The 72089-nt window shown below is 39.2% G+C and overlaps 1 protein-coding gene across 2 annotated transcripts; it reads right to left on the reverse strand.

Annotated features, from left to right (window-relative positions):
- Positions 1 to 11304: 11304 nt before the first annotated feature.
- Positions 11305 to 57904, reverse strand: PLOD2 (procollagen-lysine,2-oxoglutarate 5-dioxygenase 2; the record flags this gene model as incomplete). 2 transcript variants are annotated; one of them, XM_079539537.1, is made up of 20 exons in its annotated part: positions 11305 to 11460; positions 12298 to 12423; positions 12644 to 12790; positions 13668 to 13772; positions 14707 to 14772; positions 15148 to 15261; positions 16606 to 16668; positions 17852 to 17993; positions 19109 to 19234; positions 20027 to 20131; positions 24757 to 24878; positions 26586 to 26711; positions 30289 to 30390; positions 31779 to 31876; positions 32603 to 32666; positions 34336 to 34448; positions 35794 to 35957; positions 41034 to 41170; positions 42523 to 42614; positions 57371 to 57904. In XM_079539537.1, the coding sequence occupies 20 exons, from the start codon at positions 57477 to 57479 to the stop codon at positions 11305 to 11307; spliced, it is 2277 nt and encodes a 758-aa protein (XP_079395663.1). The 2 variants fall into 2 exon arrangements, with proteins under 2 accessions (XP_079395663.1, XP_079395662.1); XM_079539536.1 differs by lacking the exon at positions 16606 to 16668 and having other exon boundaries at positions 57371 to 57479.
- Positions 57905 to 72089: the final 14185 nt, after the last annotated feature.

The following is a 72089-nucleotide window of genomic DNA, read 5'->3' on the forward strand; positions in this document are numbered from 1 at the left end:
GAAGGCACATGCATCTAAATGCACGCTGTCCACAAATGAACGTTACTAGACTTGAAATTCAAAATTATATCTTCACTATTAAACATTTTCACAGTTATTATGCCTACTCTAATATCATGTGCCTTTCCTGTTTTTAATAAGCAACTGTAAAATCCTGTTCGGCCACAGGATGGCAGGCAGAGTATAAAGACACTATTTTATCCCCAATTTTTCACCAGGGAAAAGTATGTACATATGGCAAAGTAGTTCTTCTTTCCACTGTCCCTATCTGCTCACGCTTTTATTAATTAGATTAAGTACTTGGACCTACACAGCAAATGCAGAACAGAATTTATAGAATAAATATAAAGTGAAATCGAATTGACAAAGGTCAGGTCAGACGTGCTGAAATTCAGCCATGTAAGACATGATCCTCAAAAGAGATCTTATTTTACTGTTCAAAAATACTAATTTTAGTTTTCAGACACAGGAAGTCTCACTATTCCCTATTCTCGCAAGCTGCCTTAAGTAACTACCAAATTAAGTGATGCTGTTGTAGTACATTTATTCTGTACATAGCCAAGCAAGCATAAGAAATAATAAGAAGCTCAGCAGCCAGAATATTATGAAAATCCTCAGAAGTTATTCAACAGTTAAAAGCATATTTCTTTGCTGCTTTTATTCTTGACTCTAACTTATTGAATTTGAGATTTTTGATAGCCTTCAGCACCAACCCCTAAAAAAACCAAGCACTTAAGCACAACCAAACGCTCCAGAGGGATTTCTCTGAGAACACTGCATTCCTCTTTTGCCAAAGCGTAACACATTCCAGCTCACAGAGGGCAGCAGCTCAGTTCAGACACTTGTAAAGCTTCTTCAAACTACTTCCTGGGAGATAAATAAAAGCCTGTGGCTGCACTAAGGACTTCACCCTGTATCTATGCAAGTCTCTCTGCTGTCTTGAAGATATTCCCTGTCTAGAAAGGTAAGGAAACTTTTTCTTCAGCTTTTGGTTAGGCAACATGTACGTCTGAACTGAAGAAGGGATGGAGACTGTACAGTCAACAAATGTACAGTTGGAAAGAGTATTGTAGTGAGATGGCAAAGGAACAAATAGAGAAGGAATGCTCACCTGTATCCAAAGATTTAGGCTCACTATGAAAAGCTCCACAAAGGAGGGATCTCCAGAAAGAGATCATTCCCCAGTGTTAGCCCTTAAATGGGGTCTAGGAGGGGACAAACCAGGTCCCACCCCTTCCGGTCACACAGATGAATTGCCTTCACCTGTGCTCCCAGGCTGACCCAGTCCTTGCTTCAGGTGATCAACCAGTGATTCAGGCTGTGACTCAACGCAGCCATTACACAGCTATTACACAGCTACCATACAGAGGCAAAGAAAGGAACTAGATCTTGGAGGAGCATTCCACACAGAAACCATACTTCCCATTTAAGTATCATTTATATTGCCAATGCTATTGGCTGGCTTGGAGTGTTTGCTCCTTTCCCACAACATTTTACTACAGAGAAAAACATTCATAATTCAATGCTTAGGAAGTTGGAAAGCTGGCTGAAAAGGATGAATAATCTCTTTATCAAAGTTCTCATTACGTGGAGGGCTACCAACATTCTGAGCTAAGGCCAGGTGCAAATGCAGAAAGAAGCTCTGTATCTACAACCAGTTTCCAGGAATTTGAAAAAAGTGAAATGTTTAATAAAGCAGTAAGAAAGGACTGCAGGCATGTCTGTAATCACTTTACCAGTGGACCACAAGCATTTATGAAAGCGCTGGATTCAGGAAAGAAGTTGGCACAAAGTGTGAAGAAATGCCATGCCTTAGTACTCATATCACGAAACATTTCACCATGCAACACACAGAGAAATCAGCACAGTAAAGTTAAAAGTAACAACAATAATAATATACCAAACTGATTAAGAAGCTGAGGAAAGGAGGAGGAAAGAAAAAGCAAAACAAAACAACTTCTATGATTTCTTATTGTCTTACAGATAATCCTCAGCGCTCCCACTGACCAAACGTGGCAAATAGCAGCAGAGACGTTCACTGAGAAATCAGCCTCTACGCAGAATGAAAGACAGAAAAGGATCTAATTCTGGCAGTAGCAACCCATTGCACCATTCCTTACAGTCTAGCAACTGGATACAAACAAGGATGCTATACTTAATGCTGTTTATGATATGCAGTGTTGGTCAGTAGCTTACTCAGCCCTACTGCCTTCAACTTTTTTTTTTTTTTATTAAAATACTATGGGACTCCATTCTTATGAAAAGATTTACATCTTTGCTTCATACACAACCACTTGATTGGCTCCACTGAATTAAAAAGTTTTGGGTTTTGTTTTTGTTTTTGTTTTTCCCCCTTTCTTCCTCTTCAAAAAAAGAAAACTAAAAAACATTCCAATTTTCCTCAGCAATTATTTTGAATCTGCCACTTTCGTTAGTGAACAGAAATCATTTCTATGATTAGGAATAAATACTCTTATCTTTTCTCAGATATTTTAAAAAAGATTAAAAAAAAATACAAAAAAACAGTAAAGTTGACTATAAAGATTTTTCATAGGCAAATACTCAGTGGGAGACATTCAATCCAGAAAAGCTTCTTTAGCTTGGTTTTAAGTAAAAGAAGCAGCACTACCATATAGCATGTCGTACATAAAATTTTCAGCTTGAAGACTGTACAGTAAACAAATACACAGTTAGTAGAGTGGTGTGGTTAGGCTGGTATTTTACTTGTTGTATAACTAGAAGGATTATCACAGCAGAATGAGATAACCAAAAATAAATGAAAATGCTCACCCATGTCCTAGGCTTGCAGAAAAACTCCAAAGGGAACAACCTCCAGGATGAGACAGCTCCCTAGCAGCAGTCAGCCCTTAAATGGGGCCTAGGAGAGGTGCAGCCAGGCTCCACTCCTTCCAGTCACACAGCTGAATCACCTTCACCTGTGCTCCTGCAGCTGACTCAGTGCTTGCCACAGGTGATCAATCAGAGGTTCAGGCCATGAGTCAACAGTTACCGTACAAAGACAAACATCAGAAAAGAAACAACAGAAGTGGTATTTTGTACTTCTATTATAGGAAAGAAAATTCCACCTACATTTGTAAAGTAAAAGTAACTGTACTGTACTAGTATTTATGTATAAGTTATAATATGTAGAAAGGTTTCTGTGTGAACAAAGGAAATGTTTTCTTCATTATGAGACCAACTCCTTTTGTGTGAGCAAAGAGCTGCAGTTTTCTTTCTCATATAGCATTTATCTCCCATTAGGTACAGAAATCAAACAATTCTGAGAGCATCTCCAGCACAAAACGTGAGCTTCACTCATTGCAGACCTCCTTCAACCTCAGCTGGACACTGGATATACTTTGTCTACAGGAGTTTCTTTCTGTCTGCACATTTAAGTTATGTATTTTATCTATTTATTACTTCTCGTGTGTTAAGACATTTCTATATTCCAGTGGCTTATATTGCTCAAGAACTATATGTGCTTCCTTGCTTTGTCCCCTCATTAAATACACACATACACACACACACACAAAAAAAAAAAAAAAACAGTGCAAAACTCACAATGTAGTAAAACACTCTACAACGATGCAGTGAAAACCAGATTTCTTACCTTATCTGAACTTTCCTTCATTTAAGAATTTTTTTTCTTATCAAGTTTACCCAAATTCTCTCACTTTACTGGAAGCTAAACTTCATAAATAAATTATGAAATATTTCCACCTTCAAATTTGAAAAACAAACATTTTAATTACATCTAACTATTTAAGTTCTAAGGGAAAGTCTTTAGTTTCTTCTTTATCTGAAGAGGAACTGGAATAGCCCATGAAAAATAAATGAACTTTGAAAAATGTCTAATGTGAAGTATTTCTAAAATATTAATAGACAATGATACAATATAGTTAACACACAATTAAAGTATAAAAAGCAACATAAACCTCAGTAATTTTTTTCATTTCCTGGCTCTGCCTTCTTTAAAAAGTAAATTAAATTTTGATCAATACCTTGAACACTATTACGTATTGAAAGCCGTCCTGCATTTTAGCTTCACTGCCCATATCTGAGAATAGGAAGTTTCAATTTTATATTTATAGAAAACATACAGTAAATCGGTTGAAAACAGTATTTCTAACATTCATCTTTTGTTTAACTATCAGGATAGAATAACTTCCTGACTGTGGAGTTTTAATGCTAGGCATGAGCACCATTAGGCACCTGCACCAAGATTGGAAATCCAGACCTGCATTGAATTCTGATGTTTTTCACCTTGCACATTTTTGTTGTCCTCGAAGAGAAGAGCATTTACAAAGAAAGCCTGCAGCTAGGAGTGCTTTCTCATTTTTTATTTTATTTTATTTTAAGAATTATTTTTAAAATAAAGTTCAGTTTGTAAAAAATAAAAAATAGACCTTCAGACTGCGGTATTTTGACGACATTCCTCAAGTGTCTCCTCAGGCCTCTGCTCATAAAATACTCCATGCAAAGAGCAGTTCTGATGTCTTAATAGTTCCAAAATTTTCCTTTCCTTTGCAATATAATCTCAATTTATTTTTTTTTTTAAATAAGCTTCTGTTTTCCAGCATTTGAGTGGCATTATAGCTTCATAATGTGTTTTTGTTCCTTTCAGACTAAAAGTAAATAAGAACGGGACCAACTTGGCTAGAATAAAACCATTTATTTGCTCAAGCAACATTTCAAGAACACCTGCATAGCTGTTTTGGAAACATGCTGGTATCTCCATTCAGCCTTCCACGTCTGTTATCCACCTTCAGGTACGTTATGCCTGCTTAACGATGACAAACACACAGCATATCCCATACCTTCACATTCAGCTAAAGATATCTCGTTTTTCTACTTCTACCATTTGAATTTCTTCTAACATGAAATGGCCAGTTCCTGGAAAGTTTCTCTTTCAGTGATATTTAGATAAAATCAAGCCTTGTCTTGTACTTTCCTGTGCTTCCCATTTTTCCAAATCTGATGAGTGCAATAAAAAAACATCTCTTCTGCTGAACAAGACCAGGCTATGGAAAAAAGCAAACATGGGTTTCTGCTCTTACAAGGTCACTGAGAAATATCTTTTATGCTCCATAGAGAATCACATCACAGCTATACTCCAGGTATACAATAGCTCACCAGTTCTGCTACTAAGGCATCTTTCATTGCCACAGAAGCAGCAGTTAAATTTTACACTTCAAGGGCACTTTAAAACAAAGATCCCTTGTCTCTGCCTCCCTTGCTCCTAACCTCCACATGCCAAACCTGTGTTGTTGTTTTTTTTTGACTGAGCCAGAATGCTGGCATCTAACAAACGTATGAGACAACTTTGCACAGTTCAGGTGGAAAGCAGCGTGTACAAATGAGTGATGATCAAGAGTCAGAGAATGAAGCGCTCATAACTTGTGTGGCCAAAGCACTCTCACAGAGATTAAAGCCTACGGCTGAAGTGCAAGAACTGAGAATTTTCTCTTCTTGCAAATAATACTATCAAGATCTGTAATTCATGACAGCACAGCAAAGAAGTCTGAGATTATGCAAGTCTGGAAATTAAGGCAAAATGTTTTAGGTATTAGGGCTGTGACTGTCTGCCCTAATTTACGTGGTACGTGTTTTAAAGAACGATCAACTGTTTGACGTTGCTTGTGATCTCTGATGAATCACAGCTTGCAGAAGTGATTCAGAGATGACAAGTCTCCAAATTTGGCTGCGCCAGTATTCAGCATTGTGCACTTGCCCACTCAACACCCACTGCTTCCAAACATAGAATTTAGCGTTCAGCAGCTTATACTTGATACTTTCTGCCTCAGCTTCTCACACATTATGCCTACTTCATGCTAGTGATCTTCCCTTTGAAATGTTGCAATACTTTCATGCTTTTGGAACTTTAAACTCGGAAAGGGACATTTTACAGAAATGCCTTCCAGTTGGCACTGTGCCCAGTTAGAAGTGTCTGGGAAAAAGAAAAAATTAAATGCATTTACCTTTCCACAAATCCTCACTGTCCCTTATATACAGAGGCTTGTTGTAAGTCATGCGCTAAAATACCAGAAAAGTTTATTCTTTCAAAGCCCGATATATTTTCTACAAGCACTTTATATGCCTCAGGTACCCTCACCAGCTCCATCTCTCCATCTTACTACCATGGGAAGATGGAGACAGACTTATTGCTCAAGCACAAACAGCACCAGCTGCATACACCTTTTCTCTGTCAGTAGCACTTCAGGTTCTGCTGCTGTACTACGTGAAGTTGCCAATTTTCTTAATGTACAGGGAACAATATGCTTTAATTTAAGAATGAAGAATACTAAAATTACTACTCCAAAAATAAAGGGGTTTTATTGGTATATTTTTGTTTGTTTGTTTTTTAAATACGGAGTTACATACCTCATTTTGATACACCACCTGTGTGTGAGTGCACTTTGTGAGAGATTAGTGACCCAAGCCTGAGAAAGCTTAAAGCCTAAAGCCTTCAAGCCCACTTTGGAGAGAGTAAGCCCTGCTGTCTTAAGGTATTAAGAACTGTAAAACATCTCATAGGCTTAAAGTATTGCTCACGTTAATCGCCATTGCAGCCGAATCTGTGAAAATGCAATATTTTCATGCTTTGTCTGTAATAATGACTTTATGGTAAGGAAGCAGCTTATACAAAATATACTCTGCTACCTTCCTCCTCTCTCTGCTCCCTACTCCAAAAAGGAAGGAATCAAAAGGGTATAAAGCCATTAGTGGCTAAGCAACTCCTTTCACAACTAAGCAAAATTTTTGCAAATGGAAGAATTTTGGTTTCAAGCCAGAAGTCCAGTCCCTGAGTAACCCTCTCGCTATGCAACTACGCAGCTGCCTTGCCAACCCTGGCACTAGGGATGTTCAGCAGACACAGACCAGTAATAAGCAGAGCAAGCACGCACACCGGGTACGTGCAGGACACAGACACAAGAAATCGTGCAGGTCCAGTGAGCACAGCACCACCGAAAAGCACTGCCTGCGAGGCAATCCATCTACCCCCCAACACCGGCTGGGTCCCAGCTCTGCTACTTCTGAAGTTGTGCTGATGCCAGTATGGCCTGTAAGCACACTGAGTGAAACACTGCCTTTCGATTCCTGCCTTACTCTAATAAATTACTTAAGATGAATGCACTTTTATCAGATAGTTTATCTCACATTTCTTTCTTGAGCAAAATAGTTCCCAAGAGGCAATGCTATAAGCACAGCCAAAGTTGCTTTTCCGAAGTGAAGCTCACTCCAGAAAGCTTACTTTCCAAAAGCAATAAATTACTTAGGGATAAAGAAAACGATGATCATTTCTGTATGTGTAGCTGCCTTACCACCAAGTCAGAAAATCAACTGCTTTCTCAGACCTCCTCCACAGTCAAGGAACGTGCTGAGTGGTTGTGCCAACAGCTGCAGGTTGCTGGGATGGATTTTGAGGTTACCGAACACTGACTCATCCTCCTTCATTCCCCACTTCCAGAAAAGCACTGAAAGATACCCATAAATCCATAAGTGGGATGTACTGAAGCAGATCTCAAAAGGCTATGTCAAACAGATGTATCATTACAGGAAAGAAGTACACAGCTATCAAATAATACGTTTCAGTGAAAATGGTAGAAGCATTCTTTTCTAGTTGTGTTTAATGTTATTTTTGGATGTGAGAACGGAATTTTGAAAAATCAATAATGTTTCTGCAAGGTTCTCTGGTACTGTTGGGAAGGATGGTAAGCTTCATTAGTTCCCAAATTATTTGTTTTGCTAAGTTTTTGGCAGCAGCTGAAGGAAGAGAACCACTGGGGCTGAGTGTCTGAAGTGGAGTTACTCTTCCCTGCAGCTCTGCTGTCAAACAGCTCCAGCAGTGCAACCAGTAGCTCTAAAAACTCAATATTGGTTCTCAAAATGCATTTTACAAAGGCTTTGCCCACTAATCTATACTCCACCATAAAATCAAACAATCCCATTTAAAAAAAACAAAAAAAAAAAAAAAAGTGCTTTACCTGACACTTCAATCACAACGGGTTCCTAAAACAGAGAATTCTGCTCCCTTGCACTCAGAAAAACAGCAGAGCACTCTACCCTGCCATGCAAGTAAGTGAGTAAAAGAAAATAAAGTTTCACCAGTACTTACTCTGTTCAGAAGTGAACCCATGGAAGACCACAGCAGAAACAAAAGGCAACTGAAATGCATGTGTTCCTTTAAAAGTTCATTGCAGCAGCCAAACAGAAAAATCTGAACAAATTCATTCAAACAGAAAATTAAAAACAAAACTCATATCTGCATACAGTATGAAAGCTCTGCTTTGAATTGACACTCAATTAATGCATACGGTAGATTGATTTCATCATTATTGCCTCACTGGAAATCTGTCTTCCTTTGGGGCCTATCAGTCTCATTCCTATCAGATCACAATAAGAGTGGAGTAGTAATACTCAGGAAAAATAAAATAAAATATTAAGCTACAAGTAAACATTGAAATTCCTTGTTAAACAGTGATATTAAAGAATATTAAAGGTGTGAACATCCCAAGCGCTTCTTAGGAGTATCAAAGAGTCAGTATAGTTCATGAATATAAAATAAAAGACAAGCTATATTATTATCAGCTAAAAGCTGAGAAATCATCGCATCTATACGATGATCTGCTTCTCCTTACCCCCATCACAATCTCAAATTTAAGTACTTAGCAGCAAAAAAATAAATAAAATAAATTAGGTGAAAGCAAAACAAGCCAGATACTTCACAAATGTCTCTTTTATTGCAGAGCACCTTCATGTCCCTGCACTCCCAAAGTCTCACATACACTGCTGGGAAAGCTGCTGCTTTCCTTCCGATGCATATACAAATGTCCCAAAACAAACTGTTAGAAAACTCAAATTTTTTAAAGTGCTTTTAAAATTAATGAAAATTAACAATAATTTCCTAATTCTGATTGCTTGAGATAGCTTAGTGACATTCAGACAATGCAGCAAGGCTTTCAGAACTAATTTGGGTGAACAGTTAAGATCTTTTTCTGGTGTTTGTTACTACCAAGAAGTAAATTCAGGCAGCTCCGTATGCACTGCCATCCACCTGAGAGTTGATAACCTTGGCAAAAACTTCTTTTAAAAGAAAAAAAATTAGAAGTGTGAGCACGGTAAATATTTTCCCTTCCAACCAGTGTGTATTAAACGTAGTGCTTCATCTGACAGTTGATTAATAGATGCAAGTAGATGTAGCAATAAGCAAGTCCTAATACATTGAGAGGAAAAAAAAGATAAGGAAAAATAAGCAATATCTAATACAACTGAGGAGTAAAAATAATGCATCTAAGACTCATGAAAAAAAGATCTCACTCTTTAAAAACTTCCCATATTTTTCATTAAAGGATTGGTTGTTCTTTTGTTGCTCATTTTTCAAGACAGAACCTCATAACACTAAACTATCTTTAACTGTTCCAGTGGTAAAAATATTCCCTGTTCTGAGTCAGTTTCACAGACTGCAAGCAAATGCTCAGAAAGAAGCAATTAACAAAAGCTGCTTTCATTCTGAAGTCTTGAAGACTTTATGCTCTGCAACATTAGCCTAAGCACAGGCTACATAAACATCCACAGACACTCACTAAGACGGAGCTGTTTCGTGTATGGAAACAGAGTTGGGAATACATTTATCGATCTCCAAATGCGAGCCTGAAACTGAGAAGGGTTGACAGTGTAAGAGAAATGAAAAGAAAGCAAAGAATTTCCTGTGAGAAACCATTCTTAACAAGCTCACTTGAGTGTACTGTAGAAATCACTACATTTTGCCGTAATTGCTTCAGTGTAACTTCAAGTCACATTATGACCTACTCCCCTAAGAGCAATGGAACAGGGAAATAAGCAGACAGGCTACTTTGGGGTAGTAGAATAATCTCACTGCTCTATCAACTCCAAACAGAACTTTTGTTTAGGAAACCTGATATGAAGTGTCATAAAATATCAGCACTTAAAAGCGATCTGTTCAGATTATCAAAAACTTTTCTACTTAAAGAAAGAAAAAAGATGAGAAACATCCATTCTGCTGGGGTTCTTCTGAAAGTTCAGCACAACTCCAGTTGTGATATGATATAACCTGTTGGACTTCGGTGCACTTGTATCAGCTAACAGAAGCAACTTAATAACACAGCAAATGGCTGAAGCCTGACAATGCTTCAAGAAGCTCCTAGCAATCCAAATATATCTACATTTCCTTTGAAAATATTTAGCAATAAATATAATTAGAGTAAGAACAATGGCAACATGCAAGAACTACTTAATACAGTCAAGTAACAAGCTGTTACATTTAATTTAAAATTACCTTTTATTTTTCACAAGTTTTTCCAACACATTGTGCATTTTGGCACCGTAGACTTTGAGATAGTTTGCTTCAAGTTTCTTTAAATTACAAACAGTAGATACAGTAGGATTATTTTAAACGGATTTCTTTAAAACAAATGGCAAGTTAAGATCCTTCAGTTCAAAAGAGGTTTCCGCAATTTCATTTTCCTGATAGAAAATTCAAGTAATTTTAAATAATAGAAAATTGTCTTTACAAAATATCCCACTATTAGAATTTATCAGCACTGTGAAAATAAACATCAAATTTCCAGCATCAATTGGGTGCAATTACACATTTAGAAAAATAACTCATTTCAAAGGAAGGTCACTTGGTGAAGAAAAATAAATTTCCAAGAGGATGAGTTCTTAAAACAAATGATGAAAACATTTTTTCTTAGCTAAATTATTTGTTGCTTCTTCTTTGCAATTTTTTTTCTCCTCTAACAATGAGAATGAATTAAGAAGACATGTTACCAAACTGTTTTCCCTTCAGTATATACCAGCTGATGGAATTATTGCTTAACTCCCAATGACTGCATATGACATTCACTCCATACTGTTTTTATGCTGTGTTTTTTAATCGATTGGTACCAAATACACATACCACACAACTTCAGGTGTGTCACTTACAGAATGGAAACCACAATAATTTTTTCAGGTAATTTTGCATCTAGGATGTTTTTTTTTCCCAACAAAGAAAGAATTAATTATAAAATATTTTTCCATTTTCTCTCCTCACCTATTCTTCAAGACAGCAGAATGGAAAAATAAGCAGGACACGTTTACTTTGTAACTCAAGGCTCAGAGCACATATTGAGAAATCTTCAACAATTTAAAAACTGTTTGTTTTTTCATTCTTTTAGCCCAAAGTAACCTTGCTGTCTGGGAACAGTAACTCTGTGTATCACCATCTTCCAGAAGAAAACTATAAATAAATGTTTATGTAAGGAACCAAACACTGATGTTGAAGAGGGCAAAACAATAAAATTAAGGGTCAATAAATGATACTGCAATGTATCTTGTGCCATTCAAGATAGGAAGTCCTTCATGTAAATGAGTAAGTCTTCCTGGGTGCATAAAACTCCATCCTTTCCTTGGTGATTCAATGGAGCAGTTGTACCTAAGAAATTTACATCCACCTCCCTGTAGCAAAAATAAAATCAAAAAGAATCCCATCACTGCACTCATTTACCTGTGTTTTTATATGACTAGGTTCTTTATACTTATACACAGTTATTAATAATAGACTTTTAAGATTAGTCCTTTTTAATCAAAAAGCAAAGAAAAAAGAAAACACCACAGCAATACTGTTAAAATGACATCGCCTTCAGAACAACAAGTAACAAGCAGGATATAGCAACAAAAAAAAGTTTCCTTTTGATTTTCTTTAACGTCCCCTGGATATCAACTCTTTCAATCAGCATCTCTGAGGAACAGTTCATCAATAACAGTATGGTAGGCAATACAAGAATGGAGCAAATCAACATCTACCTTCACCCAAGACAGTACTTATATAAATTTTAAATAAATTATTCCAACTGTCAGTTTCAAACTGAAGCAGTGTTTTCTAAAGGAAGAAATCTGGGAAACATACTTAAAAAAAGGATGCCGTGAAGAGAAGCTTATTCAACCTGGTAATATTTTAAATATTTGAAACAATTGCTTTCTATTGCAAAAAGACAAAGCACTTCAAAAATGTTGAAAATGAACATCTCTGAAGTTTTTCTTAAACTTCTTCTCAGCACCATCTGAAGCCATTTTGGCTAATTCAACCTGACTGCATCAGCAGGTATGGATCCTGCAACTGAGAAAGTTTAGTACTCCGAAACACCACTCAATCGTATATCTCAATTTGTGTTGCACATATTTTCCCTTTCAACACCGTATTTAAGCACGTCTGTTTGGGTTCTTGTTTGGAAACAATATTACACACTTAAAAGGATGATGTTTTTTAGCTCAATAAATAACTTGCCAACTTACTTGAAAATCCTCTCCTACTTTGTTGAGTGCAATGTTGATTGTGAATGTAGAGGAGTCGTGATGAGGTCTGAGCGATCGTTGTCTGTCAGGGCTATATTTTACAACAAAATTCAATAAAGCATATCCCTGAAACAAAATATACAATCAGACTTCAACATGTGAACTTCATTGTCACACAAAGGGCTATGAGTTTTCTTTGCTAATTCAAAACTCAGTTAAGAACACAACACTCATCTGTAATACTGCTACATCACTTGTTAACTCATCAAACACAGCATACAGTTCAATAAAATACTTAGAATTATTTATTCTATTCAGAGATTATCTGCAACTTTTAAACACGTACCTTGGTATAATAACCAGCAAACACTTTTAACGTTACTGGTGCAATGAACTCTCTTATGAAGTGCAGCCATTCGTTATCCAGTCCAATTTGCTTCATATGGATATCATCAGTTGGGACATTTTCATAACCACCAGAAATACGGCTGTCCTAACGAAAACACCATAAATAGCTTTGAAATATGAGCATGGAATGCTTCTGGCACTTCTACAAATATGTAGAATCTGCAGAATCACAAAACTGCAGAGTAATGCTTTAGTGGGCGTATCTGAGCTTGATGCACAATAATCTCACAGCCAACTGCCATGATATAAATTGCTGAGATATCAGTGGGCAGGAACTGGGCAGTTCTTAGAAGGTGAGTCAATATTTGGACATACTGCCTGTAAATAAGGATTTCACTAGGGTACCATTTTTAATTATTGAGATGTAGACGCAATAGAAGTTAGATGAGAGTACAGGCATCAACTCGTCATGATAACAAACATGTTAAAATACTTTTATCTTAAAAGTATGCTAAAAAAAAAAAGTTTCTCTGGGGGCTCCAACCTGCAGTAAAGCCCTGACTGTAATTCATCTCCTTCCAAATATTTGTGAAAACGACAAATGTTCCTGTTCTCAAAACTTTGGTTTAAGCAGTAGTTAATACTTCAAGCTTGGTGCAAGTACTAACACAGTACTTCATAAAGTCCGTGGATACGTGCTTTGAGGGACAAGTCTGATAAATCAAGACCTTAGAGGAAGTCAGAAGAATTATCAAAGACCAGCCACTGCTGGATAACTTGGATAACTACTACAGCAGCTGTTGCTGTTAGTGTCTGAATTTTCTAGTTCAGCATTAACCGAGGATGTCTCTAAATCTACTGAACATCAAACTGCATGGCAGACAAAATTCAGTATTTTACTCCACACAGCAGATGTCTTAGGTTATTAGCATTTCTTGGACACTTTGTTTATTGCAGCATGCTGTGGCTTGTTATAAATGTACTGTCTTAGTAAGGACGTGTTTATAAAGGCTGACACTTACTTGGTGTTTTCCACCAGACCATTGTCCAAAATGTTCCATTTCTTCTACCAATTCATCACAAGCTGTGTCAGAAAATATGGGAAACCAAAAAACATCTGGACATGGCTATGGAAAGATGAAATGAAATCTACATTAATCTCTTTTAATGAAGTTGTTAGAACAGTTATTCTCAATTGCTAAACATCTCATTCCAAGGACATTTTCACTTTTCTGTCACTTACAAAAAAAAAAAAAAAGCAATTCTTTTCTGTGTCATAATTTGGACACATTTAAATAATTAAATTTCTACTTGGTCCACAAGTGTACTCTGACAGAATGAAGCAGAAACTAAGAGCTACCTTGTAAGTCATAATCCAGCATTATCAGCTCTGTCAGTGTACCCAAATATTCTGTGCATTGTGTGATGACTCCAGTCATTCACACAAGACTCATTAAGAAAAATACTTCCAAAATTAGTATGCTTTTAAATACAAAAGCAATTTATCCTGGCTTCTTAATTAAACAAAATTCATTAAATGACTGTGGATAATTGACATAGAAGTAAGTGTCTAAGACTGGTGCAAGTGCTATTCACAGACAAGCTATGTGAAAGCAGCCAGCCAGACAGAAAAAGACTTAAATATCCGGCAAAAGCCTTCACAGCCACAGACCTTACAGAATTCAAAGCAGAAAAACAACCCTGCAAGAAAAGCATATTTAAGAGCTTACCTTACATTTGCTTTGCAACAGCAATCTCTTAACAAAAATTAAAATTTTCTGCTAGTTGTACTTGCTTTTTCTAATGAATTAATTACAATTTTACTTTGAAGAAAGCAATTACTTGGACAATTCCATTACTCTGAGCAATACAGCAATTATTTTTTGGACTTATCTCAGTTTTTTCAGTGGCAAATTCACTAGAGGTCCAAAACTTTAAACTGCTCAGCCACAAACCAAAATAGCAATAGCATGGAAACAATTGCTGTATGAAAATTCATTACGTCAGTCTCACAAATAAGACTACTACTACTTGCCTCTTTCAAAGAGAATTTATACCTACCTGTTCTACTATATTATCAGTGAAGATCTTTGAATAATTGGGATTTATGTAGGTTTCCTTCCAGTCCTGAAAAGAATGATTTTAAAATATTCAGAATTCATTCAAATGAAAGAAGAAAATCATTTTTATTCTGTTCAGGTGCCCTACTGAAAGCACAAGAAACAATTAAACTATTTCTTATTATCATAGAAGAACTGGATCTCATTGTACCTAAACTGTGAAAACTGTTACATCAGGGCCATTTCTCATTACTGTTGTAATCGGTAATTGATTAATTGATATTAAATGGGTGGTGCAGAACACCATTTATTGCACTAGATGTATGCTGCGCGCTGTTTAAATATTTTTCATGTAAAGTCTTTAAGTCCAAAGTAGTTAATGACATAAGGTTGTTTTTCGGTTGTTTTTTAATAACTTTCTAATCAGTAGTAAGGAACATACCACAGGATTCTCAAATATCTGCCAGAGGTCATTGTTGTAGTGGGAGGTGTTATAATTGGCTGTGGAGATAAGTCTTCCAAATTCGTGTCTGTTCGTAATGTACATGAAAACACCCTACACCAAACAGAGAAAACATCATTAGCAAAACTGTCCATCATAGCAAAATCAATGTTTTGTAAGTCTCTATGCCTGCAATTCTTTAATAATATATCACATCCATACAAAAATATTACACAAGTATTGTTCATTGAGTGTCTTAACTCTTCAAATGGTTCACAGTAGTCACAAACTAGAGTTCATGATTTCTTGTTTATAAGCATTGATTGAATATACCCATTAAGCAAGTTAAACCAAAGCATATATTCTTCATAATGCAAAAACAAAGAAAAGAGAAAACAGAAGTGAAGCAATTGCTTGTTTTCCAGAAAACCTAAGCAGACACACTGGCAGTATCTATTCTCAAACTGATGAACAAAAGTATAGTTTCTGCTTAAACACTGAAAAAACAAGCTAACAGAAAAAGTAATAGAAAGCAGAACAAGAAACATATTTCAGAGTATTCACTACATGATTCTTCTCGTGCCTGAAATAAAAAAAGTTTTGGCGAATACAGAATATAAGAATTTTCAGATCAGGGTGCAAAATAAGTGAGCACTTTGAAGTATGTTCCCCTTAGCAAATACTGGAAAATTATATGCAGGATGTAAAGTGTGGTAAGACAGTTTCATTATCAAACTATTAAGCTACTAACAAGACTCATTTGATTAGAATTGACGGCAGGAAATAGGGTGGTTTTGTGATTTGTTGGTTTTTTTTTTTTTTTTTACTTGTTTTTTTTTTTTTTCTTAAGAACTTGAACATTTATTTTATTCACCACTTTTCAGATTCAAATGTTATTTCAGAAGCATTTGCAATCAAGATTTATGGCAATAAGGCATCCTCCCTTGGATATTTTCTTATTTTTGATCTATCTTTTGTCTGAAAGAGAGTCAAGTTTGTTAGAATGATAATGATTGTTAAAGACGTGCCTTGTTTTGGGCACCAATCAAATCATAAAGTAGCTGCAGCAGGGAGAATAAGGAGGGTCTGGCTCAGGAAAAACAGTCTAAATGGCAGCGATTGCACAACTGCTCTATGTTTACCGAGGGGCCCTGGCTGACCTGCTTGCCATTCGAGCTTTACTAGGGCTGCTGAATCAATTTTATCCGCTGGAACACAGCTTTAGAACACCTTAAGCTTAGCAATGAGAATCCTCCCCAGGGAAATAAGCAGCCTATGTCACTTGGAGCTGGTTGTAAAGAAACTGTTCCTGGTGCTAATTTGAACCCAACAAGACTGAAGAGAAAGATGGAGTGACATTTTGCAAGGAATAAGGACAGAGGAGAAGGATCTTCCTGTGGCAAAATAACACTGTATGTAATAAGAACTAATGATTTAAAACAAAAAATAAAGCAACACCTTTGGGGGTCTGAGCATATGGAATGTTTCCGAAGAAGGGGAGTCTTTTTCCCTTTGTAAAGTCTAAAATGAAGGAGAATCATCACATCAGTTTTCTGATACATAGTTTCTCTGTTTGTCCAAGATCTACTAGATTTCCACAGTTACAATAGGGAAATAGCAGCCTCTGACAAAAGCTGATACGCCTTTACAGACAACATGCATCTCCAAGCAAAGCTCACAATGTACATGTCAAAGCTGTTTCCACCAGCCCCTTCTTATCTGCTGCAATACAAAAACAAGCACGTACCAAACCATCTTACAGCACAGATTGAGAGGGGAAAAAAAAAAAAAAAGAGAAAAAAAAAAAAAGGAGAAAGCTGTTTTCTGATGAGCCGCAGTCAGATTAGTTGAACGAGCGGATGGGAAGCACAGGTTTGCAATAACTGACGCTGAGAAGGCTTGAATACAAGAGAATTGGATGGGAACATTCTGAGGAATCAGTACAAACAAAAGAAATCATGCCTTGTTATGAGGGAATAAATAAAAAATTAATACTTGCCAACTTTTCTTGTTCAATTCAGCAAAATTATTTTTCAATGTTATAGTGTCTGGAAATAGGTCTGGTTTAGCTCTTATTTGTTTCTGTGCTGAAACTAGTGTAAATATCAGTAGAAATGTGGGTTTACGTATTCATATTTTTACAGTACAAGTAAACTTTCTCTCATTACTTACAGCTCAAAGTAACAAATTTCTGGTACAGTTTCAATCTAACCTGGAAGACTTAAGGAGTAACTTCTGTACTCCAAGAAGATTCCTACCATTTCATAAATCACTCAGGCTTTTTATACCAACACTGTCCATTATTATTTTAAAGCTTATACATTACATTGCAGAATGCTCCATTTTAATCTGCTAGAAGTTTTTTATTCTGTGAAAGTGTACAAAATAAAGACATTCTGCATGCAATGATAAATTGAAAATTGTACATGAGGTTGCTCCAACTAGGAAGGTATTTTAACCTCAACAGGACATTTCAGTTTAAATAAAAATCACTATATAACCAGTGTACCGACATTAGAAAAACTTCCACTCAACAATTTGAACAAATACATCTAAAATGTTTCACATCACAAAAATTGGCCAGTACTTTGAATTAGAAGTAAAATATAAAATCTAAGACCAATCAAGCAAAGCAACCAAGTGTAGCAAGACACAAAGTAGTCTGTGTGCATTTAAAAAGCAAGTCGTTATAGATACACCTTACCATTTCCCTGGCATTCCTGCAGAGAGCCATGTCAGGATCCAGTTTATCACGCATGAAGTAGTTCTTCTCTTTCATCTCTGACCTGAGAGTTTGGCCCTTAATCAAGTATATATTAGCCATATAAGGTATATTCCATACTCCTCTGTAACAGAAAAGAAATAATTTAAAGCTGCAAAAACTATTTTGTTCTCCATTCCACTAACTCAGCATCTATGTATTTGCTGACAAGACAAAGCAAGTTTCAAAGCAACAAACTTGAAATGTTCCCAAGACATCTGAAAAACTGCAGCTGGACAGCAAGAAATCAAATCTCAAAAATAGGCATGGGCAGCAATTCAATTTTTACAAAGTATTGTCATAAAAAATAAAAAAGTCAAATTCCCTGAAGTGAGTTTTAACTACAAATGTACTTCGTGTTTCCAGATTTAAGGCAAAGTCTTTTATATTATAATATTATTCTACACTGCCAGATGGATAAAATAATTCTAAAACAGATTTTTTAATGAGTTTAAGCATAGCTGCTTTGACCTTCTCACACAAACACCCACTGACCACCCGCAGGTCATATATTTATGTGAGTTGGGCCAATATTAACAACAAAGCAGTGCTGCTATAATGCGTGCTTTACGCGTCCCCTCCCTCCCAGAGCCAAGCCTCCTGTGCCATGAAAACATCCTTCAGTGCTGATGAGAACAATCCATTCCTTTTCAAGCAGTCTGTTTCAGATCTTTTTGTTCTTTCAAGGCAATGAAAACATATCATTTATGGGAAAGAAAAGCTTAGGGAAGGACAAATCTAAAAATGCAATGAAAGTGTTTGTCAAGAGAATATATAAACATACCTGAGATAGCATACAAGAAACAACGCAAGAACAAAGAAATTACAGTCATTCAGTTTTGCACTGATTAAATAATTGCCTCAAAAAGATTTGATGAATACAAGAATCATTTATTTTGACTAAAGTTCCTGGGGTACAGTTTTTCTTTTCTTCCTATTTCTCTGCTTTGCCATTTTCTGCACTGTATACTTGCAGAGTAGAATATCCAAACACTCAGATAGGTACTAGTCATCACTATGTCCATTAGTGATAGCTTGTCATGTTAAACATATTGCTTCAATGGAATACTAGAAGTTGAACAGTGCAACTAACTTTACACTTCTCAGAAAAAACACAAGACTGTATGAAAACGTAAGAAAACGTTCTGGATAACCATACATTAATCCCTTGACTTTAAAAATCAGCTTAAGGTTACTTACACTCTGTTCCCTTGGACAATATCAATGTAATCTTCTGAACGAGCATAGTAGCCATCTGGGCTCAAAGCACCCCAGAAATTGGACCAAAGCTTCCCATGACGAGTTACAAGCGGAGCAATTATCTTTCTGTGAAGTAAGAATATTCAGTAAAAAGATATGAATTGTGATATGAAGATATGTCAAGAAATACCGGCTTTTCTGACTTGTTGAGTGTAGTCCAAACCCCAGTGACTATCAAACCTGGGAGCAGCTATTCTGAATTTCAGCTGCAAAAAAAGAAAAACTATTCAAGCTCCTACAGCCCAGAAATAACATCACCGTAACAGAAGCAATGATTCCTATAAAGCAGAAGCAGCTTGTATTTCTGTCAGCCAAGAAATACTCCCCACAGCATGGTAGCATAAAAAGAATCACAACGCCAGAGACAAGGAAAAGAATATTAAAATGAAAATGGTGAAACTGCAGGTACAAAAGTTACTTCAGTCTGAAAATTAGCTACCCAAAATTTAGTGTCAAAACAGGGAAGTCCAAAAGAACACAAAGAATAAAAAAGCTCTTTGTTTCAGGGGGTATCTACTAGTAGGTATATTTTGCAAGGTTTTTGTTGGTGGTGGTGGGTTTTTTTTGTAACTGTGTGTATAACTTTGAAATCACTAGTTACTGAGACCCTAACTCATGTCATAAAACCTCTTTAGACCGTACCATTTTTGCCATAGCAACTTTGAAGCATCTAAAATTCTTATGAGAAATTGCTGCTTGACAGGAACAAAACACTTAATGAATTGTTGGGCCATGGCAATCAAATATCACAAGTAAACAAAGAGGATCTAAATCTGCAAGAACAGACAGGATTTTATTTTCTCTGGAAGGGCCCCAAGAGTCCGAAGAATTTCTGTAGAATCAAGAGATATACTACACCTGTTCTGTTCTATCAGTATCTTTAAAGTCTTTGGGTTTGTCAGTACAACATCTGCATCTATGCTGAAGTAGTATTCGCATGCTTCATCCTGGCGACAAAGGTCCCTAAAAAGACCAAAAAAAATTGGTTACCTCACATGTTTCCAGAAGAGGTTCACAAATGCCAAATGCACAAATACCATAGCTGTAAATTTCATAAACAGCCCTTTAATGCATATGCTACAACAGTCAAAGAAAGACACCATAATGTAAGATACATGGAGCACACATCTATGCATTTGTCAGGATACACTTGTTAGGCAACAGCAGAGTAGAATGAATTCAGCCTCCCTACACCAGCAGAATGGTAGATCAAACGGACTTTTGAGAAAGTGGAATGACTCCTCAAGTCATACTAAAGCAGTAGCTTTCTGTCATGCAAATGGAATTACTGATTTTGTCTGTTCTCCCCAGTATAATTCACTGAACTTGCATTAATTCCATCATAGCGTTAAGTGTTCCCATTGTTTTACTTTCATGCTGTAAAATGCCTACAAACATAATTTTAGTTCAAGTTCTATTTGATTTGATCATTTCTGATTGGTTTTCTGCAACAGAAAAGAACTCTGTCACTTCAGGGGTAGTGACAAATGGTGGATGTGACAGACTACATACAAGTCAGTGACCACTGGCATGGCTCCCTGTTTGTGTCTCCTTCATTCTCTTCCGCTGCCTAACCTAGCAGGTCAGCACTTAGTACATCTCCTCTATGGTTTATTAAACAAAAGACTTCTTGATAATCAAATGCTCTTATGCTTAAAGGATTTTGGATTTATGGCTTTCCAGAAATTATGGTAGAAGGTAGGACTTTTTTACTCCACAAATTTCAGCAACCTCTTCAAACTCAGTCACTCAAGATGTAATAATGATTTGAATCAAATTTTTAAAATACTGAAGTGACAGAAGTGGCATTCTCATTGCTAGGAAAGCCAGTGTTTGGACACAGATACATTGTAAATCTTTGCTCAGTGTCTGGCTTTGCCATAACTAATATTTGCTGAAAGTTTCCTGTCTTATGAATACATGCTTATATGACCACAATTCCTTAATCAGCACTTTCTCACATAATTGTCCCAATTGAAACTGGCAGGTTTTATTCCTGCCATAACACAGCCCAACAATTAAGTCTTCATGGCATTTTCAAATTCCATTCAAAACTTTACAACTACTGAATGCAATTCACCTGTATTTTATATTAGCATTAATTACAATTATTAGTAGTAGCCATTCATATTGCACTTGACATTAGTTGTTAAATTCATTCCAGAAATATCCAGCATCCTTATCCCCATTCCACTAATGAGGAACCTAAATTTGAGAGTGAAAGCTCTGCGCTGGTCCAGAGTTTCAGCCACAACACTGACAAACCTTTCCAAAAGCTGCAGTACCATCTGCTGCTACAAATATATGAATAGAATTGATGTTTTTAATTATCAACAATGAGAACAAACAAACAGAAAATATTTGTATTTTCTTGTAAGCAAATAAAACTGAAAAATTGTTCCATTGTTCACATTATTTCAAAGTGTATGGTCCTTCCTTCAGCTTCTGCCCTTTTTTAAATAACCAGAGTTTTATAAAATCCCTTTCAATGTGCTTACTGTTGACAAAACTTCTGCTCTTTACTCACATCTTAATTTAAAAAACAAGCAAATAAACAAACAAAACCCTAAATCAAAAGTTTCAGTCTAAGTAGTTGTACTTGGTAATTCAAAAATCCACTGAGAAGTCATTAAAAGCATTACTATCATGAATAGTCTGGAAACGTAGCTACAGTGCAAATCAGTGTGAAAGCTCTAACTTCAACTTTTATAAACAAGAATATTAAATATATTATAGGTATAAATACAAAAATATATATTATTTTTGACAAGGAGGCTATTCAGTAGATTTAGTAAATTTAACAGAACACGAAGCTATTTTGTTGGAAGTCTGAAGCTCAGCAGATTAGCTTACAGTATTTTGCAGTCAGAAAAATGATTAACTTTACTGACAAACACCAGCCCATCCAGAACTCTGACTTCATCTAAGAAGGATCAAAATCACTGTTCTGCACATTTTACCTTCCCCTGAGATCTCCTTACTTCTTCATAGGGGGAACGCATCGTCTATCCAATTTCTTTAGCATTAAGTCATTTGTAGCTGTTTAGATACAATTTGAATTAGCAATTTATCATTTTCATATCCCTCTCAGTTTGGTAGTACAACTCCAGACATGGACTGTGAGTCAACAGGAGAGCATTCAGGCCATCAGAAAGAACTCTTGACAGAAAAGGTGCCTGGTGACATGGACAGACATTGCTACCATTTAGGATCTCATTTTGCACTGCTCACTATCCCAGCCACAGCCATTGCTCCTCCCAGCAGAGCTCCTATCACCATCACTACAAACAAATAAATGTAGCCATGGAATAGATAAAGCACTAACCTTTAGTTTTGCATTTCAGGCTTAGGTAACATCACCACAATTACTACAACTGAAAGCTATTGTAATTAGATACGAGTGGTAAAGTTGTATTTCTTTTGCAACACTGGAAGTTCAAAATGCTGAGACTGAAACCCAAAACTGCCGAAGAGTTCAAAAGAAGCAGCTCAGCAGAAGCAGGAAAATACAAGTCTCCGATACTTGACATTTGAGAGATTTAATCCTCAGTTTTCCTTTAAACCACATCCAAGGTATTTGCCCTACTCACAGGCTATCCCAGCCATCATTTATCAATACCAAATGGGAGTTCTGAGACACTGATGTAATGTCCTCTAATTTTCAAGAAGCATACAGGAGAGAAAAAGTACATCTCAAAATCCAACCAGCATTAACCACTAAGGTAGCATTTTGAAGGAATATACATGCAAAGGCAAAAAACTCAATTTGCAACTACGCTTTTTTCTTTATATTCTCTTTTATTTTTCTTCTTTCCCTAATCCCCTTCCTTCTGTTTCTGCCTGTTTAAGCTATGCACTTGTTTGTCTATATTGATGAATCGTAACAACTCTTTGATGGTTATGCAATGTGGAGCATTTTCCAAAATGTATACAACTATCCAAAGCTCAAGAGAGGGCTTTTCCATATTAATAGACATCTGGAAAGTGAATCCCTTGCTATTACTTATTAAATGAATGAGAAAAGCAGGAAGAAATTTGCTGCATGGATATGGGTGGGGGGAAAAAAAGTTATTCTACTCACATGTATATTAAATGTGAAAGTCTCACTCACTAAGAACCTCATCATGACTTATCATCAGTTTTTACTAAGACAAAATGGGGAAAAATGATGTAAGAAGAAAACTGAGTAGCTACATTATATACTCAAAAGTATTCTCCTGAAAACAAACTGCACCTTCAATGCCCAACTTCTCTTTTGTTAATTTCAACTCCAGGCACTGAATTGCATTAAATGTTAGCTGCATTAAAAAAAAAAAAAAAAAAAAAAAAAAAAAAAAAAAAAATTTTAGCTGCATCAGATAAATACCTTTTAGAGTGAATTGTGCAAGTAAGAATACCAAATTCACTCTAAACCTACTAGAAATAAAGTAAAATCAGTTAATTTGGAGAAATAGAGAATACACATCTGAAGCAAATAAAACAAAATTATCAATTAATGTGTGGAGAGATGCAGGAGAAATAAATGTATCAGTGTCTGCAAACCAAACCATTAAAAAAGATTTGAAGAATCTCTGTTACAAAGCAACTTCTGTTGCAATATTGGTGAGAAACAAGAGAGGTTGCATTGGAAGCTATCTGAATTGAGGGCTAATAATTTGCTTTACTGGAACTGTCATTGTCATGAACATCTAAATTTTGAGCTAGATTTTCTGAGGAAAAAAGTAATCATTCCAGAGAAGCTGATGACAATCAGAAGGCTGGCCAAGAAGAGCAAGAGTGAAAGGAAGTTGCAGATAACCTGATTTTGTCCTGTCCCAGCCAAAAGGAAAGGAGCAACTGTTGGTGACATCTACATTGTTCACATATAAGATCATACTTAGCTTTCTAAATAAATAATTTTGGGATGATCTCATCTCATACATATTACGCTTATTTCTAGTTCAAACAATTTGTGAATGGTGTAGCTAATTGCTTAGAGTTTACTAAAAATAATGCTTTTTTATTATGTGAATGGCTGCTTCTGCCACTGTGGGCATGGATAATATTTCCTAGAAAGGCTATGGGAGAGGCCAGCCTGGAGCCCAGCCAAATTTCAGTTTCCCAGTGGCTTCGAGCAACAAAACCTTGTACAAACAAAATTCCAAGAACACCAAGACAAGTCCCTTCTCTCAATTGATGCCATGCTATACTCTTAAACTCTGAATATAACAAAAAATGTCAGATATTATAATATATATTCATGTTTATGCTGAATATAATGTAAAAATAAAGAGTCATCAGTTATTTCTTCAGTCTGTTCTTGTCTGTGCCTTCATCAGAAGTCAGGGCTGTAGACTACTGAAATAGAGAAGTCCAACAAGGAGACATTTTCCTAGAAGTAACCAATAGCTTTTCTATTAAACAGAAGCCATAAAATACTCAATAGTAAATATTATATATTCAGGGCTTGTTCTAGACAAAACCTTTCACTTCTGTACTTTAAGATGTGAGACCGTTAGTATTTAATGAGCAAAGTAATATACATTAAAGAAAAAAAAAAAAGTGTTAGTGGATGCACCATTATAAAGGATTTAAAAATCAGAAATTACATTCCCATGTTCCGGGCTTCTGCTTGACTCAGATTTTCTTCAGGTCCAACAATTTTTATATTTCTGATAATGTTCTTGGCTTTTTCCCAGAATTTCTTGATGTGCTTTTCATGGTAAACCTCCTGTAATCATGTTAACATTGTTTATAGTGAATGAAAGGTACAAATTGCTGTGAAATCATAAACACAGTGTCCAAGAACAAATTGTATTCTATCCTAAGCAAACAGATGGCAAGCAGTATTTGAAGATAATCCAGTACAGCTATCATCAAAAAAATCAAGTGGTTCAGTCCAAAGTTTTAGCAAGAAAAGCCAACACATCAGCAGTATGAATCAAACCTGTACATCCAAACCAGTGATGCAATTCACAAACTGTATATGCAGCATTTTATCACAATACTTGTTTTACAAACATCAAACTCCATCCTCAACCTCACTGGCACAGAGGGATTTTTATGTCACACCAGAAGGGCTTTAGAGAGAGGGGAGTTGCCACTTGTGGTGCCCAGCCAGAGAAGGACAGCTGTGCACCACGTGCCCCAGCTCCAGACCACAACTCCTACTCTATTCTCCCTAAGAAGAGAGCAGCCAGTTGGAAGAAATCATTCGCTGCTACTAAGGTGGCTGGGAATGAAACCACACTCAAGAGTGCTTGCAATAAGGAAATTTAGAATGTCATCAGCCTTGGCTAACAAAGTAGGCAAAAGAGCTTGGTGGCATCATTTCTAGAAGCAGTGATGGTGGCAGAAGAGGTTGAGATTAGAGTTCAGGGGTATTCGTCTATTATCTTGCTCTAACGTGATAAAACCAAATCTAATTTTTTCAATCAACTAAAAATGCTGCACATTCATCCTCTCAGAAAAGTAGTCCCAGTGGCTGTCTCTTTAATTTCTCATTACCCTACCCCTAATGTAAGGGATCTCAGTAGTATACAATCCTTCCAGACCACTGTCCTCACTGTTAGGCTTTGCTATAACAGATAACTTCATAGTAACTAAAGGTGATGGTTTTTTCCTGCCTATAATTGAAAAGCTGTTCAGTCTTAAATTCATTCTGAACATCTTTCAACTTATGGCTGAAGCAATGACCCCTAGCCTAGTCTACAATTCCTATCTGCAGATCATATTTATGTCTTTAAGAACTCCTTTCCAAAAGGCATTGAGAACTTTAAAACTCAGCTCTGCTTCTGCTCTGCTCTGTTACTCAGAACTGTTGTGCTATGTTAACAATGATGTCTGCCCAATCAAAAAACCAAAATTCTAATTTTTTCCTGACATTCATCTTGCAATGCTCTTTGTCCATGAGACTTGCACATACATGTCGCCTCACTCATGCAAATAGTAATACCGATGCATGTCACTAGTGAAGTATTAGTATTACCAGATCATTAGATAATTAGCAGAAACCATTAAATCTATTTCAGAAAGCAACTAATCTATACTGCCATTCAAGATCTGTCTGTCCACAATGGTCTTTCCCCTGGCACCCAGCAACAGCATCAAAAGAAACGTAAATGGGATATCAACAACAAAATGAAAAGCTAATCCAGTGACAAGTATTGTTATTACACCAATTAGTACTTCTCTCAGAAGCATACAGCTTAAAATTCAATTTCTAAGTAGTTTGTTTCAGTAGATTTCAGCAAGCACTGACCGAACTTCATTTCACTATTGTATTTTTTCCACTTCTGTATAATAAATTATGAAACATTACCTCCTCCTATGTAGTTAAGAAATATGTATACAGAAAATCTACATACTTTTCACCTGCATTTTTATTCATACCATGACTTCTATGAAATGAAGCTTTTCAGAATAGTAATATACTTACATTATTATGAATGAAGACACTGAGAGCCTCCTTAGGGTAATCCAGAGTCAACAGTCTGTCTAAAAATTTAGGTAGGAAAGGAGTGGGTTGTTCAATGAAAACACCAATTTTTACTCTGGGATATTCCTAAAAAAAAGTAATGATATTTTGACACAACCAGTAACTTGACTTGCCTTGTTTCTAAGACTAGTTTTATTAAAAAGCAACTAATGTCATGCTGTAATAAACCTGACTGCACAGTTTTGAAATGGTCTAAGCCAACTAGCTCTGATGTGCTGCTACCCATGTTTTTGTGAATTATCTGACAAAGCAAAGATAATGGATTCAGATAATGGAATGTTTTTGTGAATTATCTGACAAAGCAAAGATAATGGAAAATGGAAAACTTTTTGAATTCCAACAACAGAAACTGAGAAATCGAAGTCCAAAACTAATGTAAAAAGATTTGTAATTTTTTCTCTATTAAATATGTTTTAACAGCAAAAAGTACAGAACTAAATAGAAGAAATGCATAGCAAAAATTGTGGTGTTTTGTTTTGTTTTTGAATAATTTGTATATACATGAGAGATTTACAGGAAAGCATGGGGAACTATTTTTTTAAAAGTAATTAAATGATAAAGAATTATCAAAATATTTCAGTCATTAAGACAAAGACTGCAAAAGCCTTGCACATCCTTTCATATGCACTATACCCCATAGCTATCATAAATGAGTTCAGCATTACTTCCCTGCTTATTGATTTTATTAAGAGCTGTCATAAACTCTAACCAGAGCATCTCCCCTTACACCTAAGGAAGCCACCCTCTCATATCAATTCACACCTTTTAAAATTCCTGTTTTGCATGTGTTTGATGCAGAGATCATGGCTGCTAAAATAAACTAGACAGAACTCGTGTGTTCCTAAAATACATTATTGCATTATTTGAGACAAAGAAATCCAACATTCAAAGGTCTTTAAACCTACACAAATGCAGTGACTCAACAGAGCTTCTTTCCCCTTCCAAAGTAGACAGTCCATACAAATATCTAAGCCTTCCAGAGGCTCTGAGAGAAACCTTATATGCCTATAGAAGACTGCAAGTTAGTTTTCCTTGAGCAAGCCCATACTTGCTTGAAAAGCATCTGGATAAACAATCAGCGCATGTTGAGTTTTCACAGTATCACCGTCTGTACTGGAAGTCCAGAAACAAATTGGCAAGTGCGCTAGGAAACATTACAACACCAAGTGCTTACCCAGAATGCCTCTTATTTATGACTTCATCTGCAAACCCAGCAGACAGTCACACAGACAGCCCAACAACTTCAGAACAGCTGATGAAGGTATGCGCACCCACACGTCCTGAAAGCAGCAGCCGCAGCATTTCGTGGAGACAACCCTGTTGTGACTGGAGTTGGACTGATACTGATAACACTGATCACAAGTGATGAGGAAAGCAGCCTGTGCCACTGGGTTTACTGAACAAATGTGCTAACAATAACAGTGCTGCTATCACAATTTATTCTGCATATTTTTCTAATTCAAAGCCATTTCACTATGTTTTCCTGAGGAAAGAGAAGCAGGTTACATTTGGATCTGCAAAGATTATAGGGACAAGCACGAATTACTAATAATCTTCCAAAATACAGGAGCATGAACTGATTGGCTCCAATGTCTACACTAAAAGTCAAGAGTGTAACAAAAGCAGGTTTAAAGGACTAGAGTTTGACATTCCTGCAAATTGCACTGCCATTGTATCTCCATAAAGCAGAGTTAATTGATCTAGAGCATCGTTCCCCATACTTATAAGGAGGTGTGACTGCACTATCTGAATCTATGTCTGAATGAACAAGTTTAATCCCCAGTATGTGAATTTATCCAATCTGAACTTTGCTTCTTCCCAGTTATGCCCTGGGAAAAACACTTCAGGAGCACCCAGGCTGCTCTAGGTGATATTGCATTTTCTCTAACAGATTTTCACTCTTTTACTAAAGGACATACGTTCCACATTTTAAAGCTTATTTTTTCACTAGCAGTAAGAAAGTGTGTGATAATTTTTGAAGAAACACGGGGCAGCACTCTGAAGCCATAGTGCAAAAGAGTCCAGGAGCTGCCAATGCAACACAAGGAGCAGTGAAGTCATCCTTGCTGCTCACATGCAAAATTTTCTACACTAGTAAAAAGCCTCAGGATTTAAGCATTAGCCAAAGGAACATTAAATTTGTTGTTCAGTTTAATTTAGGCTATTAGAACTGTATTACTACTCAAACTGTCCCCAGGGAGCACCTTGGATGCTACTGCTCAACCAGCAGGGCCCAAGGTGATGCTTCTATCCTCTCCATCTTGCATAAACCACCCTGCCCTTCACAGTGGGAAGTCCTCAGAAAATAACGTTACTAAACTCATGCGATGGGCTGAAAACCAGGTGTCTGGCCACTGCATCTTCCTCTGATGTCAAATCAAGGTCTGCATGTCAGACTCAGCCCAAGATGTTTGAACAGCAGCAGCTAAGTTCATCAAGACAAGAACATATGTCGGAATTCATCTGAAGGAACTCAAAGCTCTTAACAACTTGGCATCAACAAAACTGATCCTGACTTTCTTGTGAAAAGAGCAACAATGAAAAAGTCTTCAGGAGATATGAGCGCACCAATACATAAAATCAAATAAAGCAACCCCAGTGCCAGTTAGATGGGGCTCTCGGCAGCCTGATCTAGTGGGTGGCAAACCTGCCCACAGCAGGGAGCTTAAAACTGGATGATCTTTAAGGTCCCTTCCAACCCCAAACAGTCTGTGATTATATGATTGCTTTTTATTCTAAAGATTTCTTGTTAAGTAGCAACCAGCCAGGCCAGAACAGAAAGCGCGTTCAGAAAATGAAATACTGCTTGTACTAAGAAATGCCAGAGGTAAACACTTCCACAGAGGCCAAGGAAAAGTCTCACTATTTCTGCTGGCAGAGTGAGTGAGGTATGATGTCCAAAGAATGAGCTACAGTAAGGAAGATCCATTCCAAGTAGATGTACTTAAACTATACGAAAAGCTATCCAGTCGATCATTGCAAGGTACTCTCCATTAATGGCTTTGAGTTTAAACTACCCCTTAGGCAACACCCTCAGACAAAACTTAACTTTTTTCCTCAGGTAAACTTTAACATATAGCTGAGAGTGCAAAAACTTTCAGCAGAACATCAGAAAAATGTTCTACCTTCAAATTAAAGATGTATGTGTAAATATATATGTATATTAAAAGGATGTGAAAGTGATTACAATTCCTGCAATAACTTCTTGAATTTATATCCCATTCTACAAGCTTCTTATTGTCCAGAAATTGTCACACTACTTTCAGTGCCAAACAAACCATCACTTCTTTTGTGCTATCCTAAACCCTCATGACCCTCTAAGCTCTGTCCTCATTCATGTCTTCACTACAGACAAGAAATTAAATACAGTGAACAGAGGATCTGAGTTCTTCTGGGGAAGGGGTTAGTTTCAGTAATATTGGGGAAACCGATATTAAAATGCATGCATGAAATTATTTCCACAAGTATTGGCATTTTCAGTAAATTAAACTTCCTTCCTTATAGTTTCATATACGAGACAAAATATCCTCAGGTGCCTATTAAACATAAGAGTGCATACCAAAGCCTTTTTGAATCAGAAATCACTACATACCTATCAAATGCTTTCACAATGGTTTTGCTCTTGTTTCACAAGTTTTCTTACCGTTACTGTTGACAGATCCAGCATGTCTAAATCACAAATAGTGCATCCAGTTTCCCGTGTCCAAGCATTGGGGATATAGTTTCCCAAGTAATTCAAGTAAATCTGGTAACAAATGAACAATTCAGGTTAATGAGATGTGCATACAGCTGGTGATTTTTACTCTTTATAGAACTCAGGCTTAATAATTTAATGCCTTAAATCTAAAGGCAAATGACTGTATTTTTATCTTAAAAAGAAAGTAACATAAAAATACCTATTTCTTTCTTATTATTTACAAGCCAGAGGTGATATCCTTTTAATTTCTATGTTAAAAAAAAAAACTGTAAGCAGACAAACTACCAACTAAATGCATGCAAGACTTACAAGAAACAAACTACAGATCCAGCTCTCAAAAGCTGCTGTGCATATTTTCATTCCAAAAGATGATTCTAGTTAATTCTCCTAAATCTTAAAATCAACACTTTAAACAAAATGCAGAGACCAACCACATGAAAAGCACGTAGAAATTGTAAAAGACATATTTTCATGATGTATAACGGCAAACTATGCCACGACTGAAAAGACATTCTACTGGCTGGCTTCTAAAGCAGCATCTACCTTCTTAATGCTTTCAGAATTGGCGCTGAACAAAATGTGTACAGGATGGACTGCCTGGGCTGCCCTGTCCTCCTGGAAGTTCTTTACTATGAGAGTGGTAAGGTGCTGGAACATGTTGCCCAGAGAGGTTGTGGATGCCCCGTCCCTGGAGGTGTTCAAGGCCAGGCTGGATGGGGCCCTGGGCAGCCTGGTCTAGTATTAAATGGGGAGGTTGGTTGCCCTGCCTGTAGCAGGGGGGTTGGAGATTCTTGATCCTTGAGGTCCCCTCCAACCTGGGCCATTCTGTGATTCTGTAAGACTCTTTAGCACAGTCTGTGGCAAAAGAACAAGGGAAAATGGCTTCAAGATCAGGGAGGGTAAATTTGGGTAGGATGTAAGGGAAAAGTCGATTATAGTGAGGGTGGTGAGGCACTAGAACAGTTTGCCTAGAGATGTGATTGATTTCCCATCCCTGGAGACTTTCAAAGTAAGGCTGGATCAGACCCTGGGCAACCTGATCAGCTGTGGTATCCCTGTTCATTGCAGAGGAGTTGGACCTAATGGCCTTCTGAGGTTCCTTTCTACTGTAAGGATTCTACAGTTCTATGATTCTTCACTAGCTTTAAAAATTGTTTTCTGGTAATGAACAAATTAACATCAAGTTATTCACTTCTAATATCTCTTGCTATCGTGAATTTGGGAGTGGAGTGAGTTGTTTCAGCAGTGCTATCAAGTTACTGTGACAACAAAATAATGATGTAGAGAGCTGCTAGAACGGTTTGTTTACCCATGCAATTTTTATTAATATTAATTAGAAGTTAGTAGTGGTCATAACTATTTCAGACTATTCCATTGTTTCTGCCTGAGCTAAAATTGCTGTCTTTGCACAAAACCACGAGAAAAATGCCACTCACTTTAGTTGGACCATTTCCGAGAACAGTAATCGGTAATGTTTCATACACAGAATTCCTTGCTCTTACTTTCCCTTCTTCAAAATTCAGATGAACTTCATCTGCAAATTAACAAGGATCATGCCAAAACAGGTTTATAAAAAGATAAAATTTCAGAGTTCTCTAAGTTCTTGCTGGTACTATACATCCTATTGTTGTTGTCATTGTCAAAGATATTTATATGGAAGCTTTTTTTGGTTTTTAAACAGACCCTCAATTCTAAATGCTTTATACCAAGAATTGCATGTTACATTAAACTTCAGAGTTCGCCAACAGCAGCCTTTAAAATTTGAACAAAATCTGCTTAAAAACTTACTCTTGAACAAAGGAATTTATAAATAAATCAGTTACTTTAGATACGATCTGAATTCGAAGTTGTTACATAATTGCAGGTTAAAGGTAAGGAAGGAAGCTTGCAGAAATGTAGCTTCCAATTTTAATTCAAGACAATTAAAGAAAGGAAATTAGTCATTATTTCACAAACTATTACACATAACAACCAAAATGCAATTTTAATTACAGGAGTGAAGATGGTGATTAAGTTTGTAAAAGGCTGATAGAAATTTGGTTCCTAATTTCAGAAATATTGATAACTTCATTTATTTAAAATTATTTTTGCTATTTTAAAATCAAACTTCAGCCTGTGGCTGAACTGGAAATCTGGTTTACCCACCCAAATATTTCATCACAACAGAAGAGTGTATGTTTAAGGAACTGTATCAATGGCTTTGCAATTACAGTTTTAATAACATGGTTAATGAAACACAACATACAAAGCATATGCTTACCAACAGCTCCATTTAAAGTCTGGAAAATAGCACACTTGTGGTCCAAAGTAATGTTCAGGCTTTCCTGAAATAAAAGTAGCAAAGATATTGAGGTATTCTAAAAAGCCAAAGCTTTTGCTGAAGTCCTATAAGAAGCAACAGCAAATTAAACAGGCCAAGCTACCTGACGCTCAATTCTCAAATGGAATTCTTAGTTTTACACTGTTAAGTTTTTCCTAGATTCCTGACTTGTGCAGTTGTATAGCAATTAGTTTTACATATGCAAAAGCCTCATCTAAATTTGTAGAATAAAGACCATAACTCTTCAAAGAAACTGCAATTTAGGAGGGTAGGCTAAAGAAAATCTATATCTTATCTTAGAAATACTGACAGTTCTCGGAACACCAACAAAGCACACTAGCAGTTCTTAAATCAAAATCACTGCATTTCACTGTTTCAAAATAACAGCGTGCCAAATCTGAGTATCACGTCAGAACAGAAAATACCTTTGCTCAAAACATATTCCTAGTACTAAATTATTAAACTCACCTACACTCACATTTCGTGTACCTTGTTCAAAAGTTTTTAACACATTGAGCAAAAGACATATCCTTTAAAATAGATTTAAAAGCTGTTATTTAGATATGAGTACTTTGTTTCGAATCATCCAAGATTTCCTTGCATATTCTACAGTTCTGAGCACTATTGTACAGAGAATCAGTACTTACAAAGCGTATAGAATCTTACAGAATCTCCACAGTGCTGTATGTAGCCAGTAACTTTATAGGCAGTACTATGGGGGCGTTTTGAACCACTGTGTAGTTGTGCCCTCTGCAGAGGTACACACTTTTTGTCTAGAAGACAATCAGTTCAGACAGCTAAATACATTACTTGTGAGTTTGGTGCAGAGTCAGCTCGAGCGTCTCTATGCACTGTCCTTTCAATTGCATATCTAGCATCTGACTTAACTTTCATAAAGACAATTCAAACATTTCTGTACTTGTATCTAAATATGCCCTACATCACAGGCATAACTCGACAGAACTTAAAAGAACATACATTTCAAAGACTTTAGACCTGCCTTATGCACCCAAGTGACCAAAGTCAATCTCGAAATTCTAAAATATCAGCTTCCAGAAGTCTTCTTGCATCAAAATATTGTTTACTCTTTTTAACCCACTTTTTCTTGTACCCAGCCCATGCCTCTGATCTACTGTGTTTTAAGGCTCCTAATCAGCACAGAGCTTTGTTAAGCTAGGGCTTGGAGAGGTCTCCCCCCACAATTTATGATGCAGACTTACTGAACATATCTGCATAAAAAGCTGAGGAGTTGGATGCAGCTCCAGGCAGGACCTGAAATGGCAGCAACCCAAAATCTAAAAACTCTGGATCAGCAAGCAGTTCAGTGAAATCCTGGAAAAATGCCACATTCTCTGGCTGTCAAACTGCAGACTACATGGGACCCTCATTGAGATGAATGTGCCTAATCATATACCTCAGAGCTATTATTTCTAACAACGAAGCACAGCCTGCCTAGATCTGCAGGCAGCCTGAAACTGTATTTCAAGTCATGACCCTTCCAAAGACTGTTCATCACTCTGACAGTAGGAACCTCCAGAGAACAAACACCACTGTCAACATGGCATTCAGGAAAGAAGGAGACAGCATTCCTTTTATTTTTATCTCCTGATGTTTTATGAGGAGCAGCATGTTATTTCAAGCAGAAAGAGATGAGAAAGCCAGCCACTACCTACCCTCGCCAATGGGTCAACATAGATTTTGGTGTAAAACAGCTGGTCATCGTCATTATCCTGCAGATCCCATTGCTGCACAATACGATTTATATACGGAGCATAACCAATAAATCCTGCAATATTAAACACACAAGTTATTTCCATAAAAAGCACTTCTCTGCCAATGCTGTCCCTCAGCCAAGGACTTCATTCAAAGTGTTTGGTGCCAATGTATGAAATTCATACAGTTTGGCTTAAAAATCTAGTTTTCTGTGATATGCATTAGTTCTGTTCTAAAGAGTTTGCAATTACAGTTTATTTTTATTGTAACACTATTTTAAGGTAAAAAATAGCAAAGAGACATGTTCAAGATGGAAACAGATATGCTTCAGATGGTCCAGCAAACTCCAAAGCATGAGACCAGGCTACTACTGTTCCCAAGAAAGAAGCCCACTGTAGAAATAAAGCTCCATTTTCACCAGTCACTGAATCACAGATGGTTGAGATTGGAAGGGAGCACTGAAGATAATCTAGTCCAACCTCCCTGATCAAGCAGGGTCCCTGTGAGTACATTACCCAGGGTTGTGTCCAGACAGCTTTTGAATATCTGAAGGAATCACTTCCTACTGGCAGAGAAGCCTGAAACTGATCCTGCCAGAACTACAAGTGGAATTCAATTTGAACCTGAAATGCATTACACTTAAGCCAAATCAAACCAAAACAAAAAAACCCAGACAGATTGAAAAAAAAAAAAAAAAGAGAAAGAAAAAAAAGGGATGATAGCCTGATAGCCTAGGCAAAGAGAAGGTGTGGGGACACTCAGATCTGCAGAGTGCCTAGACTGTTTATCCACGTAGAGGGAAGTACTGTGCTCTGTAGCAGATAAACAGTGTCAGAGTCAATGCACACATGTATTAATCACCTGCAAAACAATTAACAAAGTTGGCATCTAAAGGAGACTTCAGAATTAACACTGCATTGAGATTAATGGGAGTAACCCACACTTTCCTTGAATCAAATGATCCAAGCCATGCTGAGGGGACAGGCGGTCATCACCAGCATTTGTGCACAAGGTCCAGAGATACCTTAGAAACCAGGGTACCAACAAGGCAGGAAATTCTGTGGCCCAGCTCATGATCTGTCCCTGTAAACAGCATGTACTACCTTATGCTTCTACCCCTAGACCAGTAACTGGGTGGTCCCTGCATAGCACTTCATTGCAGGGCATTTATGCCCCAGGCTTCACTTGATTTACACGCTTTACTCAGCGGCATTGCCAAAAATACCATGGGATTTCGAAGGAAATCTATTCCTGAGAACAAAAGAGCAGACGTTCAAGGGACAGAGTGGTAAGCAGCAAATGCAATCTTCAGTGAGTTCCTCGGGAGTTCAGGAATACCTACACATACAAAGACATAAAACATAATGAAAGCATCACGCTCAAGTTCAAGATTTAGCATATTCACAAATCACACTTACCTCCTGAGTTCAGGAATCGTTTTCCACTCCGGACCACAGGATACTTGTCAGCTAGCCTTTTATCTGGCCAAATTAGTCCATCTGCTGCAAACACTACTTTATGATTTGTTTCCTGAAATTTCTTTAGCAGTTCTTCAGGTCCTCCCGCAAAGATTACATCATAGCTGAAAATGAAGAAAAGATGTCCACTGTTTGGTTTGATTTTAATGATTCTGTGTTCAAAGCAACAAATGGTTTGATTGTTCAAATGTTTAAAATCAGACAACCATTCTTTTCTGAAAAGTGACATCATATTTCTGAAAACTGTATCATATGTAAAAATCCTACAATCTTCTGGGAAAATAAGTCCTCAATCAATACTATTTAACCAACAGTTTCCCCTTCCATTTCCATTTATTTTTTCTGAGCCTTCCACATTTCTTCTCCATTCAGAATTTTTCTACCTGAAACTGATTTTCAAGTTTCATGTATTTTGAGTAAAATGTAAGTATGCATCTTTAAAAGAAGGAGTTCTATATTTAAAAGGAAAAACATATATATTTGTAGATGAAGGAGAACTTACTGATGACTTACTGGGAAACTTGGGGTGATCTTGTTCCAAAACACATTGGCACAGACTTCTGTCTGACATCTCCTTAGGCACATACATTTATTTCTCAAAATATATCATTTCTCAACACAGACTATCGTTAAACTGTGTTACATCTTCACAATATTTAAATTTCTGCTTTAACTTTTTGATGTGCTGAAGACTTCAGAAGACCCTAAACTTCATAATATTTACTTATAAAAGTAGCCTATTTTTTATGTGTTCATCAGATTTAACTCCTGATTCTCAATCACAAAGACCAAAAGGCTGATATCTAAACCAAGGAACCAAGGAGTTATCCATAAGAGGAGGCCAGCATTAGCCAAAAGCAGAAAAGGTGAAGCTTTGGCAAAGGTTATATAGTGATGGAGTATTGTGAACCCAGCGGTTCCTCGCTGTAGAACAAAATCTAAATCAAATCCTCTGAAAAACCACGAAATGAATGTAAATGATTAAATAATTTAAAGCATAAGGCTCCTTTGTTCATGCTCAAGATCAACATATAAAAGCATTAATGCACAAAACACTTCAAGGTTCATTTCACATGGCATGAAGTGAGGAAATATTGGGATCACAGCGTAATAGACTAATCTCTGGCTGAAGAAACAAAATATCTGAATTTAATGGTAGTGTCTCAGCTGTTTTGTTTATGGGGATATTCTTATTTCATGCATCTGCCTAGGTACCTAAAATCTGCAGTCCTGAAATAGGGCAGAGGAAAGGTCTTATCTTTATCACGATTTTGTTCTTGCTAAGTATTTGAGCCAGGCTAGGAGATAGGACAGCAGTATCCCACGAGCAGTAAACAGAATTTTTTGCATTGCAATGTGTTACTCAGCAATAGCGCCAAGAAACCAACTCTTACTGCCTTCTGGTGCTTCTTTGTTACAGTTCTGAATTATTTAAAACGTCCTTTCTTCAAAGGGGATTTCATGCAATTGGACTAAGAAAACTGAACAACAGCTGGCTTACAAATGCAATGGATCTCCACCGCAGAGCAAAGCATGAGCCCTGGAAAGGAAGTGTGTTATGTAGTCTATATAAAGTAAGTGGGGTTCTGCAAACCTTCACTGTTTTGTTTTTCTGTAACTTTGGCAGAAGAATGTATGAAGAAAAAAAAAGAAAAAAAGAAAAATGTATTGTACATTTTGGAGCTTCCCCAGTTTTGCAAAAACTGCCTGCTTCTGCCCAAAATATACAGAACAGTACCTTCCTCCCTTTTCCATTCAGCTAGTGTAGTCTGATTCAAAGCCAGAATGGGCCTGAAGAACAAGCAAGAAACAGGAGAAGAGTTGAAGACAGACAAAAACAGAGATTTGTCTGAGGCTTTAACTTAATAGCTTATGGCAGGCTGTGCTTCTCCTCTTTGATCAGGTTAGTGCTGCTGCTGCAATGATTTGCAGCTGCAGGAAGGAACCAAACACCCCTGGAACGTTGCTTCCCAATGAGTGTCATTCTGGAAAAAAAGCCAAAGCTGAGCAACATGCTGCGCTAGCCACAGGCTCTGCTTGGGAAAGGATATGCTACTTAGTGCAGCACAGTTCATAATACAGAACACAGCACAGAGCTCAACTTAGAACAGCTAAATTGTATTAGCAATTATTGTAAACTTTACATACAAAGGGATATTATGCAAGGGCATGAGTCTATCATGTATGTACATTTTCCACCAATTTTTGTGGCTCTGTTTCATCAAGAAGTAACCTACACCCCTCCCCAAACAGGATCTCCACCAGCCTCCTGCTCCTCACCGCTAGTCCTCATCTGTGGCTTTACACAGTTCTACTTGTCTCTGACAAATGGAGAACTTCTTGAGCCAAGCTCAAACCTATCCATTTGCCTCGCTTCCCTACTACGTCAGGCACAGCACCAAATTCCTATCATAAGAAAGATCCAGCTGAGGTCTACCCCACTGCGACCATCGCAAAATGGGTTCCAGGACTATCTTTGACAATTAAGCAGATGAGCCGTGTTCCAGATTTGAATAGGACTTTAGAATTGGACAGAGAAGAATAAGTAAAGATATATCCAGAAGGAGGCAGGTCATTTTGACAAGCTGGAAAAGCTCACATACACTTATTTGTTCTTTGTAAATCCTTTTGATTAACTAGGAGGTGGAGGGGGTAAATAAAGTTTCCGCAACTCCAGTCCCATTTCCTGAAGTTCCCAGATGGTTGATGTTCAGGGTTGGAATCCACCCAGCCCTCCTCCTTTTCTGGCCCCAAGTCACACCCTCTGTGCACCCAGTGCCTTGTCACAGCTGGGAAGTGATCACGGGGTGCAGATCTTCCAGAACAGAACGTGCAACTTTGCATCTACAGCTTTATAACAATAAAGACCTGTTACTATTTGAGCTGCAAGTTAAAGAGCTCCATGTACAGACAAGGGAAATTTGCAACTAGCAATGCAGGTCCCATATTTCATATTATTTAAGTGGACTGTTAGGCTGCACATTTAGTTGTTTACAATGCATTTCCGCCAGAATCATACCTCAATGGCACTTTCTGCATATCTCAAAATGGTTATCCCTCATTTCCTGGCAAATGTTTTAAAAAATGATCGAGACTTCAACAGTGTTCTACAACACAAGCAGATTTCTGTGGGAGTTCTGGGTGAACAGTCACAACACCAACCATTTCAGCCCAGTCTGTGCTGGCTGTTAGCCAGTTCAGTCTGAAACAGTCCAAAATAAACCAGCAGCTAGCTCTCACAAAAAACAAACCTAATTTCAATTGTATTCCATCTGCACCTAGACACAAGCTGACTACTAAAAAAGTTGAAACTATTTCCAGAATTGCGAGCCGCGTAAAAAACACCGCTCAAAAAATAGCAAGAAGCTGCACAAACAGTTCATTGTAAATTATTCACCTAGTTACAGTAAATAAACCAGGAGATTCCTTCCACCCCCCACCAAGATTAACATCCCAAATGCTTCACAGAGAATATAAAGAAAAATACCTGAAAAAGAAAGGAATTTCGTATAGATATGCTACATTTCTCAGTGTTTAAATCAATAACAAGGATTCCTGGAAATGTAAAGACTCATTATAATTAAAACATAATGCTAGAATCAGAAAGAAAAATATTTTTTTTTCCTACTTGGAGTCTGTCCCAAAAGCTTTAAATCAACATTTATTTGGGATTATAGCCTTCAAGAACCCGGGAGGCTTAAAATGGCAAGTTTTCATGGCAAGAAAGATTATGACATCTGTACTTGAACACACATGGTATGCTATATTCTCTCATCTATCTCCCTCTCAGACAGCCCATCCTGGATATAAAAAATTATGCTGGAGAAATTTGAGCTATACCCAAATCAATTTAAGTATTTTACCATATAGGGAAAAATAGTGAGGTACTGAGATTATAAGTTAGAAAACAATAAGACAATATAAGCAGTGAGCGTTAAGTAAACAGATGATTTATCTGAGCCTCATACAGATCAGAACAATTCCCCTCATTACTCTCAAATATCTTTCAGGTCTCACATGATCACCAGAAGATTAGGAGCATGTACATATTGATTTTTACAAAGTTACTTTTTCTACTTACTGAACAGAAAACTGTTAATCAAGTTAGAAAGAAAACAAACGAACGAACAAGAATATGTAGCTCTAAAAGTTACATACAGTTTGAAGTTACAGAATTGTAAAAATCCATTTCCCATATAAAGCTTGCTCAAAGTACTTTACTGAATTTACTGAATTCAAAGTAATTTACTGAAGGAAAATTTAGTAGCAGACATTTCAAGATGAGCTGGTAACAGAGTGTGAACCATGCACAAGCTCCAGGCCTGCCTCACATCCTCCTTGTAGGATCCTTCAGTGACCCTAGCACGGGTGTGAGAGGCCTTAGTGGCTGCCATGAGCTGGACCCTTACCTGTTCTCAGCATTCTCTTGTCACACACAGGAAGAGAAAAAGAAAAAAAAAAGTAAATGTGTTCAAAACCCCTTGTATCCCCTGCTTTCTGCAACAGAAAGGCTATCTGGCCTCCAATGAGGAGGCTCATTATATTAGGCTCATATGCTTAGGCACATTATATAGGCTCATATGCTTAGGCATAGCCATGCTGTGACCAGTAATCTGGCACCCACAGCAGCCCTGTCTCCATGGTTCCATCTGCAGACACAGCAGGCACTGGGGGTCTGTATGGCACAGTGCCTCACTTCAGCTCTCCAGCACATAAAAGGAGTTCTCTCACTAAGTGCTTTCCTCAAGAGCCTGTTTTCCAGCTTCCTCCATGTCACTGTTACTTCATGGATGGAGATCACACTCTGGTCTCTTCTGGCCATATTATTTCTGGAGCTGCTTTTGCCAGTCCTCCAGCTCCCAGCCCTCAGCCACATCCCACACTACCGCAGCAGAAGGAGGGATGGATGCACGATTGCCTGATTGCCTGAAAGCTTGTCAGCTCCAACAACATTTTTTCACCCCCTCGAGGCAGCAGAACTATGAGCAACTCTTACATCTGTAAATCCTTTTAAAAAAGCAGTGATTGCTCCAAGCAGAATCCACTATTTTTATGAATGAAAAAAACGGGAGCAAACATTCTCAAACAAACAGAGAAGCATGCAACTTTCAGCACATCACACAAGCTACTTCTGTGTGCGCACCCAAGCTTAAATGTAATGACAAGCCAGGTTTGCTCACCATTCAACAAACATTACAATCAAGTCCTCTTGATCAGCATAGCCCTGTATGCCTTCTTTCAGCAGTCGGACTTTCTGCCCTCCACCAATGGAGTTCGCCAACTCACCACCTTTCCACTCTTCACCTTTTCCAAGTACCTGGAATAAGTAAAAAGTCTTTTTTTTTTTTTTTTTGCTGGTAACAAAAAACAAGAGGCTTTTGAAAGCAGACCCTTATTGAAAACAGATGTTAAAGCAGAAGCAATGCATTAAAGCACAGCAAGCCAGCATTTCCAGCATCATAAGTTTTCCATGTCTGAAGCAGCATTCAGCACGATGACATCACTGCAAAAACATGAGACAAATTTCTTAACCAAATAAGAATCAAGTAATTGCCTGCTACCACTGTTTATTTAAACACATTTCCATCAGAAAAAGGAAAAAATGAATAATTGTTTCAAAACTTATATTAGAAGAACATTCTGAATGAGATGTTTAGAAGACAATTTCATCATTTTAGGAACAGGAAGTATCAAAAAGCTTGAGGGATCAGGATATTACTAATACAAATTCCAAGCTCCACTACTCCTGAAATATCCCCAGAACACTTTTATACAAATGAAGGATAGATTCCCCAGTTTACAACTGGGTGCTAAAATCAGCTGAACAACATTTCTGTGTAGCCAAGTGCCAATTTTACCTTAACATTTTTGTGGGTTTTGAGCATTTGAAAGATAAAAGATTTTTGGAACTCCTAAAACCTGAAACAAATGAATTGCACGCTGTTTTAGACAAATCTGCAAAGCTAATAGCTGTATGCAGAGCCCGGGCTCCTCAAGTGCTTTAGAACAACGTTAACTTTAGGAAAGGTTTTCTCAGGTTTTCAAGTTCAACAGCAAAAGTCAAACTTCAGAGACCAAATCATTTCCTAATTACAGTTCAGACACTGTGGTGAGTAAGCAAGCAGAAGAATGTCATAATACAATCTGAATTCCTGGATTTTTTCTTTTGCAGACAAAAATTGTGTGGAAAGTTACAAGATAGTTAGGGCTTTTGCTTTTTTCCCAAGGTCATGTAAAGGCCAACTTCAGTACATGACATATGGAGACAGGGAACAAGACACAAGAGGCTAGGAAAATCATTAGAAATGTTTTGTACTCTCATAGAGTTACGGAGTCTTGGGAAACAGAAGACAGCTTGCAGTTGTGACCCTCCCTCCTTCTCCACAGCAGGACTCCCACCTTGGTTAAACAGGATGGGAACACTCACCACCTCCTGTGCTGCCAGTACAGCTTCCAGCAGCAGTTGTACAGCTGCTCAAAACAAACAAGTTGCACTGCAAGGCCAGACTAGATGATAAATTATGACAGAATGACTGAGGGTCCTGACCACAGTATCTACTAATCTCCTTTCGCTGCCATGGGAAGGTTTCAACAGATTCAGTTATTACTGCACTGTTTCTACCTTAAAGGCTGTGTAGTATGACTACTTGGCATGAGAACATACTGTACCTTCACTGTGTAGTTGAAGTGCTTTGCAGTTTGCATGAAGCGATGAAAGCCATCGGTTTCTTTAGTTGCTACAGTAAAAACTAGGAGGTTATCTGTGAGAGAAAAAGAAGGAACATGTATTAAGTTTTCAGGCCACAGTTACAACAAAAGCACACTGTATCAATGACTTCACAATTTGCCCACATCTGATACCTAGAGACAGGCAAATATACTGTCATGTTATAGGCATGAGACATCACCAGACAAGAAATCCTACGGACAAAGATGCTGTATTTAAAATTATCTTCAGGAAGAGGAAGCAGAGAAGTATCTGCTCTGTAAACAGCTAGCTCAAGAGATAAAAACAAAGCTAGTATGACCTCTGGACAGGAAGGAATCTTTGAAACAAAAATAGTTTATTACTACTCTGCCTGAGCTAATCCTGTCACCTCTTGTCTCACGAGTGAATGGTAGCACAGAGCTTCACCCAGCAGCGAACAGCGGACACCAGAGTCCAGCAGGCTGCACTGACTGCTTTTAAGTCTTTGGACAGTGACAAAAGAGCATGGGTTTTCGTTTTATTCAGAATCTGGTGTCGGCAAATTATACTAGTGCTAATTTTGCCTTCTTACTGAACGCAAGCAAATGACCATGCAACCAATTTCCTTTTTATATCCCAGGGCTTTTGACGCAGTTCAAGCAGGGCCAAGAATTCCCACTAAACAGCTTGATATTTTCCTGATTATACTATTGAACAACATTCTGTACTCTTAGCAATATGCTCCATAATCATGGTACACAATTCAAAGCTATCAAAAGTATAAGACACCTATCCAACATTGAGTACTTAATCAGATCTGCCTGGATCCCAGAGCACATTGTAGTTCCTCCAGTTGGTCTCAGTTCAAGCACCGGCTGCCCTCTAAACAGAGCCCAGGAGATCAATCCATACAGAAAGCAAAATGAATCACCTCTAATCGCTATACCAGACACAGCGCCTGTTCTTGCCTCACTTTTCTATAAAACATCCTCTGGGTTTATCCTGACCAGCACAGTAACATTTGCTAGAGACGGCTGCTGCAAAAAACATTCCTATTAACCCTTTAGTCTTTTCCACTAGTGCAAACTTTGAAGTTTGCACAGAATACAGGCAAAGAAGAGTTCATCCTGAGTGTACTCAAATCTGTCACAGCCTGCTATTTTATTTTTGTTTGATGCCCACAAAACTGACACACAAGGAAGCACCCTGCTTCCCTTTTTCTTCATATAAGAAATGCACTTGCTACAGATGACGATGCTTGACAGACAGGTATCAATATACTTTACAGGGTACCAATGAGCAGTCAGGCTAGCAATAATAGTTGTATTAACGCAGACATAACTTGCAGAGCAACAACAACAACAACAACAAAAAAATCACTCTAATGAAATTCTAATGAAATCTGTCTAATACAACTGCAGCAGGAAATCTATGGAGATTGGTCTCAGGACCCCCTGATTTCTTCTTTTCCTCCCCCAGTGAAATAAGACAGATTGGGTATAAGTCACCAGCTCACTCCCACAAGCACTCCAGCCAGGTCAGACAGTGATGTGGTAGTCCATTCTCAGCTGAAGCCATCAGAGTACCATGAAGAATAGCAAGGATAAGGAAATCATATACAGTGCTTTCTTACCACGCTCAGTTTTCCATAACCTAGACATGGTTTCTCTACATTTTCAAACACAAGATTGTTTTTTAACCTCACTCTTAGCCAGTCATCCAGCAAATTGATGTAAACCTTACACAATGACAGCCCCGCATTCCAGTACCTACTCAAAGGAAAACACTAACTTCTTTGTTTTGAACAGGCCTTCTACAGCTGTTACTTGGTGCTGCCCAAGTTAATTATTGACTGCCACACCACACTGATGCTCCTGCACCGTGCATCAAAGAAACTTTGAGTATTTGAAACTCTTCAATCAACTTGGTATGGACATCCAAACATTATGGAAAGACAGTTTTAAAAGGTATATTACTCCACATTTTTCCAGCTTGAGTGCTAGCAGACTTTTGTGGTCAAGAGTCAGAAGAAAATCCCATGTGCACACCTAAAAAGAGCAGAGCCATCCCAGAGAATTCCAGTGCAGTGCACTCACAGACACACTGACTCACAGATGGACGTAAGTTCAGCGATAATGGTATGATATGTTCTTCTAAAGGTTATGCAATTTAAAGTAATTCTACAGAAGTCACCACAGAATGGATGAAGAACATGCCATCTTAGATTATGGCTAAAACAGCTGGAGACAGAGGGTAGGATTTTTTTCTATGGAACAGATTAAGGAAAGTCTGATCATACTAGACTGCACCACCAAGCCAAGTGAATCCGTTGCTGACAGTTTCCTAGGAGAACAGTCAAGCACTGACTGTAACTGCAAAGTTTGGTTTGGGATAGACATTTTTCACACCTACAGCTTCCTGAGGAATGCTCAAAGCAAGGATTTCAACATCACTACTTGACAACATGGTGTAAGTGATAAAATGTGGGCTGCATCGGATTGATCTTATTTTCTCCCTCACAGTCACTAAATGTAACTAAGACTGTCTTAAACAAATGTACAAATACATTTTGGTAAAACAATCTACTGTTCTTTATGGGATACTGTTACTCTTTTTTTAATGAAACTCACAGTAATTCCACCTATACCTAGTTCATGCATTTCAAGACGCACTGCAAAATTCATGCAAAAAAACAAAAGGAACCTGTATTGTGCTCATACCCAGTAAGTCTAAATAAGCTGCCTAAGTCAGTTTTGCAAATAGTCACAGAACAGACAGGAAGCTATTTTTATAAAGGTACTATTTACTTTGGAAATGCTTTCAGTATACTTGCCAATGGTCAGTTTTTTAAAGTTACAGATGAAGAGTTTTAAAAGGTGTTATTTCAGTGTCACTGGATTTTGTGTGCATCTGGTATTTAAACAGTTTTTAAATGGAGAAGAATGCAGAATTTGGAATCTCAGATTCTAGACAGGCTCTTCACAGAATATTTAGTCTTTGGAGTTTTGTTTATTTTGCTTTCTTGCTTGGTTGGTTGTGTGTGAACGTGTGAACATGCATCTGCTTTAAATAAAAGAGCAAACAGTGTATGATTTTATCCTGTTAATAGCATGCCTTAAGAAAAGTACATTAAATGACAGTTACCTTGGCACATTATATAGAGGATTACTAACCAAATGAGGAAAGTAGCTCCTTTTTGATATTGCAAAAATATTAATGAAATTCCTGCAGGCTCCTCTGACTTGATTTAAAAGTGATAACTTGCATCAGCTTTGCTGGCAGAAAAGATGCATGTTTCTTTCTGCAGAAGTGAGCAAATAGGATGTTTCTGACCATTACTCCTTTTTAACCCTTTAACATCATTCATTTTTGAGTCTATTCCTCATTCCCATTTAGGTGCAATGAATGGGATCAGCATTCTAACGGTTTTCATCCAATAACATACGCAAAGCAACTTTCAAGAACTCACAATAAGGCAAATGTGCAAGTAAAACACAGATTCTGGGGGATTGATTACATCCAAGCCACTTTAATCACACGCTTGGCTACACCTGCTTTAGATGCCATCACGGCCCATGCCACAGCAAGCATTCCGGTGGCAGGAGCAGCACCTGACCTGTGTTGGCAGCATGACTGAGCAGGCATCCGCTGTGTGCTGCAGTACAAATCTGCCTCCAATTTCTCAGACCCTGAGTTATGGCTGTGACCAGGTGTTTGTTTTCCAGTGAGAGAGACAAAAAATGCTTCACTCAAACACCACGATGACTTCTGGCTGAAGCAGTACAGTTCTCGCCTTAATGTTGTTTGGGAGCAAACCCTGTCCTCCACACAGCAGCCTACCCACTGGGAGCTCTGCGGTGTGGTCTAACATCCACACTTGAGCTACCCAGTTCCTTCAGATTGACTATCCCTCTCACAGCAGGGATGAAGGCACATTCGGTAGTGTTTTCCAGAAGTAACAGCATCCCCCAAATACAAACACAGATGAAACCACGAACGCAGCAGGCAGCCAGCACCCTGCCCATTCTCAGGCCTGGGCTGCGCGGCAGCATGCAGCCCGCAGCCACCATAGCAGACACAGAGGATTGCTGCCTGGCACTCTCTGCCACAAGTGAAATCAGTCTGTGTGAAAAGGAAACGTAAACCCTACACAGAGGTTCAACAGGAAGGCATGGGGAAAAAAAAAAAAATCGGAAGAGCTTCATGCCAGATATGAGGGTGCCGATGTTATTACAGTGCAATTATTCCAGACAGCTTTCAGATAGTTGTGTTCACAAAGCAGCTGTTCTGTTTTGAAAACAAGCCTGAGAGCACATGTTTGGCCACGGGAAGTATATCCAGTGTCAGGCAGAACTCATTTTTATGTGCAAATTAGGAAACGGTTGAGTACTCAAGTTGTGAAAGACAACGCTGCATAAAGAGCTCATGCAACATATTAGCAAACTCAGTGACTATTTATCAAAACACTTCACTCCCTCACTCAATCTTTTGGGCTGCCACCATCGGGAATCTGCCTCATAAATACGTATTTCCAGAAATAAGAGTAAACCAGTGCCTTTGCTTTCACCGATTTGTGTGGAGGTCTCAGCCAGCGCTGCCGCGGCAGGACTGCACTCAGTTGCAGTGACCTCTCTGCTCATACCTTGGCAGAGGAACACGCAAAGCACTGCAGTTGCTCCTTGTACACCCACATGGTTCTTATTTATCATGAATGAACACTGACAGAGATTACTACATAATTTCTACCAGGGGTTGCGGGCACTAGTACAGTAGCTTTAAAGCAGCCAAAAATGAGGATATTGCTTGCAGCCATATGGGAGCTGACATTCTGCTCTTGGACTCAACTGCCGTAGACTTCACTGGAATAGGAACATGCAGTAAGATCAAAGGACATATGTGCATAATACTGCATTATGCCATCAAAACCTTTGCCTATCTGGAAAACTAGTGGCTTATAATAGTAAACGATGACTGATTTTTTATCTGTGTCCTAGTGCCTATAAAACAGCCCTATTGCAAAATAATCCACTAAAGGCTTCCAGCAAACAAATGAACAAATTGCTATAGGCTACGGAAAAGGCTTGGGAACTGAAAACCTAATAGGATTTAAAAGTAAATAAACTATATGCATACATACAAAGTCAAAGAAAAGCTGAACTATTACAATCCTATCACAGGTAGCCTTGGCAGTTATCTGCGTGACCTAAATTTAAGGCATAGACTGAGCATTTATTGGGAAGGCAGAAGGCATGTGAATGCATTCAAGCACAATAATAAAGCTATTGTGGTTGTGTCTGTTATGTCTTCCACACCTCCATAGATGTGGGAGACAAAAAGAAGTCAGTTTTCCATAAAAATCAGACTGGATTTAGCTTGCCTTTACTCTATGTTGGAGCATGCTTCTCCATCACTGGAGAGATGCACTAAAACACACAGCTGAAAAAGCATTTTCAGTCTGGATTCCTCCTCTGTCACAGTTCAAATGCATAGTAACAAGGAATGTTAAAAATTATGCTCAACTGAGAATTAGCTATCAAGAGTGACACTAAACGGCCTTAGCTAGCAACTTCAAACTTCTAACTAAACTTCGATTATGTACTCTTTCCACAGATTAGCTGGTGGAGGGGGGGGGGGGGGGAAGTTTGTTTAGTTTTAGATTACAGTTTCCTATCTGCCTGTTTTTCCCAAGGCAGACAACCTACTCCATGGGTGTCCAACCTTTTGGCTTGTCTGGGCCACATAGAGTGAAAAGGAATTGTCTTGGGCTGCATACAAAATAATATATAATATAATATACTTAAGGCATGTAAAAAAAACAAAATAAGTTTTGTTTTTGTTTTTGTTTTTGTTTTTAATCAAAATATTTTTAAAAGAGCAACAAAAACATAAAACCATTAGAATATTTGACCTTGTTTTTGGGAAACCAATGCATCAGTTCAATTTGATGGCAGAGGTTGCAGTTCTCAAGATGTTTGTCAAAGATTTTTTTGATGAAGTTTTACTCTTTCTGCACTTCATCTTTGAAAACATTGAACAATTTGAAAATGCGCATGCTGCCAAAAAGTAATGATATTATTCTATGGTATAGAATTCTGGTAAAGAGAGGTGATCAAATTCTTGAGTTGAATATCTGATGGCAACTCTATACATTCCACTGGGAAATCACATGTAAAGTCTTTATGTCAACTGAAAATGGAACTGCAAATTGCCGTCCCCAGCCATGCACATAGCACAGGAGCTTGATGTTCCCAGCTCCTAATGGATACGTCCCAGCATGTTACTAACCCTGCTTGGGAGATATGTCACTTTAATATCATTGGCCTGATAAGCATGGTACCACAAGCCCAAGTTTGAAAAAAGGAATCATAGTGCAGGTCAGCCAACACGTAGTGAAAGTATGATCCACAACTGGAATTCTAGATGTAAATTTTTGCCATACCTCATGATAAAATGTTAAATTTTGGAAGAATTAAATGGTATTTAGCAGCAGACTATAACTGTACAACTAACCTCTTGTGATACCTCTGACAGATGTGCTATATTTTTGGAAGATACACTAGAAAAAGTAAAATACTCTACAGTGTATTCTAAACAAGATAAAAACATAGGAATCCAAACAACTGGCTATTATAGTCTTTTTAAAAATATCATGCATAAGTTATTTTCTGGTTTTGCAGCCAAAAAAGCTAAACAATATACAACAGTGAGTTATCAATTAATTCCTGAGCTCTGAAAGATCTTTTAAAGCTTGTGCTACATTTTCTTTAAGCCCATATAGAAAAGTAAAAACTGAAATGGATCCTTGGCCTATGCAAAACTGTCACCATCGCTGTTTCAATATAGTCAAAATAACCAATTCTCTTCCCACGCAGTTTTGATGACTTCGCTAAAACTAATTATTCCATATGCTCCTGAGACGTGTTGAAGCTCTGTAGATAGGAGGTCACTGGTGGTGCCAACAGCCATGCCCTTTTGATGTTTATACATCGCTCACACAATACACTGAAAGCTCAAAGAACTGCTAAGTCATCTAAAATCTGAATACCGACGAGTACTTCCACAGCTCAGATTTCTAGAACAAGATGAGCTTCCACTTATTGCACAGTAAGACAGTATTCGACTTCTTGAAAAGAATGTTCTTATTTTTTCCTCCAGAGTCAGAGCCTAGACTTGGAGTCTTAAAACAAACAAACATTTAAAAACCCACACACTTTAAAAAGATGACAAATGGAAACAGCAGAAACCCATTATGTGCAATATAACTATGATTATAAGTTATACCTACATACATATACTTGCTTAATGTAATCCAGCAGTAAACAAACAAGATCTTAAGTATACAATGCATATGTTTAAAGTTCGTGTTTTTCACATCTACTCAGAGTCAGTTTATAGGATGTACTTATGGTCAAAGAAAGCAGTAGGCCAACAGAACAGTTTCTGGACAAAAAAAGCTGCTGGCATAAGGAGGCGAAAGATAGAGCCATATGACAACTGTTTATTTTCCCTTAGGATGCTGAACAAACATACTGAGTTAGAAAGCACAGTCTTTCCTCTTGAGAAAGAGTTATTGAATCACACTCCAGGAGGGAAAGAGACGATTGGTACAGAGAGAACACTATTTCATATTTGGAAGTTCTGTTGTTGCTTTTGGTTTTTGTTTTGTTAGTTTTTAAAATCTGATCTACATATTATAGAGTTGACTTCTGTTCCACACAGAACACTTTCCTGCATGCCACCACTCATCCCACAGCTTACAGCTACTCAAAGGTACAAGGCTCATATCAAAGTCTCACAAGGTACTTGTGGCTGTAGCTAATAAGTCTGTATCCTCCAATATTTAATAGCGTGGCTAGGTTGCTGGGGATGAGAGGTAATATGTCTGAAAAACCTCAAAAACAACAGGAAAGTGAAAAAATTTATAACAAAAGATGAGATTAGAATTAATAGATAGCAAGTACAGTCATGGGTTGCCAAACACAGGCTGCATGCTATTCACATATGCCTGTATGTGAAAGGGATTTCTAAGAGTCAATGCTTCAAATTAAACTTGAGAGCCAGATTTAGAAGAAGCAGATCTTTCTGCACAGACTTCTCCGAAAGTTAGTTCTGTTTTCCTTTTTAAAAACCTCTTGTTAACCACTGCATTTCTGCGCTTGCATATCTTACTACAAAACACAAAGTACAGAACAAATATTTATGTCAGTTGCAAAACAGTGCCAGATTTGACTTTGCTAGCTGTCAGACTTGTAACTACACTTTAAACCAGATTGACTAAATTAAAGCAGATATAATTCTGCCTTTATAATGGTACAAGCATAGTCACTGTAGAACTTGTGTCATAGGGTTATTTGTAAATGTTCCTAAAAATCACAGAGCAACAGATATCAGTAACAGAACTCCAACACCATTCCTGGCCACAGAACAGAACTAGAAAGGGCAGGAAGTTTTCAGCAGTTCTCCCAGGAAAGAAATATAGAAGGTGTAATTTCTCAGTTTACTTTCGAGCAGCTGGTACTGTTGCAACTTCCTCAGCAACAATCATTGCCGCATTTAAATCTTCTACTTCTTTCCTTGTTTTCAAAAGAACCTGCAGAAATGCATTAAAATAAACAGAACTTACTCTGAATTTTCTTGTAATACAGAAAATATACTAGATTAGTTCTTGGCTAACACAAAGCCTCTGAACAGGGTATTAAATTTTACCAGTCCTTTCCCCTCTACTAAATGAATGCAGATTGATTTTCAATACAACTTCAGGAAAGATTTAACATTCAGGAGTCCAATTATTGTTAAATATAATCCATAATTCAAAACCATTTATAAAGAGGCAAAGAGTGCTGAACAGTGCCTGTTTTTTCAGAGTCTGAAGGATGGTACACAAATACTAAAGATTCTTCATATAATTAAATTCTGTCCCTTAAGGATGTGAACAGCCATTTTACTCCTCTGACATCCCGACTCCATCAAGAAACTTGCTGTGCTGCAGCTTGCTGCTTGTCTTATACCAAGCAGTTCTGATCTCACCTCTAATAGTGTTTCAAACATCTACACGGAATCGATCAATTGTTGAATATAGCTAGTTCCAATAATAGTGAAATACCACTCATAGACCACCTCTTTTACACATGTACACACTTCCAGATAAAGGCCAGCAGTTACTCACAATATTAATTCATTCCCATTTTTAGAAACTGTTTGCAAGCTGGTTGGCTGAAGTCTTTTTTTTTTTTTTTTTTTTTTTTTAATATTTATTTTTAATTTCGCAGTACCACAGACAGTCAACACAGGCTCATTAGGGCCTGTGTGTGCACTCATCAATCACCGCAGCGCTGGCTGTGCTCAGGCTTGTGCTCCTTCCAATGCAAGATTTCCTGAGCAAAACGAGGCACTAGCGGCAGCATTCATAAGTTTTTTTTCTCCCCCACTATCTGCAGTTGACTTGGGTGAGACTCTGTTTATTGAATTGGTTACTCCATAGTAAAGCACAGATAAGAGGTACTCCTTAGTCCCCAGACATGAACATTTACACATAACATCACTGTAATGCATGAAGCAAACTCTCCAGGGAGAGCTGCCCAGATCCTGGTAAGTGGGAGAGGGTCCGGTTACAGCTGTTTATTAGCACACAGATGGCAGCTCAGCTTCAGAGGTCTCCTAAGCAGTGGGGATGGGGCCATGACAGTAGCCCGGCCATGGGTGCTCGCAACCATACACTGCCACAGGGCTGTAGGCTGGGACCAGGACAGCTAACCCCAGCTGTCCGAGCAAGAAAGTTTATCAGCTTCTGCTTTTTAGTAGCCTTGCCCTTGCTGTCCCTCATAAATGAGTGTCTAGAGAAGAGCATGCTGCTGTTTAAGCTGTTATTCAGCATCTCCAGCTGTTTAAACAGGCAGTCACATACTGCACCAGGCATCGTTAAATCCTGCTTTCAGACAGCTAATCAAGCCTTCAGTGAAACTTGGCAATTAAGATTTGTAATAAAGATATCTCCTTCAAGAAATCTTTGTTTAACAAAGGAGAAGCAAAACTGGAGCTGTCTGAAGGAGGCATAACTGTCCCCACATTGTCAGCAGGAGCCACCACCCCACAACTCTGCGTACCACCCTGCTTCCAGGCACTGGTTGTGCAACACATAGCCCCAGATCTCCACAGCCTAGCTTTGACTGTTCCAGTAACTGGACAGAAATGCAGTCCAACAAACTTCAGGAGGAGAAAAACCACACCTGTCCAAGAGCCCTTTTCTGCATCAAGGGCAGACTGCAATTCCACACTAGGCAAGAAGGGCAGCGCCTGCTCCAAGCAAGCCTGCCCTTCAGCCTGTGGAGCAGCACCAAAGACCCATCCTGTTTCTGACACAAAACCAAAAGACGTGCAAGTTATGACGTATATTTTGGAGTGCTTTTAACAAGGAACATCTGGGCTAGCAACTTCAGTTATTAGGTTAATGGACCTGGTTGTAATCTCATGCTAATGATGTGTGTATAGCTGTTTCACAGTGATATAAAACATAATTGGTAAGCTGCTTATGAAGATAGTCCAAATAAAGTTTGTTGGTTTTTTTTGTTTTTGTTTTTTTTCTTCAACCTTTAGTTCTCTAGTTAGCATGGATTTTTAATACAAGAATCGGGTAACTTGCAGTTATACTTTAAGAATTAATACTACCATCAAAAAGACATTTGATTTTCCTGGAAAAAGACACTGGGATATAGAAAATAACAGTGGACCGACAGAATTGCAACTTGTACCAGGAAGAACCCTTAGAATACTTTTCAAAGGGCAGCCTGAAAGAGCTGGTGGGACAACCACTACAAGATAGGCTTTCTTCAGATTTGTCCTATAAATTTGGATGTTTTAAACTAAAACAAGATTCTACTATTTAACTTTGAATTATTAAGGAAACAGATATGTAATTAATTTGTTCTCCATTACAAACACATTTATGCATTTCAAAGGAATTACAAAGTAATCCACAGCATCTTTACACCATATTTGGTAGAAACAGACTGAAATGATTGAATATGATAACTGCATAATTTGCCAATAATAGCTAATGATCAGCAGATACCTACGTGTCTGCAGTCACATTTGCAAACATTTCATCAAAATACTAATTAAAATACATGCACATACTCAGACACTGAGAATATGAACAAGATGTTACTCTTATGATCATCAAAAAAAAAGAAAAAAAGATATTCTGTTTCTTTAATGGGCTGCTTATTCTTCCCCAGCTACTGCAAATTTTAATAGGAATTCCAGCTGCTTGAAATAATTTGGGGGTGAACCAGAGATTTTACATATTTAGTCTATTCATGCGCAATATAAACTTTACTTTGAGAAGTGAATTAATCCTAATGAAATACTCCAGAAGTAGTTCTGTTACAGAACCAGAAGTCTGAACACCACAGCAATGTCAGACTGTGCTTGCAAGCACGTATTCCTCTACGACTGTCACTTATCCTATAGAGCTACAACATTCCTACACATACAGACACATTCCTGTCATGTTGTGCTTTCTGCTGAAGGGAACTACACTGCGTAGAAATTAAGAAGGAACAAAGATTCTTCACTTTCAAAGTTGCTCTCCTTGCAACTGGTCCCTCAAGAAGTATAAAAACAGATGTTATAAATGAAAACAAAAATGCCCTTATTGTGATCCTACCTACCATCTGTGCCAAGGGAATTCACTGGAGCAGAGTGTCAACTAATTTCAATTTTAAACAGATTAGTGGCTTTCCACAAATGGATCGATGTTCCTTTTGATCATGCAATGTAATAATGGTAATTCAGCAGACAAAACAAAATGTTTCCCTGTGAAGAGGGAGTCAATTCTCCTTAAGTAAGCAGTAATGATGGGGGAAAAAATATAGAAGTCAGGAATCTGGACATAAACCACGACTCTCCAGAATATGCAGTCAGTGCAAAGAAACCTTTCAGAAATAACGTTAGTTCCTTAACAGGAACATGTTCCATGCAAAATCATCCTGACTCAGACAGCAATTGAGAGTATCAATTAGAAATAAGAACTATCACAGAATCACAGAATTGTAGAGGTTGGAAGGGACCTCTAGAGATCATCGAGGCCAACCCCCCTGCCAAAGCAGGTAACAGCTGTTTTCTGGTCAAATTTCCTATGACCTTAGCCAAACACACTGCCCATCACAGACAAAAGCAATGTCACATCCACTACTGCGACTTACCTTCACCATTTGAGGAAAGAAAAAACCTGGCCAAAAAGCTCCTATATTTTTCACTCTGCATTGTACAGCCTCTCAACTTCAAGAGAGCAGTCTGAGTTCTTCATCGCACCATTTCTAAGGGGAAAACAGGCTGAGCCTTCCATTTCTTTCAGAAAGCACACCAGGTACATGGTGTACTTGGTTACATGATCAAAATCCCTCGCTCCTTTACTGCGCTGCCTCAGTGAAAGGCTTACAGTCACTGTCATCACCACATCCATTTTGGAGGAGCCTAAAAATGTCAATAGCATTCACAAAGCACCTACTGTCCCTCCAAGCAGGCCTTCACACAGCCACATCCAATACCCATCACTGCTTGCAGCGCTTGCAGCCAGCAGGGAAGGCTCACTAAGGCGGAGCACAGCCGGCAGCTTGGCCACGGGTACTGCTGCAGCTCCAGGACACATCCTGGCCACGTCGGCTCTGGAAGCTACCTCCACTCCCTGTGACAAGCCCTGACCCCCACCCACTCTTCATGTTTTGGGTGTACTAGGACAGCAGCAACACAGCAGGCCTGCTCAATGCTCTTACAACACATAGTGGCTACGTGGCCACACAGCCAAGCGGCCAAGTCCACAGCCACTGAGGAATGGACTCTGAGAAGGCAGGGTAGTTTCCTGTGCAGAGAACTGATTGAAAAAACACTCATGGGCACACCCAAAATAACGACAAATATCTTCTCCTGCAGCGTGTTACATGATAAGCAACAGGTACTCAGTAACTGCAGCACAGCAGGAATACATTAATGCTGTTGTTCTAACACCAAAACTTTTGCATCTTTATTCCACAGAAGACTAAGCCCACATACATGTATGGATTTCTACAAGGGAGGGCACACTATGCTCTATCCCTAGCCAAGCAATACAGCACAGACTGGAGGATAACATCGAAGGGTTAAAACTGGTACAAAATCAAGTAACACGGCAGGCAGCACTACGGTCCAGAAGCTACCCAAAGAGCAGCCTGCACTCAGCAGTTTGCTACAGTCCAATACAGACTACTGTTGTTTAAATTAAGAATAGGATTTTATTGTTTGATCACTTATATAAAATAGAACAGGGCTTTCCAGTGTTGCAATTTGTACAGAATCACTTTTATCATTTATCTAGATACACCAGTCCATTTCTGGTTTGCTATAAAGCACAGTGCTTCATCTACCACTGAACTATGCACTCTCTACTTCTCAAGCCTTTGACCAGCAACAGGGTTTAAAATCAAGAGTCATTACTAGGCCAGTCGTTACTTGATATCAGCACAAGATATCACACCTAGATCAAGTTGCTTAAAAAAAAATACATTATTTGCATAGATATTTTAGAGGGGGAAAAACGCAGTTGATTGCAGTAACCAACTGCCACAGGAGCATCCTCACAGCCCCTCTGCCACAGGCACAGGAGCTCTGTGTTTTGCCCAAAACACACCCCAGGAGGACACAGCCCCATGGCCATGGGACAGCGATGCTCGCACTGCCTGGAGGGCGAGCAACAGCCATACACAGCCCGCAGGGAACTCTGCAGAGTGTCCAAAAGCAGCAAAAGGAGAAAGCTGGGAGAGACCAGCACAGCAAGTAGCCTGGTGTTCATCAATGCCGACTTATCTTACACTGGTTATGAGCTAAAGCAGCAACTTTCAAACTCAGAAGTTCCTGGAATAAACTTGTCTCTCAGAAAAACGAGCTGCCTTCAGTGCACCAAAGCAAGAATCAAGCTAGGTAATAAAAATAACTTTATTACACACTTGAGTAAACAAGCCAGGAAATAAAACTACTTTGATTTCATGTGGTAATAGTTCAGCAGGATGGAATACCTTTCTATTTCCAGAACAGAAATCAGAAATACAGATGCTAAAGCAGTACCGGATAAGAAATCGGTTTTGGCATATAGCTTGACACATATGTTTGGACACCTCTCTGAGGGAATTTCCTGCGTGCATTCTTGTATTCTACATAATGAAGATACAATTGCTTTCTACCTTCTCACAGACGTGACTACAGAAAACAAGGAACAGAAATCTGGCGGCCTCCGAGGACCAGCAAAAAGCACGGCAGCCTCCAGCTCACTTTTCTCACGAAGTGGGAAACTTCACCCCGAGCTGACGAAGTTCAGGCACGGAGCGAATGACACTGTGCTTTTCCCTGCCGTGGAAGACCTCCCTGCCCATCAACACTTTGTCACGGGAGCAGGGAAGAGAAAGGGGGGGGAGGAAAGGAGAAAGTCAGAGGCGCTCCCTTCCCACTGAGGAATCTATTTTTACTTTTTTCCGAAGCTGAATCCTGCGTCTACCGCCGCATGACTCACTCCGGCGATTTAAAATGCTTTCAGCTCCTCCGGGCGACAACCTGGGGAGCACCGGGGGCCGCACCCCTTCCCCGGGGCCGCGAGCAGCAAGGAAAAACGCGGAGCGGCGGACTTACAGAAGAAACACAGAAATAACCGGGGAGAAGCGGCAGCCCCCACGCGCGCACCGCGGACCGGCGGGGCTCCCTCCCGGCAGACGCACCCGAGCCGGGAAGCACAATGGAGCCGGCGGCGCATGCCGGCAGCGCATCCCCGCCGCGCTCCGCACCTCCCGCCGCCCCGCACCTCACCTGCGGGGCCGGGGCCGGGCCCGGAGCGCCGCTCCGCCGCCACTGGCAGCGCTAAGGCCAGCAGCAGCGGCAGGAGGAGCCGCGGGAGCCGGGCGCCGCTCCACGCCATCTTCCCCCTCCGCACCGCCGCCGCTCCCCGCGCCGCCAGCCCCGAGGGCGGAGGTGGGAGAAAGGAGAAAAGCGCCGCCAGGAGCAGCCGGTGCCGCGCCCGGGACGCCGCTCCTCCTCCGCGGCGGGCAGAGCAAAGGGCGCTACCGCCCGCCCCAGGCTTTATACGGCGGTGGGAGGACCCGGGCGGCGAGGCGCCCGGCCGCACAAGAGGAGCCGCTCGTGGCCTCCGCGCCCGGGCGCACACCGCCGCGGGAGGGGCGGGGCCGCCAAGCTCCGCCTTCGGGCGCCGCGGGAGCGCAGCACTGCGCGGGAAGGGCGCGCCCCGGCCCGGCGTTGCGCGGGGATGGAGCGCGTCCGAAGGCGTTACAGCGGCAAAAGCCACCCGGGGCAGCGGTAACAGCACTGCGCGCCCGCTCTGCTCGAAAACGGCGTCGCTGCGAACACCCCAGCGCAGGAGCGTCCGCATTTCCACATCCAAACGCCAAACAAAACCGACAAAATTAATTTTTCATTGGTACCGTCATTTTCACCCAGGAACATGGTGGGAATGAAGAAGATGCCCTGAGATACATAATTCCCGTGTTTTTCTTCCTGTTGCAACGCAAGATGTATTCAAAATAATAATAACTTAAGTGCTAATAAGTCACATATAATCCTAAAAGCAGATGGTGGCCTATTGAGATCAGTAAGGGTTTACGCCTTGGAAACATTACTGGAGGACCAAGGGCATCATCCAAACTGAAAATTCGTGCTGAAAGAAGGACTCGTGTATTTAAGATCCACCTATATAGCAGTCAAGTACACACCTCATTTTTTATCTTAAATGCTTCTATGGGCCTACCAGATGTGATTTTTGGATCCACAGAGTGAAAAATAAAGGTGAAAGAAGGGAAAACTTGACTGTGGCATCCTTTGGTTTGGAACCTCAAGCAGAAATCAGGCCCAGCGTTACGTGCCCAGATGCCTGCATGGCTAATTGGGAGAACTGCATCAGGCAGTACGTGGCAGAGAGCACAGGAGAAGTTCACCCCTGGGTCCCAGCAGCTCTGAGGACAGAGAAAGCCCAGGCAGGGGAAACAGGGAAATGCTGAAAATGAAGGAACCTGTCAGTGAAGCTGCAGTTGATAATTACAGGATTAAAAACAAAAGCCCCTTTGCTTCTTGGACAATTACTCATGGCCGACTTTCTCCTGCCACCTCCATCAGGCTCACAGAGACTCAAAAGAGAACAAACATCACCTGAGTACAGACAGTGAGCACTGCTCAGTTCACATCCCTGCATGGCTGCTTGCCCTCCAAGGAGCAGCACTGCTGCACAGCATGAGTGCTGTGTTGGCTGCGAGTAATGCCATGACCTGAGCACTCTGCGAGCAGTTCTTTGCTCATTTCAAGAATCAAGTTCAAATGTTAGACAAGAAACTGGGGGAAGATAGAAAGAAAATAGTTACAGCTATAGTCTTAAGTTAGAATACAGGTAAGAAACTTTTAGAAAGAGGTCCTAACAGATCAAACCTTATCTCAGGTCTGGTAACAGTAACACTTGTACTTAGAGATGTAAAGAACATGTAATTACAAGGCTGACAAATAAGAAGTCACAGAATCACAGAATCACACAGAATCACAGAATTGTAGGGGTTGGAAGGGACCTCCAGAGATCATCGAGTCCAACCCCCCTGCCAAAGCAGGTTCCCTACAGCAGGTCGCACAGGTCGGCATCCAGGCAGGTCTTGAACATCTCCAGAGAAGGAGACTCCACCACCTCCCTGGGCAGCCTGTTCCAGTGCTCCGTCACCTCACTGTACAGAAGTTCTTGCGCATGTTTGTACGGAACTTCCTATGCTGCAGTTTCCAGCCGTTTCCCCTTGTCCTGTCTCCACTCACCACTGAAAACAGTCTGGCCTCGCCATTCTGCCCCCCACACCTTAGATATTTATAGACCTGGATCAGGTCCCCTCTCAGTCTTCTCTTCCCAAGGCTGAACAGACCCAGTTCACTCAGCCTTTCCTCATAGGAGAGATGCTCCAGGCCCTTCACCATCTTCGTGAAGTCATTGGGAAGGAATTAAATCACAGTAGATATGTAGAATATCATCCACCATGAAAGAAAGGACAGATTTCTTCAATAAAGCCAGAGTGGAAAAAGAAAGACTGTCGGGCATCATTTCAGAATAGCATTGAACTGAGATCATGGCTCCCACGGACAGGAAGCAGGAAAGTTCAGCCCTCAGGATCGAGGATAAAGCCATCAGCTGAGCGTCACGTCCACGCAGTGCTCCAGGGAACTGCTCCCTGCAGCCCAACCCTGGCAGCAGCACATCTTCAGTAGACAGCAGTACACAGATCCTGGAACTAACCCTGACATGAACACCAATGGTTTGCAAAAAAGGAGGAGGTATCAGAGAAATCCCAGGAAGCATTTTGTTACCAAATGTTCACGTAGGCAGCAGTAGAAAAGAATGAAAACTATTAATGAAAGAAGGATGTAATATGCAACAATTAAAGGAAAGGAGGAAGCTGGCAAGGATACATTTCTAATGTATGACAAAAATGGGTGGAGAGAACTGCAATAGAAAAAAATACATGTACATAGCAAGTTCATGCCCAGAATTTGACTAAAGACTTCTACATTTTCTTGTTATTTTCCTTGGTCTCTTCTAAACTAATTTTATTTTAGAATTTTCTTAGAAAATTCAAGCTTTTTCCTCAGGAGAACACAGAGCTGAAAGCAATGCATGCAAGGCAATAGATGTGGTGAAACCATCTCCTATCCCCAGAGGCTTTGCTCTGCCCGATGGAAAGGAAAATGCTTGTGAAATGCCAGAGCTGAGCACAGCTGGCTGCAGAATGCCCAGGAGCTCTCTCTGGCCCTGCCTCTGCAGACACAGGGTCAGACGGGCTGCTTTTGTCCAGAAATACTAACTTCAAGGCCTGAGTTGGCAGCTGGAGGTTAGTGCTGTTACAGCATTCCCAAATCTCTGAACTAAGTAGGAACTTGTCCTCAAATTAAGAGTTTTGAAGAATAATGTAGGCAGTGTGTTCTGTACCATGCAAGTATGCACGTTGTGCTACAGAGGTTAACTGCAGAAACAATTTGTACAAGTATTCCAAGACATAATCTTACACTGTCACCATCTGCACCTTTGACTTTTGACCTTATCAAAACTTCATAAAGAATAAAACCTTCCTTTTTCTGTGAAACAAGGCAATTTCTCCACGGGAAATGAATAGATTCAGTGAAGCAGACATGGAGGAGGGGAGAGAACTCATTCCTGTTAGCTGTGTGGCTCTGAGCATGGGAGCCCAAAGGATTTTCTTACCCTAAAACTCCAGAAACAATAAGCAAAACCAGAAAAGGGAGTGAGCAGCCACAAGCAGTGCTCCCTACAGAAACTTACCATGAAAAGTGATTTTCTGTAAACTTACAGCCAGTTGCCAAACTACTTTTTTTTTTTTCTTTCTTTTTTTTTCATTGTGGTGCATTTTCACAGGATCAGCAATAATATTTAGGATTCAGATGGCAGATATTTGAGGAGAATTCTCGGGGACCTCTGAAGGAGACAACAGCTCCCTGAGTTGTTTGCAATACCCATTCCTTCAGTGCCCCTTTCCTCAGATGTCCACATACTCCTTTCTATCCCCATCTCCTTCTCCCATCTGTTTCTAACTGCATGAAATCATCATACAGCTGGCAACTTCCATCTTGCCTAAACCACCAACGTTATGTTTCAACATATGGATAACTATTGCAACGTGGAATGGAAACAGACATAGTTCACTGCACTGCAAGCCTATCATTGCAGCCAGATGGAAGCAGGTTCCATCATAGGAAGCTGCTTTCTGAACTACAAAAGTGGTAGTTATGCTTTATAAAGATGAAATTGCAGCAAGGGAGGAAGGCCTTACTCTGCCCATGTAAATCAGCAGCAGTCAGAGCTTTGTTGCTTCAGATGTGTTCAATCAGCAGTCACCTGGGTAGTGCAGTTAACGAGTAGGAAAAGTGAAAGGCATAGTAAATCAGCGATCAAGGTGGCAAAGCCTTAGCAGTATTTACAAAGGAAGAGCAGCTCTCTTTTAATATTCACCCTTTGTTCATTACATCCATCCCATGAAATGAATGAAGTTGTCATGTGCTGCAAACTGAGCCAAAGAAGAGAAGAAAGGGAAGATGAGCTTTCCCCATCTCCAGCATTTCAGATAGAAACATCACCTTTCCCTGATGAAGTGACTGCAAGGCCTTTCTCTCCAAAGCACTTCTTCAGCCCTCCTGCACTCAGGCAAGGTTCACCTTCCACAACGACTTTTGCAGACAAGCTGTAAAACCTAACTTGTAAAACAAGCCAGGCAAACCAGAGATTACTTACATCTTCTTCTAAGAGACCTTTTTCGTATCTTCCAGCTACTTTTTATTATATTCTAAGAAAAACATAAAACCACAGAATGTGCTCCTGCTGGGTTTTGCTGTCCTTGAACTCATCTAACTCTGCACGTCTAAGAGTCCAAAGCTCCTTCGTTCAAGAGCCCCACTAGCATATCTTAATAGATGCTGAAATGAGGCAGCACTGAGCTTCCTTCCCTAATATTACAGTGTTACTGTTGATCATTAGGCAGTAATAAAAGGGAAAAAAATGAAAAAAATTACAAGATTAGTCTGTGAAAAACCATGGGACAGAAGGAATTGTCAGCAATTCCTTCACTGGCAGCAATATTCCAAGAATGAAAAAGAAACATCATGCAAGTAAGGTTATTAGTTTCGTGTCATAAATACTTGATAACCTGACTGTTTCTCCCTGTGTTTAGATCAGTAATTCATATCTATTTTCCCAAATAAATGATTAACCTTTTTGAATGATAAATTCAACTGATCAGTATTTTACATGAATTAAATATTATCTGAAAATAGCAGGGATTCATTATAAAATGATACTAAAAAATAATATTCCAAAGTAAAATTTGAAAAATCTCTTTTCAGTTATAGCAAATCATGTTCTGCAGGTATATCTCACTGAAATGATTACATCTGTTCTCACTCAACCACAAGCCTATGAAATACTAGAGCTAAGCTAGAATGAAATGAACAGAAATACATGGGTGCTGTTGGTTTCTTTAACAAATACATCAATATGATCTTAAAGGCCCATCTGGCAATAATATAGCATTTAAACATGCATCACATTGCCTGACCCAGTATGTGCATGTGATTCCTTAACGAGGGCCTCTTCAGTAGTTCAACCCTAATAAGAAATCTTCCGCAGCCATTTTATTTTCAAAGAATCAGGCTAAATGTTACTGAAATTCTACTCTAGCTGTCTGAAAATAGTTTCTCTTTGGTTGCCTCTCTTTAATTTATCCTCAGCTCCAATAAGAACAGAGCTGCCACCCCAGTCTTGTTATTATGGGCGCGATCCAGCCGGTGGCCGAGAGGCCCCACACTGCTCAGAGCCGCTCATTTCAGGGGATGTCCAGCACCTTGCACTGCTGAGCACGGTGTGAATCACTCAAGCTATATTCATCATGTCTCTTCCAAGCCATCCAATCCGAAATCACTTTGTTGCTTTCGCTCATTCATGATTATAGCCATGAACAGCCCAAATGAGCAAAAGATTAATAGTGCTAGCAAACATTTCCAGGGTATAATCAGCTGTCGACCCATAATTACTCAAAAGATTGAATGAGTGGCTTTGAAATTACAAGGAGAGTTACATTCCTGCACTGAGACTGAGCAGCAAGACATGAGTGCCCATGAAAACCCATGCTACGATTTTTGTCTGCGGTCCATTCTCCGGTATTTATGACATGCTTGCTCCAGCCTCAAGGCCCCATCCTGCACTACTGAAGTCAGTGTGCACCATAAGAGAAAAGTATCCTGCTGACCGGGCCTTAAGCCAGACCTTCTGCACTGAGGGAGGTCTTAGGCATCTGGCCTAAGGCCAGGTCTGATCCCCATTTTTTGCTTTCATTGCACTAATTTGTACATTATTTATGTAGGCACCAAAAGCTGTAAATTAAGCCCTGCAGAGTGCATCTTGTAAACCCTGCTGACCAGGGTTGATCTTGTAAAAACTTCAGTTCCATGATCCCGTAAACAATAAAATGCTTTGCAGGACTTCAAATGAGTGGTGTTGAAATGGACAGTTAATCATAATGAGTAATTTAAAGGCTTGCATTTGTTAAAGTTTAGGGATGCAGAAAAAAATATAATTGAAAAGGAGCTGACATTCAAGAGAACGGGCTTAAAGCAAAGAAGTTTTAAACATTTACTGTGGGATGAATAGGAACTGGTGGAAAAATGCACTTATGAAATTGCCTGAAACTGGGAGTCTATGTGAGCATTTATGTCTCTGTCAACAAACCATCGTAATGTAAAAAATGTTCCTCTGAAATAAGTCTGTGGTATTAAACAGACTGAAGAGCATCCCATGTGTTCAGCCAGTAGGGGAGGGCAGGTCACTATGTGTTTTCCAAGAGTTACCCTAAAGCTCTCTTTTCTTTTGAGATTTCAGAAGCCTGGTCCAGTCTCCTAGAGTGGCAATTTGGGAAAACCGCTGGAGCAGGGAAGCTTCTCCCACAAGTATTCCCCTAAGGGTAGACATCAGATTTCATATTCTCTGTTACCGGAATGGGTTTTGGTCTGATTTTCTTTTCCTGACCCTGCCCTCTGCGAGTTTTATGGCTGTTCTGCCTGTCCACAGTGATCTCATTCTCTCCAGCTGTCTTATTTAAGGTAAATAGAAACTGCTGTCTGACAAAACCTAGTTTTGACAGGTAGGTCTTTCTGAGTAGTATTAATAAGTAATTAAAGTTAATTTAAACAAAATTGGCATCAATTTAGCCTTATTTCCTACTTCCTGTGTGACCTAAATGAGGAATCCCAGATGGCCCCAGAACAACTCCTGGCAGAATTTCTGCAGAGCTGAATTTGAGAAAGACAGGAGATGGGCTGGCAATGATTTTGCTCTGCTAGAGTGCCTTTGCAGAAAGCCTTCAGCCTTCCAGCCTTCAGCAGGCATTGTGTGACAGGCTGACCACAGGAAAGGTGAGGAAAAGCTGAGAGCCACAGGTCTTACTTATTTTAGTGCCTCTCTGGTTGGTCAAAATACCATATGTCTTTGCAGCACACCTCACTCTTTTGCCTTTTGACAAGAAAACTTTTTATGGGGCAAGAGAGGTGGCAGCCAACAAAAACACGTTGTGGAAAAAATATATATATATTTACATGAATGGTTAAATACTGCTACTAGGAAAGTTGGAGACCCTGACACAAGAAAGCAGGCAAGAAGATTTCATGACTGCAGCAGTAGGAGAATATGCTTTTCTGCTTAGAAACATTTAGGAGCTAAATTCTATCTTTGTGGATTTTTTTTTTTTTTTCCTGTCATCTTCTTCTCCATCTTTCATTATATATGCACATAGTTTTATAGTTTTATTTGGTAAAAGGAATTTGAAGAGAAGGTGTGTTCAGGTAAGTAGTAGAAAAATATTTCTGCAGACTAGGGTTTGCACGAATATTAGTATACATAAGCACTGAGCTCCACTTCAGAGCAAACCTGAGATAGGCATAGATTCAAGCCTTTAATTATTAAATGGACAGGAGTGGCTGAAATAATGTTTTAGGTTCCAGGTGGTGTACTGTGAACATGCAAAAGCACAGATACCTTTTTTTGGAACTGGCAGCTTGTCTGGGAGGCACACTGTGAGCAGAAGCATGTTTCTGGTTGATGCAATCTGCTCTGCATTCAAGGCAAACAATTCATAGTTCAGTGTTCACCTGTCCCCTGTTCAAGGAATGACAGGAATAAATGGAGAAGTTCCAATGGAGCCTCAACAGGGCTCTTTTCAAAACTTATAATTTTAATTATATTTTAGTGTATCATTCAGCGGGTGCCAGAATAATAGCCACTTTGAATCTTTGAAATAATTTCTCAGCCTTCAATTTGTGCTGCTTTCATTTGGATGCTCAGAAAGATGATAATTCTGATGATTTGTCAGGTTGGCTAAACCTGACATTGGCAGTACATTCTGCTTCTTTACTCTGGGCTGTAGGAGGGTATTTTCAGAGATGATCTGGCTGCTTCTCTTGCAGATAATCCCAGGCCTGCAATGCACAAGGCAACCTATAGATTGATTCTACATTAGGGAATGTGATGGAATGAAATTCCTTTCTATTTAAAGAAAGCTAAACAGCAACTCCCTCTAGAATGGAAGAGCACCATGATCACCAGCAGGAGTCACAAGTAGCCCAGCAGCAGTCTCGTTTTGTGAATGGCTGTTCATAAAATCACAAGCAGGATTAAGAATGTGGCCGAAATTGGATGCAGCCTGAGAATTACATGTTGACAAGCCTGGGTCACTGTTTTTCTGCTGTTCCTTCTTCCTCTGGCCATCCAGAGGATATATACAGTTAAGAAGGCTGCAGCCAAAATCACTTTCAGAATGAAGCATAGAACTGACAGCAACTTCAACCTAATATTGTTCTTGGGTAAGCTGTGCAGACAGATTCTGCCCCAGGGTACTTAAATGAGGAAGCAAAGTTGGTAGGCACTGAGCACGCATCTCCAGCACACTCCTAGTAAATTGCCAGGTAAAAGCAATCACGTTGTCATAGCACAGAAAAAGGACAGATACAAGTATACTCTTGTATAATCGTATGCATAGTGTTGCCTCTGAGATGTATACACTTTGTTAAAGCGTAGCCTGATAGCCAGAAGGAACTAAGGAAAACCTTATAGCCTCTGTATGGGATTCTGGCAGGCAGCTACCTAGCAAATTATCACCTCCACAAAGCCCTTACTTGCAGGAAAGTCTTATTAACATGACTCGCATGTTGTGCTTACATCTCCTCCTAGAATGTAGAACCCTGCTGGAATAAAGCCAGCAAAACTCAGGATGGCTCAGCTGCAATGCTCCCCACAGATAGTGGGGAGTATTGACCTTAATTCTTTTATTTTGAGCTCCCAGAGTGGGATTTGTACACCTGAACCAAAGAAGGGAAAAAAAAGGGCTGGAGGATAATACTGTTTTGGCCGCACTGCTTGGAAAGACTAAAAATTTGTATTAACCACTAAGTGGTTTCCATCCAGATAGATTTGATACAAATTATAAAGATATACATCACTTGCAGAAAACATTTTCATATCATTTCTGTTACATATCTTCTCAGCTTCAAAATGTTGCCTCTTCACATTTGCCACTAAATATCTTTTTTTTTTTTTTTCAAAATTCCTGTGTATCCAGAGCTGTACCAGCACTGCATTAGCCTTGTCTCAGGATATACGCCTCTTTCAAAAGCTCTGAGGGTCAGTACATATTCCATTCTCTTCATTTCAAGACAGAGACACGTGACTGTCTTCAGCTCAGTCCCCTTTTGTCCTGCATTCTCTTTTGCTCTGCCAGCTCTGTATGGAGATGACTCAAAGTCTCTAAGTCTGCCAGCTTGCTCCAACCTGGACTGGTGCTCAGAAACAGCAGCATTCATTTCCAGGTCTTTGGTAAATGCATTGAAAAACGAATACAACATTTCCAGTCATGTGGCCTTCATCTCTTTTCAAGATCCTTCTGAAGTTGTTAGTTCATGAGATTCAAGAAACAGGTCCCAAGGCTATATATTACTTAATCAAATCCCTCTGGCTGGAGTTTTGTTTCTGCCAGATGGAGTGTGTGTGCCTAAGTGGAACACAGCTCGATGGAGTTGTTGGATCTAGCCTCCAAGGTCAGTGCCATCTGAAGGATTTCAGGCTGCCAGATAACATAAAAGCCATGGTTTCTGCTTCTCAAAATAGTGTCCATGAAAGTCATTTTGAAACTGTAGTGCATGCAAGAAACTAGGAACTATTATCAATGTTTCTAGTTTGTCAACTGAAGGCAAAGTGTTTTAATCCCACCCACCTAGATAGCACATTGATACTATTAGCCCTTGGGAAGCTTTTCAAGATAATAAAAATCTGTAAGTGAACCCAATCCTTCAGAGAGGAACATTAAGGCATCCCTGTAGATTATTAATTTCATTACTGCCATCACTGTGGTCAGTTCGATAGTGCTTGTCACAGGAGGAGCATCAAACACCCTGCACAGCATTGCAGCGGCAGTATGCAAAAGCACACTTAGCAGCAACCTATCTAGCAGGGGACTAACCATCTGAATGATGAAAAATCTATTGCGAAATATTTACTGAGACATGGGGGCTTTTCAAATCACTATACAAAGACAGTGTGAAGTATTAGTATTGCCACAGGCTGTACACATTACCTGGTTTGAAGGTTTCACCTCCCTAGAGAACTACTCTGGCTTTCCAAGTCAAAGAGTAGAAATCACTTGCTCACAAAACAAAATATGATCTTAAAATTGTACCATGCTTGAAGCAGCTACTAAAGCCAGAGAAAACATTATGATTCAATTTCCAAAGGAAAACAAAGGTAAGATAAAGGCTGAAGAAAATCCCCTCTAAATCACAGAAACCCAAGAAAAATCATTTACTGCTTTGGGCAAAATCTCAATTGCAGCCTCTTTCGCTTATTGGTATCTTGTACATGCTTTTCCAGATTAGGGTCAGAGGATGAAGATTCCCACTGTTTCAATAAGAGCAGGCCATTTAATCGTGCTCTTCATATCTTCCTTCTGCTGCTCATTAGCATCCTGGCTTGCTGCATGTCAAAATGCATTTGCTCTGTTGAGTTATTACAAATGTTTCTCCACTTTCTAGGATTTAGATGGAAAATGTTGCAATGTTTATGCTGTTGGAAAAGAAAGTAAAGACTTCCCCCCCCCCAAAAAAAAGGGGGTTGGGTAATGGGGGAGGAGGGGAGCATGTGATGAATTAGATAGCTCTCCAACATAATTCTAATGTTTTGTTCCCCCTATGCTCTAAGACTATAATTGAGACATCTGATGGTGCAGCTGAATATAAGCTTCCATAAACAAGCTCTGTACATTTGAACACAACTGCACGTAGGCTATCCACACACTTTTTCCACTCTGGCTGTTCCTTCCTGCAGGCAATTGGGGAAGATATTTTGGCCACAATTCCACTGTAGATTACTCCACATTTTAGTCTGATTGGAGTGAGGAAAAAACTACTGGTTAAATGTTCATGATTTTCAGCCAGCAATCCCTCTCCTTTAAAAGGAATCATCACTCCCAGGCTGACCTCCAAGGCAGAGCTCTGCTTGCAAGAGCGTATACCCTTTGACAGTGAATTTACTAAAGTGATTGAATTTTTATTGGCTCTGATTACCTTTGATCCAGTGCAAACAGAGAATACTAGGCCAGGATTTGCTTTACTATCACAATTTATATCATTTACTATTTCTTTTTGTCCCAGAGAAAGCTAACCTTTTTCCCAAGGAATTTCTCTGAAGCAAGTCACAGAAGACAGCTGTTGCCCAAGCACTTACAGGAAAGATAGATTTACATTTTATTTGGATTTTTAGGAAAATTCTTCCTGTCCTAGGAAAATTCTCCATACATCTCTATGACTAAATTAGGTCATTCCTTTCCTTTTTGCCTCTTTGCATTGCAGAAGAGAACAGTAGTGATCTATCAGTCTGTCATCATGCAAGAAGGTTGATTCTGAGTTTGTCCATTCACTTTAAACTCCACACAGACTTCAGTCTGTGATTCCCATCAGCTTGGGGCTCCATAAACAAGACATGACTGGGCAGAGAAAGGCTTTGATATTTCAGCAAGTAGACGTGTAAAAACACCTAATTTAGATGATGAGTGGTTGATAGCAAGGAAGAGCAACTCTCTGTGATATGGTCTCCTCCTAGCCCACTGAAAAATATTTGGCAGTCAGCAAAGATTCAGAAAACAGTTATCAGCAAGGGTTTGCTCCTCCACATATATTGTGCCTGAGATGGCTGCCCATGACAGGTCACTGGGAGACAGCATTCATCACTGTTCAAAGCACTACAGCCGTGCTGCACAGCACCATTGTCCTCTTCAGGTGCCCCTAGTCTTCCCCTGGCAGCTATGCTATAGGGAATCCTGTGCCTTTTTAGTATTAACAGAGGATGCAAATACTGCTTTCACATAGTTGATTCCTTTAAATGTCTTCAATAGATTATAAATGTATGGAATAAATTTTTAATTTTGCACTAAATGTCATCCAGGAATCACATACATACACTTCGAAGTTCCCTTCTGCACTGCCAAATGCTTAGTTATTAGCAAAGGACTAATGGAACTCAGCTTAGTTACTGCTCTACAGGCACATGGATCTCCAAGAGAGAGGCCACTGTCTAACTACATCTGCTGAAATCATTAATTCAAGTGTCATTATTTAGAGAATTCCCTGACACATGGAAATAGTAAAAATCTAAGATGTGGGGCTAAAAGGAGTGTAACACTTTCATAATTCTATTTGCTTGTTTTTATTATTTTGTTTGTTTGTTTGTTTGTTTGGGGGGGAATCATAGTTCTTATATTCTGATGCAAGAAGAGGTATTTGATTACCTGAATGTCATCCACATACCTTCATACCATAGCCAAGAAGATGAGTTATGTTAACTCATTTTGGCCCTCAGCTGACTAAACTGTTGATGCCATGCTGACAGCCTGTCAGCAGTCACCAGCTATTAGAGGCATGTTGTGGGAAGACATCTGCAAATACCTTACCAGTACAGCCTTACCTCAGCAGCAAAAAGGACACACAGCATCAGTTCTCATGGCCTGATGGTTCTTCCTCCTGGATGAAGAGAGAGCACTTTAATTGGTATGAATGGCAGGTGGGTAGCTCAGGTGGAGAGGAATGTAATTGCCTCAAGGAAAGGATGAAGGTCCAGGAATTGTGACAATTCTCTACATATCTGTAATCAAGTAGCACCAAAGCATGTCTCCAAGGAGAGCACTCTCTTGCTCTCTTAAGTGTCCCAGGCTGCAGCTTGATTAATATGTAATTCCAAGCTCTCTTACTTTTAGCAACATTCTCCTGTTTCTTATCCATTGACAGCAGGTATATTGAATTTTTAAATGGTCAGATACTAATCTTAAATTTATATTAACTTAAAATCCCCAACTGCGCCTAATAGAAATATTGGTGTGTCTGGATCTGAGCTGAGGCTAGGTGTACTCTGGGCTGAGCAGTTAATTGCCTTTGACTTTGCTGAGCTCAGTAGTATTTTGAGGTCAAACATATTTCATTAATGTTTACACCTCATTACCTCTTTAAAAAGATAAAAACTCAAGTTTTAGTGCTTATTTCTGTTTGCAAATTCATTTTCAGTTTATCTGACGGTGAAAGCATTTGCTGAATTTCACTACATAATTACTGAATTGCTAACTCCAAGGAAAAAACTATTTGCTGTAAAGATTTCATATTTGCAGCTTAAGAGGTGCTGATTAGTTCATGTTTTACTTCAGTACTTCTTGGTAGTATCAAATCATACATAACCACTGATGATTTTCATAATTTATTTTTCATAAATTTAACATGCACTTTTGCATAAACTGCTTCTGCAATTTAAGGCCATAAATTGAGCACAGAAAGCGAACATAAAGTGAGTTGATTTATTCAACAGAGATTTTACCTTCCTGTCTCTTGCTCTTTTCTCTACGATGGAAATAACTATTCGCTCTTTTCTTTTTTACTTTTTTTTTTTTTTTTCCCCAACAGGAAAATATGTGCTGAACACACAGGTAAGTTCTTGTTCATTTCAATAGCTGGCTTTATTGCTTGGTGCATTTTAATGTTAGCTCACCACCTCTCGTGGCCTTTCCAAAGTTTGTTCAGTGGAAGGAGAGGACAGGGCACAGTGAGCCCTTGTCTGTGTTGAACAACTTTGCTTGTATTTCTTTTCTACCCAGCCTGGCAACAAGCAGGATACAGACACAAAATGCCAGCAAGGTTAGCTTCAGTCCATTGAATGGCCTACATTTTCCAGGAGCCACACATTCTGCTTCCTGAAAAACGAGAAATTTGCTGAAACAATAAAGCCTTTTGCTCCATTGTACAGCCATACTCAATGGCATTTTAAAAAGAAAAAAAAATACTGAAGTCACTGTTGTGCATCGGTTAAAAAGCAGGACTGCCTGCAGTAATGGAAGACAGCAGGATTTAGCTGCTAAGGTCTAGGTTTTTGGCACACATACACAGCACCTTTATAATTAGGATTCATTTTGCCAAAGCTCCCTGGGTGAGGCATTGCTCTGTCTCATACCACGTGACTGGAAAGCCACAGCAAAACCTGGAGACAGCACTCGAGCTGATCAAGTGGCTGGGAAAGATCACTAACAAAATGTAAAGGGTATGGAACTGAGCTCCTCAGTAGTGCACACAACAGCTCAGGTATGCGATGGGCTGCAGTGAAACAGAAAGCATAGAATCATAGAATCATTAAGGTTGGAAAAGACCTCTAAGATCATTTAGATCAACCCTCCATCTATCACCAGTACTGCCCACTAACCCTCAGTGCCACATCTACCCTCCTCTTGAACACCACCTGGGGTGGTGACTACATATCTTCCCTGGGGAACCTGTTCCAGTGCCTGGCCACTATTTTGGAGAAGTTTTTCCTAATAACCAAGCTGAAACTCTCCCGGAGCAACTTGAAACCATCCCCTCTCATCCTACCAAAGCCACATTCATGCAAGTCCAGTTACTTTGGGAGGATGTGCTA

This window comes from Tetrao urogallus (assembly GCF_951394365.1).
Source record: "Tetrao urogallus genome assembly, chromosome: 9".
Lineage (NCBI taxonomy): Eukaryota > Metazoa > Chordata > Aves > Galliformes > Phasianidae > Tetrao > Tetrao urogallus.